The sequence below is a fragment of the Phocoena sinus genome, chromosome 3 (assembly GCF_008692025.1).
Source record: "Phocoena sinus isolate mPhoSin1 chromosome 3, mPhoSin1.pri, whole genome shotgun sequence".
Lineage (NCBI taxonomy): Eukaryota > Metazoa > Chordata > Mammalia > Artiodactyla > Phocoenidae > Phocoena > Phocoena sinus.
In genome coordinates, this window is record NC_045765.1 from 8,413,309 (window position 1) to 8,485,019 (window position 71,711).

General features: G+C 42.8%; 2 protein-coding genes across 3 annotated transcripts; one reads left to right on the top strand and one right to left on the bottom strand.

The window, feature by feature from the left end:
• Positions 1 to 852: 852 nt before the first annotated feature.
• Positions 853 to 42,484, top strand: ADGRE3 (adhesion G protein-coupled receptor E3). 2 transcript variants are annotated; one of them, XM_032625718.1, is made up of 15 exons: positions 853 to 991; positions 10,776 to 10,826; positions 12,089 to 12,241; positions 19,833 to 19,870; positions 24,413 to 24,587; positions 27,590 to 27,706; positions 29,130 to 29,314; positions 31,427 to 31,594; positions 32,707 to 32,904; positions 33,191 to 33,426; positions 34,036 to 34,102; positions 34,322 to 34,413; positions 35,896 to 36,064; positions 40,077 to 40,172; positions 42,283 to 42,484. In XM_032625718.1, the coding sequence occupies exons 1-15, from the start codon at positions 967 to 969 to the stop codon at positions 42,289 to 42,291; spliced, it is 1,779 nt and encodes a 592-aa protein (XP_032481609.1). In that variant the 5' UTR covers positions 853 to 966; the 3' UTR covers positions 42,292 to 42,484. The 2 variants fall into 2 exon arrangements, with proteins under 2 accessions (XP_032481609.1, XP_032481610.1); XM_032625719.1 differs by having other exon boundaries at positions 12,089 to 12,211.
• A 7,022-nt stretch (positions 42,485 to 49,506) lies between these two features.
• CLEC17A (C-type lectin domain containing 17A) lies at positions 49,507 to 63,287 on the bottom strand. Its single transcript, XM_032627864.1, has 12 exons — positions 63,163 to 63,287; positions 62,946 to 63,020; positions 60,594 to 60,626; positions 60,461 to 60,511; positions 60,336 to 60,377; positions 60,120 to 60,161; positions 59,340 to 59,480; positions 59,192 to 59,254; positions 56,988 to 57,083; positions 56,626 to 56,777; positions 53,018 to 53,127; positions 49,507 to 50,540 (listed from the first exon to the last, which is right to left on the bottom strand). The coding sequence occupies exons 1-12, from the start codon at positions 63,203 to 63,205 to the stop codon at positions 50,408 to 50,410; spliced, it is 981 nt and encodes a 326-aa protein (XP_032483755.1). The 5' UTR covers positions 63,206 to 63,287; the 3' UTR covers positions 49,507 to 50,407.
• Between the last annotated feature and the right edge of the window lie 8,424 nt (positions 63,288 to 71,711).

Consider the following 71,711-nt stretch of genomic DNA (forward strand, 5'->3'; position numbering starts at 1 on the left):
GAAATCCCTCCACTCCCTGATTTTAAATTACTTACTCAGAACTCTATTTTCACTCTATAATCTATCTCTAAATGATTTAATCCATTATCATGGCTATAACTACCATCTATTGGCTGGGGGTGGGAGGGAAAAGACCTCTTTTTGTGATCTAGATTACATATACAATGTATATTGAAATCACAATACCTCAAAATCAACTTACCCCAAACTTAATTTTATCTCTCCCCCAAAACCTGCTTTTCCTCCAATGTTCCCTTTCTCTGTAGTTCTATATAGAAAATATTGTGTTAATTTTGTTCACTGCTATATCCCTAGAAAGTAGCACAGATCTTGTCACTCAATAAGATTTGTCTTAATAAATATTTGTTGAGAGAGGCAATGACTCCCAAATCCTGCAATTGGTCCAGATAGCTCCAAATGACCAAATAATACATCACCTTCTACCAGACTTTGAGACTCCAGTCAGATCTGGTGAGTGCCATATTTTGAGGGGGAAGGGGGATCACAGATTTGTAAAAAATGACACTTTCAGAAACTTTAGATAATGGTAGAGATACCATAAATTCTGGCTTAACCACCTCCAAACCACAGGGCTATTTAAAGTTTATTTTGATCCCACAGTCACTTCCTGCTCCTCAGGCAATGCTCTGTAATTAAAGGGCATTCCTTTCCTATGGTCAATTGATTCTGTAATCCCAAAGGTGATCAACAATAGCTAGGAAAACCTACTACCAAGGAAACATCTGAAAACAAGTGAAGAAAAGGTAAAGACAATAAACTAATGAAAAGCAGAACCATCTGTCTGATGGTGAAAGATGGAAGAAGTTCACTTTTCTGTTAGTGGTTTCCTATATCAGCTGACCACGTCAGGCCTCATGAGATTTCCTTGAGATAGGAAAGGTGGTTGAGAGGGACCACAGTGGGGAGCTTTGAGAGCTGACTGGCAAGGGTTACCTGCACACAGGAATGCAAGGCTCATCGCTTCTTCCAGGTATGTGTAACCTTAACCTACCCCATATCAGGGGCTACTTGGTTCAACAATTAGCTGTCTTTCCCTTCTCCTCTTTCTTCTGCTCTGCTTTGAACACTCTCCTTTCACCCTTGGGTTTTGGTTTCCTTCCTCACCACCCTATTCAAACTACGCTCTCAAATATCCCTAAAATTGTCCTTACGGTCAAATCCAATGAGCTGTTCATCTCCCTCTTCACAGGTCTTGTTTTCTAACTGATATTCTCTCCTCCTTGACAACTTCTGTGACCTAGCACTGCTCTGATTTTCCTCTGCCTCTCTTGCTATTCTTTCTTTCTCCTCCTTTTGCCTTTTCCTGAATATTAATAACCAAAATTTTCGAGCACTCACTATGCACCTTGCATATTAATCCATTTAATTCTCATAATGGGCTCATAAGGTGGGTACTAATATTATTTCCATCTTATAGATGAGAAAACTGGAGCACAGAGAGGTTATGTTACTCGTCCAAGGTCACACAGATTGTAAATGGCAGAACCAGGATTTGAATCCAAGCCTCCTGGCTTCAGATCTTCGTTAATATGCCTTTGGGTTTTTTCCTCCTCTTTTTCTACTCTCTCTCCCTAGAGGAATCTTAAGATCCCATGGCTTCAACAACCACATCTGTGCAGGTAGCTCTCCAACTCTGAAATCCCTTCCATTCTCTGGCTCCAGATCAAATAACAATATCAATAGCTACAATATCAACCAAAGCTAACATATGTTGAGCACCTGGTATCAGGCTAAGATGTTCTATGTTCATTATCGCACAGTACCTCCACATTACAGATGTAAAATGGCATCACAGAAATGGTGCTCAAAACCTCACAGTTATTTAGTTGCAGAAGCAGGTAATAGATCATAAAGTCTATCAAAATAATATAAGCTACTTGAAGGCAAAGGTCCCCTCACGTTTGCATCCCCTTCTGCAACATCTTACATATAAGAGGTATCCAGTATATATCTGTGGAGTCAAATTTAAGTGAGAGAGCGTGCAATTATGCCTCAGTAAAGCTAAAAAATTCTTTTAATGAGAGAAGCTCAAAAAAGATGTTTCCTGCTTTTGGGCAACTGCAGGCAGGGTCCTGGAAACTTCTGAGATGGATTATTTGTGAATTTCAGTTATCCATGACCTCTCTGACCACATCACTGGATGGAACAGACAGTGTAGTAGAATGAGTATCAGGTGAAGAATTTAAAAATAGAATTCTAGTGCAAATAAAATGATAATAGAGGCAGCTAGCATTTATGGAGTGATTTCAGCCAGACATTGCGCTTTACACAATTCCCTCATTTATGTCATCACTCCAACCCCAGGAGGCAGGCAATGCTATCACCCTGTTTCATATATGAAAACTTAGAGTAGTTAAGCAACCTGCTCCAATTTGCACAACTGGTGTCTGAGGTACTTGACCCCTGGGGACCTCTTTTCTCATTAACAAAAAGAGTCAGCTGATGATTTCTAAAGCCTCTTAGAACTCTGGGATTCCGGCGTGCCAATGACTCTTCGAGAGCTCTAACTGCAGACTCATGCCCGTATTATTGAGCACAGGATTGCTGGCTGGGCTGGAAGGACACCTTGAAGACTAGCCTTGAGGAAATGTGATGGTACCCAGACTGCCTGAGTTTTAGGAACCAGGAAGTACTTTTCAGCCATATGTTTTACTAGCTGCCTCTGAAAGCTATAGTCATCATTGGGGCAACTGTAATGTTAGTGTAGCTGCTGCAAATTAATCATCATACAAAAGTAGGAAAAAGGGAAATTTAAATGTATTAAGAAATATTCCAGGATCCTGCCATTAAGCGGTTCACATCCCAGCTGAGAATATATTGACTGGACCACCAAAAATATTCAAAATGCTCCATGAAAGCAGTTGCATAAGTAATTGATCACGGGACAGACCTGGCAACTTCTTTGGAGAAGAATGAGAGCCTGAGAGGAGGAGTAACAGCCCCCACCGAAGATGTCAACATCCCCTGAAACGTGTGGATATGTTACCTCACATATACAGGGGAGGTAAAAATTCTCCTCTACCCTCTGATGGTCTCTAGCTGGGAATAAGAATTAAATTGACATAAGACAGATTAATAGGAGAGAAGCATAAACATTTAATTAAATTTTAACATGTACACGGGAGCCTTCACAAGAAAATGAAGACCCAAAGAAGTGACCAGAGCACAAAGTTTTGTACCTTTTAGACAAAGAAATGATAAATGTGTGAGGAAACAAGACAGACAAAGGGATTGGGGCTAGATGCAATAAATTGTGAGGAAGTGACTAGGAGATACAGAGGAGGGGAAAGTATTGGAAGATAGGGTTATTTTAGTAAGTTTGTTTGTACAGATCTGCTTAAAGGTCCATTCACAGTCTCTGGGAGTAAAGATGCTCTTCTCATCCTGGTACAGGGAGGGCACATTTCTTGTGGGAAATTATGGCCAGTTTTTAGGTAGAAAAGGGTAGATCACAAAGCTCGTCCTGCCTCTCAATTGCCTCCAGCTCAAAATAATGAATATGCCAAAGTGGAATATTTTGGGGTGGCATGTCCTGAACCCCATCACATGGTCAAAGGGACTTTGCAGATGTGCTAAAGATCTTGAGATGAGCAGATTATCCTGGATTATACTGGTGGGTCCAATATAATCACAAGGGTCCTCATCAGAGAGAGGCAAGAGACCAGAAAGGGGAGAAGATGTTATGCCAATGGCTTTGAAGATGGACCAAGGGGCCGTGAGCCAAGGAAGGTGGGCAGCCTCTAAAAGCTGCAAAAAGCAAGGAGATGGATTCTCCCCTAGAGCTTCCAAATCAGCCCTACTAATACCTTGATTTTAGCCCAATGAGAGTGATTTTTGACAGAATTGAATTTTCTACCAATTGTAAGGGAATATATTTCTGTTATTTTAAGCCACTAAATTCAGTTTTGTGTTTTGTGTTTTTTTGTTTTTTTTGCGGTACGCGGGCCTCTCACTGCTGTGGCCTCTCCCGTTGTGGAGCACAGGCTCCGCACGCACAGGCTCAGCAGCCATGGCTCACGGGCCCAGCCGCTCCACGGCACGTGGGATCTTCCCGGACCGGGGCACGAATCCGTGTCCCCTGCATCGGCAGGCGGACTCTCAACCATTGCGCCACCAGGGAAGCCCTCAGTTAATTTTTTACAGCAGCAATCAGAAACTCATACAGGGAGGCCCAGTGTTAGTACTGCCCTCCCTTCCACTCTTAAAGGATCCCTGCTAGCCCATAGGATTTTCTCCCAAATCCTGCAATTGGTCTGGATTGCCCCAAATGACCAAGTTAGCATATCACACCCTCTACTGAACTTTGAGACCCTAATCAAATCTAGGGACCAGGGGCTTCCCTGGTGGCGCAGTGGTTGAGAGTCCGCCTGCCAATGCAGGGGACACGGGTTCGTGCCCCGGTCCAGGAAGATCCCACATGCCGCGGAGCGGCTGGGCCCGTGAGCCATGGCTGCTGAGCCTGCGCGTCTGGAGCCTGTGCTACACAACGGGAGAGGCCACAACAGTGACAGGCCCGCCTACTGAAAAAAAAAAAAAAAAAAAAAAATCTAGGGACCAGCATCTTCTGGAGAAAGGGCACCCCTTCCTCAAGTCACTGTCACAATAAACTGCCAATTTAGGATGTACAATGTGAACAACTCCTCTTTGCATGCAGCATTGTGTGGGATTTCTGAAAGGGAGATCATGTGGGGTGGGAGGTTAGCAGCAGGAACCCAGGGCCTGGTTTAATCTCAGCTCTGCCACTGGACTAGCTCTGGGAAATGGAGCAAGTTACTCAACCTCTCTGTGCCTCTGTTTCTTAACGGGCACAATGAGGTTAATGTTAATCGTGTTCACCTTTACTTTTAACATCTTTATTGGAATATAATTGCTTTATAATAGTGTGTTAGTTTCTGCTTTATAACAAAGTGAATCAGTTATACATATACATATGTTCCCATATCTCTTCCCTCTTGCATCTCCCTCCCTCCCACCCTCCCTATCCCACCCCTGTAGGTGGTCACAAAGCACCCAGCTGATCTCCCTGTGCTATGCGGCTGCTTCCCACTAGCTATCTACTTTACATTTGGTAGTGTGTATATGTCCATGCCACTCTCTCACTTTGTCTCAGCTTATCCTTCCCCCTCCCTGTGTCTTCAAGTCCATTCTCTAGTAGTACTGCGTCTTTTCTTTAGATTCCATATATATGTGTTAGCATAAGGTATTTGTTTTTCTCTTTCTGACTTACTTCACTCTGTATGACAGAGTCTAGGTCCATCCACCTCACTAAAAATAACTCAATTTCGTTTCTTTTTATGGCTCAGTAATATTCTATCCATCTGTCGATGGACACTTAGGTTGCTTCCATGTCCTGGCTATTGTAAGTAGGGCTGCAATGAACATTGTGGTACATGACTCTTTTTGAATTATGGCTTTCTCAGGGTATATGGCCAGTAGTGGGATTGCTGGGTCATATGGTAGTTCTATTTGTAGTTTTTTAAGGAACCTCCATACTGTTCTCCATAGTGGCTGTATCAATTTACATTCCCACCAGCAGTGCAAGAGGGTTCCCTTTTCTCCACACCCTCTCCAACATTTGTTGTTTCTAGATGTTTTGTTGATGGCCATTCTGACTGGTGTGATATGATATCTCATTGTAGTTTTGATTTACATTTCTCTAATGCTTAATGATGTTGAGCATTCTTTCATGTGTTTGTTGGCAATCTGTATATCTTCTTTGGAGAAATGTCTATTTAGATCTTCTGCCCATTTTTGGATTGGGTTGTTTGTTTTTTTGTTATTGAGCTGCATGAGCTGCTTGTAAATTTTGGAGATTAATCCTTTGTCAGTTGCTTCATTTGCAAATATTTTCTCCCATTCTGAGGGTTGTCTTTTCGTCTTGTTTATGGTTTCCTTTGCTGTGCAAAAGCTTTGAAGTTTCATTGGGTGCCATTTGTTTATTTATTTATTTATTTTCGGTATGTGGGCCTCTCACTGTTGTGGCCTCTCCCATTGCGGAGCACAGGCTCCGGGCGCGCGGCCTCAGCGGCCATGGCTCACGGGTCCAGCTGCTCCACGGCATGTGGGATCCTTCCGGATCGGGGCACGAACCCGTGTCCCCTGCGTCGGCAGGCAGACTCTCAACCACTGTGCCACCAGGGAAGTCCCCATCTATTTATTTTTGTTTTTATTTCCATTTCTCTAGGAGGTGGGTCAAAAAGGATCTTACTGTGATTTATGTCATAGAGTGTTCTGCCTATGTTTTTCTCTAAGAGTTTGATAGTGTCTGGCCTTATATTTAGGTCTTTAATCCAATTTGAGTTTATTTTTGTGTATGGTGTTAGGGAGTAATGATGAAAAAACTGAAAGTGATATTAAGAAAACACTCCCATTTACCATTGTAACAAAAAGAATAAAGTACCTAGGAATAAACCTCCTGAAGGAGACAAAAGACCTGTATGCAGAAAATTATAAGACACTGGTGAAAGGAATTAAAGATGATACAAAGAGATGGCGAGATATACCATGTTCTTGGATTGGAAGAATCAACATTGTGAAAATGACTCTACTACCCAAAGCAATCTACACATTCAATGCAATCCCTATCAAACTACCACTGGCATTTTTCACAGAACTAGAACAAAAAATTTCACAATTTGTATGGAAATACAAAAAGACCCTGAATAGCCAAAGCAATCTTGAGAAAGAAAAACAGAGCTGGAGGAATCAGGCTCCCTGACTTCAGACTGTACTACAAAGCCACGGTAATCAAGAGAGTATGGTACAGGCACAAAAACAGAAATGTAGATCAATGGAACAGGAGAGAAAGCCCAGAGATAAACCCACGCACATATGGTCATCTTATCTTTGATAAAGGAGGCAAGAATATACAATGGAGAAAAGACAGCCTCTTCAATAAGTGGTGCTAGGAAAACGGGACAGCTACATGGAAAAGAATGAAATTAGAGCACCTTCTTTTTTTTTATTCCATGTGTTTTTATTTTAAAATAAAGGACAAAACATACATCATATTATTTTCCATATACTTACAAATAGTTTTCTGCAGATATTATTGCTTTTATTGTTTGATTGAGTGTGATTCATTTTTAAAAGTTCTCACATTTCTGTCCAAGGCAGTGTTTGGCTGACAGCAGTCACTCTTTCTATATATTTGAGATATTTTATGGGAATTAAAAACTTAAGAATTTATGTCATTTGAGTTCTCTTTCTCATGAATATTTTAATGATCTGATTTAGTAACCCCTTCACAACTAAGATCACTCATTTTTTATAAAAGTTATATATCAGGTTTTTCTAGTTTATAATATAAAATAATTTAGATTAGAATGTGTAAATCATTGTGTAATTTCAATATTTCCAACTATAGATTTACTATGGAACTAGTACTCATAGTCAGCTTTCTGGTTTTGTTTTTCTTTGTTTTGTTTACCATTTAAACTTTTTATTTTATATTGGAGTAGAGCCGATTAACAATGTTGTGATAGTTCCAGGTGCACAGCAGAGTGACTCAGCCATTCATAAACATGTATCCATTCTCCCCCAAACTCTCCTAGTTTATAATATACATTCAACTAAAATATCATTAAAACAAACAGAAGCCATAATTTGGTGGCTCAGAAAAAAATAATTTTGAAGTTGAAGTTAATAAATGACAAACATAAACTTTTCCCTGCTAAAAATAACACTAGAGACAGTACAAAGAATATTATAGGATGATGGGTGAATGACTTTTAAGCTTTTAAAAGAGTCTCAGTGGGCTTCCCTGGTGGCGCAGTGGCTGAGAGTCTGCCTGCCGATGCAGGGGACGCGGGTTTGTGTCCCGGTCTGGGAAGATCCCACATGCCGCAGAGCGGCTGGGCCCGTGAGCCATGGCCGCTGAGCCTGCACGTCCGGAGCCTGTGCTCCACAACGGGAGAGGCCACAACAGTGAGAGGCCCGCGTATCGCAAAAAAAAAAAAAAAAAAAAAAAAAAAAAAAAAAAAGAGTCTCAGTGATGCAATTTTAGTTATATTGGAAAGTATTTTTATTCTTTATAAACCAGTTATTATTCCTTACTTCTAAATTTCTGGTTGAGAGAAGAAAACATTTGTATATGTCTCCAAACTGGGTCATTTCTATATTTTGCAATTCTCTGTTTTAAAAAATTGCAATTAAAAGGAAAAGTCAGAAGTATAACCTGAAGAGCAGGAAAGATTAAATATTTAATGCTGTTCCCTAGAGTTTGTCTTCCCAAATTGTCCCTCCAGTTCATAATTCTTTCATAAGGATTTTGAATGTTCATATGTTTATTATTAAACATCATTTCAGGGGACAGTAATTTAATTACTATCATGAGTATAATTTTTCAATATACTATTTTTTATTTCAGAATCTTTTGCAAAGCATTGTTTAAAACGGTGCATGCGAACGAAATCTCCAAACTCCTTAGCAACTAGATGCTCTCAAAATTACTTCCAAAAACCAAAATCTGCCAGTAGATATTTGCTAAAATTTAATTTTTCTAGTATTCACCTTCTAAAGTCGTTAGAAAGCTGAAGTATGTTCATGTACCTAAAATGTTTAGAACAATGCCTGGCATGTGGTAAGAGCTCAATTCCTCTTGGATATTGTGGAGGCTGCCCTTAGAACTTTGCCCAATTTCCCCCACCCAGGAAATCCTCTCCCCAAGACATGAGTCTCTCTCTTCAAGAGAAATTTCACTGATGTGCTCATAGGCAGGATGGAGGGGTGTTTCCATCACAGGGCATGCCACATTTTAACCCAAAAATTCCCATCTCCTCCAAGTCTTGCTCCACAGACACCAGCCACCACATCTTCTGAACCTCCCCAAGGAAGCCATGACATCCCCCCACCCACTTCACCAGACTCTCAGTCTCGAGTCCTCCAATCCCAGTCCTTTACCAACAGGAATCAAAGTTTACCAGCTCCACCAAACTAGTCCACCCTCACCCAACCTGTCATCCAACTTGGTAAACAGACACCTTCCATGACCAGGACCCACTTTCTTTTTCTATTTTGGCTTTATTGAGGTGTAATTGACATACAAAAAAGTTGCACACATTTAATGCATACATCTTGATGAGTTTGGACATAAGGATACACCATACACCCATGATATCATCCCCACAATCAAGATATTAAGTATATCTATCACTTCCAAAATGTTCATTATTTGTGGAAATGTTTTTCTTTTTCTTCTTTCTTTTTTTGTAAAATGACTAACATGAGATCTATCCTTTTAGCATATTTTGAAATATACAACACCAAGTTGTTAAACGTATTTGCTATGTTTTATAGCAGACCTCTAGAACGTATTCATCTTATATAGCAAAAACTGTATACCCATTGAAAACAAATGCCCTGGTAACTGCCATTCTATTCTCTTCTTCTGTGAGTTTGACTACTTTTCATATAAGAGAAATCATACAGTATTTGTCCTTCTGTGTCTGGTTTAATTTCACTTAGTGTAATGTCCTCTAGATTCATCTATGTTGCTGTAAATGGTAAGACTGCCTTATTTTTTAAGGTTGAATAACATTCCATTGTGTGTGTGTATATATATATATATATATATATATATATATATATATATCACATTTTTTATCCATTCATCTGCAGGACCCACTTTCTTAGGAGGTAACCAATGTTGCAAATAAGGTTACTAGTCACTGGACCTGTACACACTAGAAGAGCCACATTGGTTGTTCATATTGAAATGTTTCCACACCATGTGTAAATAATTGTTTCCCAGAATCAGTTCCCAGGACACTCCTGCCAGCCCAGACCCTTTCCTGAGACCCCATCGACTGCCTCACAATTCAGCAGCTGAAAGATTAACACCTGCTGCCTCAGAGAGGGTCTCCAATGTCCATTCTGATTGGCTGGTTCCTGAAACATACCAGTTGTTAAATATTTTGTATATTGTACTTGCAAGTGGCAAATTATTCTAGAAATTAGTATGTTATAAGAGAATGAAAAGAAAGTAAGGAGAGAACTAACAATCAGAGTGGTGTAAGATTTATTAAGAAAGGAAGAGAAAAGCCACCCATCTATCCAGCACCTTCGGGTCTTTGCAGAAGCAAGAACATGGCTGATGATACCACCAGATGTTGGGAAGGTTTGGGGAAGAAGAAAATAGCACTTTAGCAGCCACAGTACAAGTATCCTTCACATAGAGGCAGCCTTCATTTTTCAAAAAGGCAGAAACAATACTTCCCTTCCAAGACATGTTTCTGGAATTTTGCCTATCCTCCATCAAGAGAAAGACTCTGGTTCTGGTCCACTTGAATCTGGGTGGACATGTGACTTTCTTGTAACCAAGAGAATACAGTGGAATGGAGCTGCATGACTTCCTGGACTGGATCTTGAGAGGAGGTGTAGACTGGTTGGCCAGAACACTCATGCTTAGAGCTCTGAAGTGCCATGGAAGCTGCCTGACCAAGGCTGACATGATGGGAGGAAGCCCAAACTACCCTAGGCCCTGAGACTACATGAAGCCATGGCCAGCCAGTTCCCAGATGCTCCAGCCCCATCACTGTCTAACAGCAACTGTATAGGAAGCTCCGAGCCAGAATTATTCAGCTGAGCCTTTCCCAGATTCCCAAATCATAGAAACCACAAGAGATAATAAAATGAATGTCTGCATTTTGTGAGAGTTGTTATTCAGCAATAGATAACTGATACCCAGCCCTTGGAGAATATCCCAGAATCTTCTCTCAATCGTTTCATGTCTCCCTTCTGCTTCCCTGTTCCAGGACTCTGCTTTCTGCTAAGCTTGTCAGGAGTCGTGGCTCAGAAAACCAAAGGTGAGTGCTTAAAGCCTGACTTTTCCATAGCCAGAGATCAGGGAGGGTGTAGACCAATAAGGCACCTGGGACCACTCACATCCTCCAACAAGACAGAGGAAGGGGGCTACTTCTGGGAACAGAAATGGGGCAGGTTTCCTCCTGTAATTCTTTTTAGGTCATCATTTCATCAAATTTGGGTATATTTTAAGTTATCTTTTTTTTTAATTTTACTGTTATTTGTCTATTTATTTGTTTTTAGTAACCACAGCATGACCAAGGTAGAGGTAGAACAGTGAATAAAACACACCAAGTCTCATGAAGTAAACATTCTGGTGGGGAGAGACAGAGCATGTTAAAAATCATTTCATTCCGGTCACAAGCAAGTCAACAAAAAATGAGCAAGTTCATTCCAGGTTAACTTTAATCCCTTGGCGATCTCACTAGATTCTGAATCAACAAGCCTAGGGTGGAGCCTGAGATTCTACATTTCTAGCTAAAAGCTAGGGATGCATTCTGAGTTGCCAGGCTCTGCACATTTTCCTCCCATCATGTTCCCTGCCTCCACTCTGTGTGAACCCTGGACAGCTCCCAGATTTCTCCACTAGACTTAAGCTTGAGATATTTCCTCAGCCCCTGTTATTTCCATTCATTTTCAAGGGGCCTCAAATTAAGATCCTTAGTGATCTCCATCTAAATGAAGTTACACATAGTGTTACAAAGATAACATGTACCCTTATCACCATATACCTTCTGTGGTACCCTACGAATTCAAATTTTTGTAATCATAGCTGACATTTAATATGTTCCAGGCACTGCCTGAAGAACTTTATATGTATTAATTCACTTACTCCTCACATTAACCCATTTTACAGATGAGGAAGTTGAGGCACAGAGAGGGTAGGACACTTGTGCAAAGACACACGGGTAGTAAGTGGTGGAGCCAGAATCAAACGCAGTGTCCCAGGTCTTAACCAAGTCATTCCCCTTTTATATATTCTGCAATGATCTTGAGAATAACACAGTTATATTGCATTGAAATATTTGTGTTAAAATTAACTTGTTTAATGCCAACCTCAGTCTTTTATCATGCATAAGAATCACACTTTTTTCTGTAGCTTGGGTTTGGTATCTTTTAACTTTTTAATGTACTGACGTCTCACAAAAGGAAAAAGGTGCAGCTTCCTCAGCCTTGAGAGGCCTTTGCTCAGAGGCAAAACCAAATGATAACAGGAGAGATTTTGACTCTGGTGACATCTGACCTGCCTCTCTTCTCCTTGCAGGGACCTGTCATGTGTGCCCCCCAAATGCTTCCTGTGTCAATGGCACTCACTGTACCTGCAACCATGGATACATTTCTGAATCCAGGCAGAAATACTTCACATTCCCCTTCGAGATATGTGAAGGTAAAGGGATAATTTTCAAATCACCTAGAGGTAGATGTGGAAAGAAGGCAGGATAAGGGCTTTGAGGGGGTAACAATAATATGCAATACTGAAACCTCTGCCAACTCAACCTTCACCAAGAAAGAAATTCTTCCATGAAGTCAGAAAAGTGGGCTCTTCCAGAACTTAGTTAGGTCTCAATTCTCTCCTCCATAATGTAAGGATAATAATGCTGACCTCATGATAGCAGTAAGGGGTTTGAATAAGGTAATAATAAATGTAACTATACTTCATGAATCATAAAGCATTGTGTAATTTTTTGTACAATTTTTTTAAGGAGAGAAATTATGTACTGAAGTCATGGCAAAGAAAGAATAAAAGCTTGGGCAGAAACTTTTTTTAATATAAAGTCTGTGGTCACCTAAGATGCAAGATGCTGCCTCAACTCAATAATTTAAATGTCCAATCCTATGGAAGAATGAACACTCTAGAGTTGAGTAAATATTAGGTTTTTCCCCTTTCCTACTTTTCAACATCCCTCCTGGTTGGAAGCCTACAGCTGGGAGTAAGGTGTATAATTGTCTTCTTTCCTCTTTCCCCACCCAACATTCTACTTTCCTTCACCCAATCTTGCAAGAGTTGTAACCTGGCAGGGAGATGAGGAAAGGGGAGCAGGGAAGTTTTTCCTTGACAATACTATTGTTGCTATTTAGTCTCTATGTTCCTGAGATATAGCACTTTCAGTCGTGGCAGCTTTTGTGGGTTATTTGAGGACAATTCCCCAATCACTCCCCTGAAATTCCCCTGATAACAGCAAATTCATCCCTACACCTTACTCATCCTGGAGGAATCCTGGGTCTTCTTTAGCTTCTCCATTTGCCACTCCATGTGGCCCTCTCTGAAAGAAACTAAGCAACCCCACACCCAAAACTTCTCACACATGACCCACATCTAGCTCTTGGGAGATATTCACTCACCCTTTGCCCAAGAAACTTGAGATGTGCAGGTGCAGCAGATTTCTTTTCTGCCCAAGTGGCTCACTATTTAGATTTTTCAGGAGGAAACAGGCACCAATCAACTGGGTCCCCATAAAATGCAAAGACAGTGTAATTAGCTGAATGAATTCCTTAAAATCCCTCTCTTGGATTAAGCTGAAGAGAAAAGCACCCGCACACACTTCTCCTCTTGGGTGGAAGTAGAGGGGCTCACAGGACAGCATCAGCTCTCTCCAAATAAATCCTTCCTCTCTTACTTACCAACTCTTTTTAAACCTCATATGAATGAAGGCTATAAAAATCACATGACCAGATCCCAGACATCTCCTTCTTTGCAAATATAGCATCATGGCTTGTTCCTCACTTGAAATGCTCCCCTTGTGCTTTTTCTAATGGTAGACCATGAATCATCTTTCCAGTTCCTACTGATTCAATGGGCTCATTCTAATTTTCTATTTCTTCCTGGAATAATATTTATTATTTATAAGAAATCACTTATTTTCCCTAATTTTTAAATTTGTGACCATAAAGTTGCATACAGCATTCTCTTATGGTTATTTTAACCACCTCCTTGAAACTGTGGTATGTTCCCCTTCTTGCTATTTTCTGTCAGGTTTTTTTTCATCAAACTTGTGTGGGTTTATCTGTCTTATTGGTCTTTTGAATTTTTTATCCTTTCTACTATGTTTTTTGTTTTCTATTTTATTGATTTAAGCTTTAATCTCTTCTTAATTTCTTTTTTCTGGGTTCTTAAAATGAATACTTAGATGCTTTATTTTTTCACCTTTCTTTCTTAAAAATAAAGACATATAAGGTTTTAAATTTTCCTCTGAGTATAGGTTTAGATATATTCTACAGGATGAAGTATTCTTCTTATTGATCTGTGGATGGTTTGTAATTTCCTTTTGATGTTCTGCTACTCCAAGAATTATGTGGGAAGGTGCTTCCTCATTTCCAAAAGTTAAGATTTTTTGTACATTTTTGCATTATATATTCCTAATTTTATTAGATAATTAAAGAATCATTTCTACTTTTAAAAAATTTATTAGAATTTTTAAACTAATGGCTGAAAATCTCTATAAGTTTTTATTAGAGATATCTTTGTGGAAGCATATGATTGATTTTATGAAAGAAAGTATATATTTTATTTTCAAGGAATATAAAATTCCTTCTCTCTGCATAGGCTTCTATCTCTTTCAGTCTCTATTTCTGTGTGTGTGTGTGTGCGTGTGTGTGTGTGCACAAGAGTGCCTTTGTCTGTCTCTCTGACTTTCTGTATATGTGTATTTATTGATTTTATTTACTCATTCATTTCCCCATATCTTTACTTTTTATCCACTAGATCTTTCCTCTGTTTGTATGTGCTTATTGATTGTGATATTCAGTTCTTCTCTACGCTTATTTATTTTTCATCTACTAGTTCCAAGAGAAGTGAATTGAATATCCGAGCATAATTGTATTTTGATTGCTTCTTACATTTCTACTTGTTTGTGCTTTCTGTATTTATCTATGTTGTTTGGTGCATACATATTTGTGAATGGAATATAATTTTCTTCATAAAATGTGTTAAGTATCAATACAGAGTTTCCCTCTTTACCCTGTTTAGAACTTTGAACCTTAAATTCCACTAAGTGTGATATTAATATTATACATTGTTTTATTTCTGTTTGAATTCTCCTAGTATCTCTTTGTGCACCTCTTTATTTCCAATATTATCAATCTCCTGAAAACAGTATATAGTTGGGTGTCATTTTTTAGCCCATTGTTCCACTTACCTACTGCTGCATAATAAAACCCAAACTTATTGGCATAAAACAACCATTTTATTATGCTCATATGGGTCAGGAATTCAGACAAGCAAAACAGTGATGGCTCTTCTCTGCCCCTTGATATCTTAGGCCTCAGATAAAAGGCTCAAATGGCTGGTGGTGACTCAAACAGTTGAGGGCTAGAATTATCAGAAAGCAACTCTCCTCACATGTCTGTGCCTGGGATGGTATAACGCAAAGACTGGAATCATCTAGGATTGTCAGCTGGAGCCCCTATGCTAGATCTCTCCATGTAGCTTCAGCTTCTCACAGTTGATGGTTGAATTCTGAGAGGTAATGTCTCAGCATGGAGTTTCCAGAGAGTGAGGCTTTCAAGAGACTCAGGCAGAATTGCGCGTTTTTTATGACCTTGTCTCAAAGTCCCATTGTAACACTTCTGCAATAGTCTTCTTCTTTTTTTTTTTTGCGGTACGTGGGCCTCTCACTGTTGCGGCCTCTCACTGTTGTGGCCTCTCCTGTTGCGGAGCACAGGCTCAGGACGCACAGGCCCAGCGGCCATGTCTCACGGGCCTAGCCGCTCCGCGGCATGTGGGATCCTCCCAGACCGGGGCACGAATCTGTGTCCCCTGCATCAGCAGGCGGACTCCCAACCACTGCACCACCAGGGAAACCCTGCAATAGTCTTTTGACTAAAGCAGTCCTGAGCACACTTGGACACAAAGGGATAAGACAATGTGCCCACATCTCAATGGAAAGAGTGTCAAATAATTTGGAAGCCATGTTTTGAAACTGTCACACTCAATATTCTAGTCTCTATTTTTTTCTCTTTTTTCCTAGTCTGTATTTTAATAGAAGATTTCCATTTATATTTAATGTATATTAGTCCATTTATATTTAGTGTAATGACTGACACAGTTACTCCCACGGTCTTACTTTACATTTATTATTAATTTTATATTATTATGATTTCCTCATTTGCCTTTTTCTTTTGCATAGGATTTTTTTAACGTCTTTATTGGAGTATAATTGCTTTACAACTATGTGTTAGTTTCTGCTTTATAACAAAGTGAATCAGCTACACCTATACATACATCCCCATATCTCTTCCCTCTTGCATCTCCCTCCCTACCATCCTCCCTATCCCACTCCTCTAGGTGGTCACGAAGCACCGAGCTGATCTCCCTGTGCAGCTGCTTCCCACTAGCCTTTTTCTTATTTGTGTTTGTTTTATCAAGTTGCTATTAGTTCCATTTTTCCCTTTATTTATTTAGAATTTCTACTATACTTTTCATCCTATTAATGGTTACTTTCTCTTTTCTTAATTTCATAATCAAACACATATTTCTCTCCTAATATTTCTCTCCTAATAACACTCATCAATTATTTTTCCCACCAGGTTGCATTGTTTTCCCTACCAAGATGCTTAATTTTACCCTTACTTCCCCTCCCCCAGTAAAGAGATGACATCCTTAAAATACTCTCATTTTACTCCTCTCCTTTCCTCCTTTTCCCTCCAATCCCCCCCCCATGAATGTTAATTTTATTTCAATGTTCATTGTGAAACCCTGCTTCCTCTTCCCTTCATCTTCCTCCAAGTTGAGGTTTCTGTACTTGCTAATTTAATACTTGTTAACTTGTTGTTTGCTTGGAGCATATCTTTGCATGTTTTCTTCACATTGGGTACATGGGTAATATCCCTCTCAATTATTGTATAACCTCACCTTTCTTTTACTCTAACAAGTAGATTCTATCTTGGCTGTGTAGAGAATTTTTTAACTCCATCCTCTTACCCCAGTAATCCATCGATACATATCCCAGTAATCACAGAAACCGTCTTCAAGTTTACAGGTTTGCAGTTGGGAATTCCAATACCAGATTGAGTCTCATTCCTTTGTAGTGAATTGTAACTACTTTCTATCTCACATTTTCTATCTCACACTTAAGCAGAAAAGATGGGTTTATGATAAAGATGCGTGGAAACGTCTTGGAACCCAACGGCAATAATACAGCTGGGATTCTGGAATGAACTGAAGCTGGGGACCAAACACTGTCAGGGCACCCCAGTCTCTCATACTCTGTGTCTGCTCCTTTCTTCTCTTTCATTGCAAACTGCCTTTTCTGACTCCTTGTCCACAGGACAGGAAATCTGGTCACCAACAGCTCCAAATCTTACCATTTTTATTGATCCAAGCACCCAAAGAAGGATCAATTGAATCTCTCTTGGACATAATTGCATATTACTTGGAAATGTACAAATTGGCCCAATTTGAGTCATACGCCTACCCTCAGATCTGTGACCTTGGATAAGCATGATCACTGTCATAGAAGTCATATAGATGGAGAAGATCTATACATAAGAAACATGGGACTTGGCAGACTATCCATGAGGTATTGACTACAGTTGAAATCATAAGAGAGAGAGTCTTTAAAGCTAAATTCTAGGAAACTGATTTGTGGAGAAACAATAATACTGATAGATAATATTTATTTCATTTGTACTATGTGCCAGTGCTTTTCATTTATTTCATTTGTACTATGTGCAACACCAAGTGCTTTACATTCATTATTTCATTTATTACACGAGGTAAGCACTGTTATTACAGATAAAGAAACTGAAGCGGGCTTCCCTGGTGGCACAGTGGTTGAGAGTCCGCCTGCCGATGCAGGGGACACGGGTTCGTGCCCTGGTCTGGGAAGATCCCACATGCCACGGAGCGGCTAGGCCCGTGAGCCATGGCCGCTGAGCCTGCGCGTCCAGAGCCTGTGCTCTGCAACGGGAGAGGCCACAACAGTGAGAGGCCCACGTGCCACAAAAAAAAAAAGAAAGAAAGAAAGAAACTGAAGCACCCAAAAGTTAAGTAACTTGTCCAAGGTCTGCCAACTAATAAGATGATTTTTAACTTAGGTCAGCCTATATTGAGAGTCCACACTCAGTCACTTGCTACACTGCAACATGGGTCTCAGGGAAGCCATAAAAGGGACAACGCATGCTTTTTTGGTGCAATAATAAAAATAATAGTAATAATCAGTTATTCCTCTTTATCAGTCAAGATCAAGCCTGGAAAACAGAAACACACTAGGTCTTTTAAACATAAGTAATTTCATACAGAGAATTGGTGCTGGTGAAGGAAGAGCTGAGAAGTCAAAAGGACAGTGAAGCAACCCAGGGATTAGCAATAGCAGAAATCTGTAGCCATCCTATACCTAGGGGGACAGAAGAGGAAGTGGTATTACCAGGATCCAAAAGCTGGGTCCATCTGATGAGAGCTGGAAATTTGGAAGATATACAGCCCTCAGAGGGCTATTGCAGGGTTTAAATGAGATAGTACCATTTAAAGCATTTAGTGCAGTACCTATAAGTATTTGCTAATATTGCTAGCTTTTCATCTGATTCTCAGGAAAACCAAACTACGTTAACACCCCTGCTCCTGTTAGAAAGGTCTGGGAAAGTTCAGGTCTCTCTTTAATATCAAAAGTATGTTGCCCACCAATGGGAGGTGCTCCTGCAAGATTCAGGCTCAGGTTACGCTATTTCCCCAAGTCTCAAGCTGGAGCCCACACCAGGGTCTTGGAGCTGCATGCGCTCCAAGTGTGAGACTGAGGTCCAGATGGGGAAGGTGACAGAAATGAGCATGGGGTGCGTAGGAAGGGGTTGCTGTGCCATAAGTCCACCACTAATTCAGACAATCAATAAATAGTTGTTACATGAATTAATGAGTAAATGAGTGAAAGAATATGATTGAACCCAAAGTGAATTAGCGTTTTACTAGGCAGCAGACACCTCTGTTGGCAATGTATAAACAGGCTGAGATTTTGCCTGGGTTATGATGTTAATCTGTTAAACTCACGTTATCTTACAAGAAAGAGAAATGCCTTAGTTATTTTCCTAATTTTAAGACATTTTCTAATTTTAAGAGCTCTTTTATATGGATTGAGTCCATTCAGGGTTAGTTATCACCAAGGTTGGTAGGTCCAAGAAAGCCCTCACAAAAAATGTATACAGCTTTCAGCCAAAAGCATGTTTTTCTACAATGAATGTGGTTTCCAATAACAAACATTTTCAGACTCAGGCTGTAAGTAAAAGTTCTTGAACTCTTAAGACAAAACCTTCAATGTACCGGAAAACTCTTTGCTCTTTTTAGCACATAGACTCAGCTGAAAACCAAGACACAGAATAAGTATAGATTTAACCTCAGTATGATGGTAACGGGTATGTAAACATTTGCTAGACTTTTCTCGTCTTTCTAAAATAGAGATGATTATCCTCACAACGTACAATACAAGAAGCAATATACCAAGGTCCCATTAACAGCTGAAGATCATAAACTGACATTCTAGTCTCAATTATAATTCCCAGCCAGGCTGAATTTTAAAACCTGAAGCACCTAATTTTCTGTTTCCTCAGCCATTTCAGTTATAATGTTCAGCCAGGTCTGAATGAAAGAATTTGGAGCTTACAATTTTCCACTTCCTCTATGCTAAGGTATCTCTACCACAGCAGTATTGACATTTGGGCCCCATAATTCTTTGTGGTCAGAAGCCATTCTGTGCATTGTAGGGTGTTGAGCAGCATCCCAAGCCTCCACCCACTAGATGCCTGTAGCATCCCCCACCCCAAGTCATGAGTGACCACCAAAATATCTCCAGCCATTGCCAGTGTCCCCTGGAGGCAAAATAAGTTGAAAAACGCTGCTCTATGCCACAACAGGGAATTTGGACTCTGATCCCCCAAAAGAGCAAATGACCTTGTCAGAAAACATAAAGTGTATGAGTTCAGACCTTCTAGATGCAAAGTTACTCACCTTACCTGCCAACCTCTCCACCCTTTAACTTTCAATTCCGACAGTAACCAGTAACATCCTTTGTTGTCTTTTTCAGGAACCACCCCCTCAGAGACAACCAGTAACATGAAAGAGGTGAGTGAAAGCTGAATCCTGGAACCTAGTCAGGTAACAAATATTTACAAATCTCAAAGCTAGCAAATGGAGGTGAATACTATATATTATATGTGTGCTATATGTCATATACCATATATATGATAATATAAAATATATGATATATATTATGACAACATATTTTGATATATGTTAATTATAATATGTGTTAATTATATTATTATAATGTTCTCTAATGTGTATTATGTATAACTATGATATATACATGTACATCACTATGTTTATTGCTACATATCTCACTATAGAGATAGATAGATACAGCATGTATGTAAATAAGGGTGTATGTGTATGTATATATAGGTATGTGTGTGTCTGCCCCCTAAAGAGAAGATCTATCCCAAACCAAGAAAGACAGACTAAGCAAGACTGTATTAGGATATGCTGAGCTGTTGTAACAAAGAGGCCCAAATATCCAATGGCTTTAAAAAGATAGATTTTTATTATTTTCTGACTTATCAGTCCAGAGGCAAGGAATCCAGGCTGGTGAAGGGATTCTGCTCCATGAGTCCATTAAGTGTGCCCATGGTCTTTCCATACTGTTGCTCCATCATCCCCTGGCATCTTGCCCTCAACTGCATAGCCAAAGCTGGGTTGCTGCAATGCTGCATTTGTACTGGTGGACAGAGGAAAGAGGGTGCTCAGGGCAAGCTCTCGGGAGTACAAGGTGAAGAGGGGAGAGTAGAGAGAGGGCCTGTCTCCTCACCTACTCACTATATGATATGCTAATAATGTCAGGATAAATTCCTTGGAGACATGTCTTTTTTCTTTCTTTTTATTTTTTTGGATGCATTGGGTCTTCATTGCTGTGCACAGGCTTTCTCTAGTTGTGGAGAGCAGGGGCTGCTCTTGGTTGTGGTGCGCAGCCTTCTTATTGCAGTGGCTTCTTTTGTTGCAGAGCATGGACTCTAGGCACACGGGCTCAGTAGTTGTGACTCATAGGCTCTAGAGTGCAGGCTCAGTAGTTGTGGCGCATGGGCTTAGTTGCTCTGCAGCATGTGGGATCTTCCCGGACAAGGGCTCAGACCCATGTCCCCTGCATTGGCAGGCAGAGTCTTAACCACTGCGCCACAAGGGAAGTCCCTAGAGACATGTCTTAAGGTGACAACACAGAAGTCGCATATATCATAGCCAAACCTAGCTGCAAGGGGGGCTGGGACAATATGGTCTGTGGCTGGGTAGCATGGTCCAGATAAAATTTGAGGAATTCGTTCAATTATTAAAAGTAAGAGGGGGAAATGGATATTGTAGGACAATTAAGAGAGAGAAACCAAAAAGATGCCTGATAGGTAGTAATCATTTAGTGTCTGTAAACTGACTCTGAATTTTAACAAAAAGAACGATCCATGTCTCTGAGAATCTATAGTCTAGCAGAATGGACTTGTCCCTTATTTGCCCTACTCCCCACCCTCACCCTGCTCTACTCCAGAGAAACTGTTCATGCCTTGCCCTCCCAAGCTCCAGGCCTCCAAGTACATGCTGTTCCCTCAACCTGAAACTCCTTTTCCCAGTTCCTCACCTGGCTGGTTCCTCCCATTCTTCCTTACTCAAGACTCAATTCAGGGGACTTCCCTGGTGGTGCAGTGGTTAAGAATCCGCCTGCCAGTGCAGGGGACACAGGTTCGAGCCTTGGTCCGGGAAGATCCCACATGCTGCAGAGCAACTAAGCCCATGCACCACAACTACTGAGCCTGCACTCTAGAGCCCATGAGCCTATGAGCTTAGTTCCCTGGTCTGGGAACTAAGATCCCACATGCCTCGAGGCAACTAAGTCTGTGCACCGCATCTACTGAGCCTGTGCTCTAGAGCCTGCACGCCACAACTACTGAAGCCCGCACACCTAGAGCCCATGCTCTGCAACAAGAGGAGCCACCACAATGAGAAGCACGTGCACCGCAACAAAGAGTAGCCCCCGCTCGCCGCAACTAGGGAAAGCCCACGCGCAGCAATGAAGACCCAACACAGCCAATAATTAATTGATTAATTAATTAATTAAAAAAAGACTCAATTCGGGTGTCGTGTCCTCCTGGATGGCCTCCCTAAACTCCTCCATCTTAGTTAATATCCCCCCACTATGTTCTTACAGTAGGGGTTGTGGGGTTTAGAAGTGTAGAAAGAGGTTTGAATCCCAGCACCACAATGGCAAGTGACATGGGCAAAATGATGACCTCTCTGTGTTAGGGTTCTCCAGAGAAACAGAACCAATAGGGGAAAAGATATAAAGAGATTTGTTATAAGGAATTGGCTGACAGGCCCCGAAATCTGCAGTCGACAAGCTGAAGACCCAGAAGAGTTGATTGTGTAGTTCCAGTTTGAATCCAGAGGTCTGAGACCCAGGAAGAGCCGATGTTTCAGTTCGAGTTTGAAGGAAGAAAACAATGTCCCAGCTCAAAGCTGGAACTGTCAGGCAGGCAGGAGGAAAATCCCTTCCTCAGAGTTCTTATTCTAATCAGGCCTACAACTGACTGGATGATCCCCAGCCACAACAGGAAGAACAATCTGCTTTACTTCATCTATCCATTCAGATGTTAATTTCATCCAGAAACACCCTCACAGACACACCCAGAATGATGCTTGACCAATATCTGTGTAACCCATTACCCAGTTAAGCTGAAACATAAAATTAACCATCACGCTCTTCAAGTTCAATTTACTCGTCTGTAAGACAGGGGTGGTAATGGCACCCTTGGATACATGAGCAGTTTAGATGAGATAATATATGTGTAGTATTTAGCACAGTGCCTGACCCAGAATACATGTTCCATCTATGTTATCCATCATTATCTCCGTCAGACTGATAATATTTACATGGTGTGCTGTCACCCTCTAGACAGTGAGCTTCTTGAGGGCAGGAATCAGACCAAGCCCGCATTGGGAGTTCAGCAACTGTTCATTGAAGTAATGAACAAATAATCATGTTATCAACAGGAGCATTTCTTTATAAAATGTCATTGCCACGTTCCTCAAAAAATTAAACACAGAATTACCAGGTGACACGGCAATTCCACTCCTAGGCATATACCCAAGAGAACTGAAAGAAGGGACCCAAACATATACCTGGACAAAAGTATATTTCCAAAAGATACATACATCCTTATTTCATAGCAGCACTATTCACAAGAGCCAAGACATGGAAACAACCTAAATGTCCATCAACAGATGAATGGTTAAAGAAGATGTGGTATATATATACAATGGAATACTACTCAGTCATAAAAAGAATGAAATAATGCCATTTGCAGCAACATGCATGGACCTAGAGATCATACTAAGTGAAGTCAGTCAGACAGAGAAAGACAAATACCATATGATATCACTTGCATGTAGAATCTAAAGTATGACACAAATGAACTTATTTACAAAACAGCAACAGACTCATAGACACAGAGAACAGACTTTTGATTGCCAAGGAGGGGGGAGGGCAGTAAGGGAGGTACGGAAAGTGAGTTTGGGATTAGCAGATGCCGGCTATTATATATATTGTAGAATGGATAAGCAACAAGGTCCTACTTTATAGCACACAGAGCTATATTCAGTATCCTGTGATAAACCATAATGGAAAAGAATATGAAAAAGAATGTATATAAAACTAAATCATTTTGCTGTACAGGAGAAATTAACACATTGTAAATCAACTATACTTCAATAAAATAAAATTTAAAAAGAAGAAAGCAGGGACCCAAGTAGATACTTGCACACCTATGTTCTTAACAGCACTACTCACAATAGCCAAAAGGCAGAAATGGCCCAAATGACCATCAACAGATGAATGGATGAATAAAATGTGGTATAGGCATACAGTGGAATATTATTCAGCCATAAAAAATTGAAGTTCTGATTCCCACTACGACATGGATGACCTTAAAAAAATTAGGTTTAGTGAAAGAAGTCAGACACAAAAGATCACATAGTGTATGATTCCATTTATATGAAATGTCCAGAATAGGCAAATCCATGGAAACAGAAAGCAGATTCGTGCTTTCCAGAGGCTTGGGGAAGGGAGAATGGGGAGTAACTCTTTAATGGGTTTTATCTGGGGATGATGGACATGTTTTAGAACTACATAGAGGTGATGATTCCACAACATCATGAATGTACTAAATTATCACTAACTTGATCCCCTGGGGATCAAAATCACCCCCAGTTAAGAACCACTGGTCTATTTCTAGAAACCTTACCACTTCCTTGTTGGTAAAAGATGTTCATAATAAATAACACTTATATGGTGTTTACCAGGCACAGACACTGTTCTAAAAATGTAGCATCTCTTCACTTATTTAATCTTCCCCAAAACTCTATGGGGTCTTAGTTCTGTCCTCATTCTAAACAGGGTACCTGAGGCACAGAGCGATTGAGTGACTTTCCCAAGGTTGCTCAGCAGGTGAATGGTGGGGTCAGGATTTAAACTAGTTGTCTGGCTCCAGCACCTGCTTTCTTGTGTTTTCTTCTGACCCTCTATCAGATTGGATTTTTAAAAAATTCTTTATCTCTTCAAATTTGCAACAGGTTGTTGAGAATATCGAGTCACTTCTCACCAATAAGACTGTATGGGGAACGGAAAAGACGAAAAACATCACAGCCACATTCACATCTATTCTCCAGGAAATGGAATCAGTTGTTCTAGAAACTGCCTTGAAAGCCCCAGACCAAAAACTCCAGAAAGTCCAAAGCCGTACTTTGGGTAAGAAGACAATAAGGCATGATACACACAGGGTATGGTTACTAACTGGGGTCTGGATTGAGCAATTAGAAAAGTAAGTAAGGGGCTTCCCTGGTGGTGCAGTGGTTGAGAGTCCGCCTGCCGATGCAGGGGGCGCGGGTTCGTGCCCCGGTCCGGGAGGATCTCACGTGCCGCGGAGCGGCTGGGCCCGTGAGCCATGGCCGCTGGGCCTGCGCGTCCGGAGCCTGTGCTCCGCGACGGGAGAGGCCACAGCAGTGAGAGGCCCGCGTACTGCAAAAAAAAATAAAATAAAATAAAATTTAAAAAAAAAAAAAAAAAAGAAAAGTAAGTAAGTACTGCATGAGTCCATTAATATAAAATTCTAGAAAATGCAAACTAATCTATAGTAACAGGGAGGAGAGGAAAGGTGAAGGGATGAAAAAAGGGCATGAGAAAAATTTGGAGAAATTGTTGGGGGTGATAGAAATGCTCTCTACCTTGATTGTGGTGGTAGTTTTACAGATGTATACACTCAGTGAAACTCATCCAGTTGTACACTCTAATACATGCAATTTTGTGTACATCAATTACACCTCCATAGAGCTGTTTTTAAAAATTGCCAGTGGGGGAATTCCCTGGTGGTCCAGTGGTTAGTACTCAGTGCTTCCACTGCCAGGACCCGGGTGGATCTGGGAACTAATATCCCACAAGCCGCCTGACATGGCCAAAATTTTTTTTTAATAAAAATAATTTTAAAAAATTTAAAAAAAATTTTTAATAAATAAAAATTGTCAGTGGTTTCTAATCCTGAGTCTGGGATTCTGGCCTGAAGTTAGGTTTTTGTTTTTTTTTCAACCAGTGCTTACATAACTTAACAGCACACGTCACAGTGATGCTACTTAAACCATCCCAGAAGGAACATCTTACTACATATTTTTAAAATAAAAATACTTTTATTAGGGAATTCCTTGGTGGTCCAGTGGTTAGGACTCGGCACTTTCACTGCCGGAACCTGAGTTCGGGGAACTAAGATCCCGCAAGTCACACAGTGCAGCCAAAAAAAGAAATACTTTTACTATACCAGTCATACATATTCATTATATATGTATGTGATGAGATGATGTGTCAATTAGCTTGACCTTGGTAATCGTTTCACTATGTATACGTGTGTGTGTCAAGTCTTCATACTGTACACCGTAAATATGTACAATTTTTGTTTTTGAAAATAAAAATAAATAAAATACCATAGCAAAGCCAAGTATTAAATTTTTTTTAAATTAGGAAAAAACATGTACACAAAACTAAATTGAGACCAGCCAAATCTGCCCACAACCCAATCCTCCAATCTGATACCCATGTATTTACATGTCTGATGAAGAGACACACGTTTGTTGTGTATGTTACAATTTACATACGGTTGCACAACCTGCTTTCTCACTCACTACATTACTAAGATCTTTCCATGTAAATCATATACATCATCATTACCTATGTTACTGTCTTCAATGGCTTATAGAGTTACATTGTATATATAACTTATTTATACTATATATTTATTTATACTATAATTTATTTATTTCCCTATTCTGGTAAATGCAGGTTGTTACCAAACAACCCTGTGACAAAGACCATTGAAAATTTATCTGTGTGTTTGTTTGATGTTTTCTTAGGATAAATTCATAGAAGAGGAATTGTTAGGTCAAAGGGAAAAAAACATTTTATAGACTTTTGATACATACCACTATATTGGTCTTCAGAAATGCTGTTTGCTGTGCTTTTTATTCAGCTCAGAGATGTCAGTGTATTTGTGTATGCCTAACTAACCATTTTGTTTTACCAACTTGCATGATAAAGTACTTTATACTCTATAAAAATCGTAATTTTTTAAACTGTTTTAATAAAATAAAATTCAGTGTCTAACCTTCCTGGGAAACCAGAATATGCACAATTTCTTTCAAAATTAAACCAGATTACGAGTAACTCTCATCTTTCCTGATTTGTCCAGTTCCTAACTGTTTAATCGATGACCAGTACCCTTACCTCAGGGGCTTTAGTCTTCTCATCTATAAAATGAGATAATAATGCTGCATATAACACACTTACAACTAGGGCTGGTAATTGCTATAACTTTGATTATTCTACTTTCCACTCTTTAGTATTATAAAGTTTTATTTAAATAGCATCATTTTTTATATTCCTATCTACTTTATAATAGTATCATTCTTTAAGTGCTATTTTGTTACTTGCTTCTTTTTAACTTTTTTAAACATAAAAAAAGGAGACATAATAAGCCTACTGCACTCATCATCCAGATTGAATAATTTCCAACTCATGACCAGTCTCAGACTGTCTGATTTATAAGATAAATATTTTCATGAGCTTATTTCCTGCTCTTTTTTTTTTTTTTTTTTCTTTTGGCCATGCCATGTGACTTGCGGGATCTTAGTTCCCCCGACCAGGGATCAAACACATGCCCCCTGCAGTGGAAGTGTGGAGTCCTAACCACTGGACCGCCAGGGAATTCCCTTATTTCCTGCTTTTCTGTGACTTCATTTTTATTGGAAGCGTGATTCTCCATTAAAGAGATAAGCCACAAATTATTTAATCAGTTCCTTCTTAAACATTTAGGTCACTTCCCATTTTTCACCATTATCGTCTTTGCTGCTGTGAAATTAGCTACATCTTTCTTGTAGTTAATTCTGTCCTCTTATCCATGATTGTTTTCCTAGAATAAATTCCTAGAAACAGAATTGTTGCTTCAAAGACAATATGCTAGAGAATATTATTTAAGAACTTGGTTTCAGGAGTTAGAGTCGTACTTAAATTCTGAACTTCAGTTTCCTCATCTGAACAATGGTTCCTCATGGCGTTATATGACGCTGTTATAAGATGATGATGTATAAGGATCTTAGTCCAGTGCCTGGCACATCCTAGACATTCAGTAAATTTGAGCTGTTTGTGTAGCTATGCACATTTTTAAAACTTATAATAATGGTAAGCTTGCCCGTTGTTTTTCTTACCAGCTGTTGAAACTCGAGTTGTTACAGACAATTGCTCCACGGGAGTCACCTTCAACTTGAACGCCCAAATGAACTCCATGGATATCAATTGCGGTGACGTCATCCAGGGAAATATACAAGGTACATGTGGTGACTGTATGCAGAATCCCTAAGACACGCAGAGCAATATCACTGTGTGAGTAGTAAGGAAAGGTCCACAATAGGCTCCTCCCTAATGGGTCTGTTACCCTAAAACTTTGTCATTTGAGTCTTTTCCTTAAAAACAAAAATCTTCTTAAACTAGAGGCTTTCTATTCTTCAGCATGAAAGAGACTTCTTTGCAGTTGAGGGGCTGTTTTACCTGGGTCTCAGTTTAGGTTCACTCAGAAGCAGTCCATGGACAAGTATAAGGAGTTCAGCTGTAATGATTTTATTTGGGAGATGATCCCAGGAAGCATCAGCAGGTGTATCAGTCAGGGTTCTCCAGAGAAACAGAACCAGTGGGGGCTGTGTGTGTGTATGGAGAGAGAGACAGGGACAAAGACAGAGATTTTAAGGAATTAGCTCCTGTGATTGTGGAGGGTAGCAAGTCTAAAATCTAGCCAGCAGGCTGAAGACCCAGGGAAGAGTTGTTGCAGCTTGAGTGGCTCCGCAACAAGAGAAGCCACCGCAATGAGAAGCCCGCGCACCACAACAAAGAGTAGCCCCCACTCTCCACAACTAGAGAAAGCCCGCGCGCAGCAACGAAGACCCAATGCAGCCAAAAATAAAATAAATAAAATAATTTTTTTAAAAAGTAAAAAAAAAAAAAAGAATACCCAATGTAGGATACCATTTATGTGAATTTTTAAACACAGAAAACAATACTGTATATTATAATGGAAACATGCTTATGTAGTAAAATTACAAATGTATTCATGGAAAGGCCACACTTCCACTTCAAGTCCGTGGTTATTTCTCAAGAAGGAAGAAAGAGAATGAAATAATAGTGGGATCTTTAGCCATATCTAAAACATTTTATTTCTTAAAATTTAAATCCGAGTGTAAATGTCTGTTATGTCTTTTTTATAGTTTTCTAAGTGTTTGAAATATAAGCTAAACTTTTTTAGAAAATAAGGATGTTTTCAAAGATTTCATCATTTACCACATGCTTGGTACTATGCTAGGAGCCCTGTGGTTTCCAAATGAAGTATCTGGTATTAGTTACTCAGTAAGTTTAGTGCCTGTTGGAAAAATAGGATTAATCCACAGGAAATAATTAATGGACAGTTGAATTCTCTTTGGCACGGCAGGGACTGCACTTGAAATACGAATTTGGAGAAAGACACATCAAGCTGCCAGAGGATCTAGGGAAGACTTCCTGAGCCAGAGGCTGGGTTGGAGATGGGTCTTTGAGGAGGAGTTGTGAATATGTGGGTAGGAAGAGCAGGAGAGGAAAAGTAAACTTCCTAGGCACAGCTGAGCACAGGTGTGGCGATCATGGGAGTCTGTCAGGTATGGAGGGGGAAAGGGCAACAGAAGGAATGGTGGCACTTTTTAAGACTCCATTATTCTGTTTCCTCAGGTCCCAGTGCAGTTGCCTTTATTTCATACTCTTGTCTGGGAAACATCATAAATGCAAGCTTTTTTGAAAAGGTGAATGAGAAAGATCAAGTTTACCTGAACTCCCAGATAGTGAGTGCCGCTATTGGACCCAAAAGGAACACATCTCTCTCCCAGGCTGTGACTCTACGTTTTCAGCACGTGAAGGTGGGTGAAAGCTACAATTTGTACTTGCTTAGGTTTCATGGATGTTAGACCAAACGATTTTTAAATACTCCCAATTCAATCATTCTGGACCTGCACTGAGCAACATCATAGCCAGGAGCCAACTATAGTTATTGAGCATTTGAAATATGGTGAGTCTGAACTGAGATTTTGAAGACTTAGTATTTCCAGGTTTAGATTCAGTGTTTCCAGACTTTGAAGACTCAGTAAGAAAAACAATGTGTTAAGCATCTCAATAATTTTATACTGATTACATGTATTGATTTATATTGACATATTAAAAGATATTATTTTGAATATAGTGCTTTAAATAAAATATTTTATTAAAATTAATTTGACCTGTTTCTTTTCCTTTTTTTTCTTTTTCTTTTTTTTTTTTTTTTTTTTGTGGTACGCGGGCCTCTGCCTGCTGCGGCCGAGCGCAGGCTCAGCGCCCATGGCTCACGGGCCCAGCCGCTCCGCGGCACGTGGGATCTTCCCGGACCGGGGCACGAACCCGTGTCCCCTGCATCGGCAGGCGGACTCTCAACCACTGCGCCACCAGGGAAGCCCTCTTTTCCTTTTTTTAACGTGGTAGTAGAAATTTTCAAATTACCTAAATGACTCATATGATATCTCTCTTGGGCAGCATCATTTTAGTTCGTGGAATTTTTTTAATTGCCGGTACCTCCTACATCTGTGAAATTTGAACCGAGACATAGTGTTTATTCTTGCACAAAAGCCTGGAATTAATTATTAAGACTACATAATTCAATCAGAAGAAAAACTTTTATATAATTCATTGCCTTTTCCCATTCTCTGCCCAAACTCTTAAAGGCAGGAGGGTTAATAGCCAGACATAGTCAACTGTTTAGAAAGTAAGAGTTGAAAGAAATCTTGCCGTTCTTTTGACAACGTGGATGAACCCTGAAGACCTTATGGCCAAGTGAAATAAGTCAGACAGAGAAAGACAAATACTGACTGATCTCATATATATGTGGAATCTGTAAAAACAAACTCGTAGAAACAAAGGACAGATTGGTGGTTGCCAGCAACAGAAGGTGGGAGAAAGAGGTAATCGTGATCAAATGTTACAAACTTCCAGTTATAAGATGAATAAGTTCTGAGGATGTAATGGAGAGAATAGTGACTCTAGTTAACTCTAGTTAACAATACTGTACGGTATATTTGAAAGTTGCTAAGAGAGTAGCTTTTAAAAGTTTTCACCACAAAATAAAAATTGTAAATATGTGAAGTGATGGATGTTAACTAACCTTGTTGTAATAATCATTTTGCCATATATACATATATCGAATCATTACATCATACACTTAAACTTACACAATGTTATATGTCAATTAAATCTCAATAAGACTGGAAAAAATAAATCAAATTTTTAAAAATTTTTAAGAAAATAAGAATTAAGTGGGAGAAGGTGAGGAAAGGTAGGTTTTCTCCATCTGATGCATAAAATCTAGGAATGGAATTTTTGATATATGGCATGGAGCAATGGAAGTGGAGCAAGATATCTGGGGATGGTCCAGTGGATTATCAAAGGAGATACAGCCGCCAAATATGAGAGCATCCAACTCACATCCTTGGCCCAATCAAGTGATGCTATGGACGTCCTGGGGGCAAAAAAAAAAAAAAAAAAAGAGATTGAAAACTAACTTTATTCTCTCCTGGTGATGTTTCTTCCCTACACTACCCCTGTCATTGTATGAGCAATTACTGTGTTGTAAGCGGTCAGGGCAGAATTGATGTGAAGAGATCAGGGAAATTTGGCTTAGAGAGTATTTGGGAGAAAAATTTAAGTGAGCCTTATACTCTATTTTTATTTGACTCCCATGTTGGAGGATAAAGTCCTGAAGCCGATGACATCTTGTAAAATTCTGGCTCCCAGAGAGAGGTGGGTTCATTTTCTGTTATGTGGAATCCCAATAGAGTTGGGACTACGCGGACAGGTTCCTGGTGGTCATCCTCTTCACTTAAAATAGAAATTACCTGATCTCTCCTAACCCATGGTGTCACCTCTTTGCACCCTACCAGCATAGACTGACACTCTGAGAGCAGTCCCTCCCAAGGAAGGACATGAGGAGCCTGTTCTATTTTCAGATAAAGCCCAGTATCAAAAAGCTCTTCTGCGTCTACTGGAAAGGTACAAAGGAGGGCGGCCACTGGTCCACGGAGGGCTGTTTCCTGATACAAGCAAACAAGACTCACAGTATATGCAATTGCACTCACCTGTCCAGTTTCACTGTCCTCATGGCCTTCGACACACAGGTATGATGTAAACATTGAATTCCTCAAGCTAATCCTTTTGGAGGCCCTGCTTAGGTGGCCATAAATGCTATAAGGAAATTTTTTAAAGAGCGTGTGTCTGGAGTGATTGCAGAAGTGTGCCACTTTAGATAACATGGTTAGAGAAGAATTAACTATTCAAGCTGAAATCTGAATATGAAGTCAGTGGGCTTACAATGTGGATGAATCTCAAAAATATCATGCTGTGTGAAATAAGTTAGACACAAAGGACCACATATTGTAGGATTCCAGTTATATGAAATGTCTAGAATAGGCAAATCCATAGAGAGACAACAAATTGATGGTTTCTAGGGGCTGGGAGAAGGGGAGAATAGGGGGTAACTTCTTAATGGGCATGAGGTTTTATTTTGGGGTGATTCAAATGTTTTGGAACTAGAGAGAGGTGGTGATTGCACAACACTGTGAATGTCCTAAAAGTCACTAAATTGTACTGTGTAAAATGGTTAGTTTTATATTATTTGGATTTTACCTCAATGAAAAAGAAAAAAAAAGGTTTCAGGGAAGAGCATCCCAAAAAGAGATACACGTATGTGTAAAGGTCCTGAGAGAGAACAAACTTGGTGTGTTCCAGAAATCAATGTGGTTGGAGCAGAGTGAATGAGAGGGAAGTGGAAAAGTTCAGGTTGGAGAAAAGGGCACAGGGAAAATGCAACAGACTTCAAATGCTATGGTCAGGAGTTTAGATTTCATTCAAATTACAATGGAAAGGCAATAGAGAATTTGAATCAGGGATGCTGCATACTTATGTTATTAGAAGAAATCTCTGGCTCCTGGGTCAAGAATGGATGGTGGTGCAGCAGGAGTGGACTGGTAGAGAGATGATGGTGGTCAGGATTTGGGTGGCAGCAGCAAAGGTGGTGGGAGAAGGTCAGACAGGACACATATCCTAGACGAGGGGTCAGAGTACTGATGACATAGGCTGGGTGACAGCATACAGGAAGTCCTGCCTCCCTCCCCTCCTTGCAGAGATGAAGGTGATCTGCCTATGTTGGGATGCCACATTCCAAGAGGTGGGGGAGTATAATCCCAGAGCAGGAAAGCCTGACTGTGAGCTCCTCTCTGCTTGGTCCCAGGAGAAGGATCCCACACTGACTGTGATCACCTACGTGGGGCTGAGCCTCTCTCTGCTGTGCCTCCTCCTGGCAGCCCTCACCTTCTTGCTGTGCAAAGCCATCCAGAACACCAGCACTTCGCTCCACCTGCAGCTCTCACTCTGCCTCTTCCTGGCCCACCTGCTCTTCCTAACAGCCTTCGATAGAACTGAGATCAAGGTACTTATACTGTCCCAAAATACCCCTGCCCTGCCTCCAGTGTATGCTGAGTTCATGGAGCCATGATGCATTGGACACCTTAATAAAATAGCCTTGGGCCCCAGAGGGAGGTTGGGGGAGAGGTACCAAGGTGAGTAGTGCTGCCGTTGATTATCAACCACCTTTACCTTCAATGACCTTGGTCTAATACCAGGTGTTCTGAACTCAATGTCAGTATAAAAGAGAGGCCCTGAGGCCATGCTCCACCCTGACAATCCCTCCTGGTGACACCTTCCTCCTTCCCCAGGTGCTATGTGCCATCATCGCAGGTGCCTTGCACTATCTCTACCTGGCCTCCTTCACCTGGATGCTGCTGGAGGGCCTGCACCTCTTCCTCACTGCACGCAACCTGACGGTGGTCAACCACTCCAGTGTCAACAGGTTCATGAAGAAGCTCATGTTCCCAGTGGGCTACGGAGTCCCGGCTGTGATCGTGGCCATTTCCGCAGCATCCAGGCCTCAGCTTTATGGAACACGTGATCAGTGAGCTTGACTCTCACCCTGTGCCATGGACATATTTGAGGGCAGTGTTAATAGTGATGATTGGGATATTCACATCAAATGCACTCTACTTTCCCCTTGAGTATAAGGGCTCTAATCTCTTTCCCAGTGAGGCAGGGAAAAATGATGTAAGAGGCTCTGGAAGGGGAGAATTTTTTTTTTTTTTTTTTTGCAGTATGTGGGATTCTCACTCTTGTGGCCTCTCCCGTTGCGGAGCACAGGCTCCGGACCCGCAGGCTCAACGGCCATGGCTCACGGGCCCTGGAAGGGGAGAATTTTGCAGTTAGGTCCCAACTTTATCTCTCCCATAATTTGCGACCTCAAGTCCTTAATTCTCAGTCCCCTCATTAGTGAAATGGGGATAATGGTCACCTCCATGGTCCCACCTTCAGAATACTAGTGTGAAAATTCAACAGGACTGTACCTGTAAAATGTTTAATGTAGCAGTAACATATGATAGTGAACAATTAAAGCCTTCATTGTCAGCTGACATTTTCAGGAGACATTGGAAAATTCTCTGTTAGGAAAAGGTGTCATTTCATATCCATTTCATGTGCTTTCTCTGATCTCTCTTTGCGTCCCTTTTCCCAGCTGCTGGCTCAGCCTGAACCAGAAATTCATCTGGGCTTTCCTCGGTCCCGTCTGTGCCATTATCTGTGTGAGTGAATATGTGGCTCTGATGTTCCTGACCTAAGAAGAAGCACCAGACATGGGTGCAAGATAGCACAAGGGACATATATTTTCTCGGTTGTATGATTTGATTTTTCCACCTGCTACCAATTCAAACCCATGTTCAGGGAGGTAGGAGCTGTGTACAATTTACAGTGGACATAGTCATCTTAACTTGTATTCTACATGGTCTGTGTCATTCCTGCAGGTGAATTTTGTACTTTTTATCTTGGTTCTTTGGATTTTGAAAAGAAAACTTTCCTCCCTCAACAGTGAAGTGTCAACCATCCAGAATCTAAAGTAAGATGAAGCAAGTGGTATTTTCTAACCCTCTTTTCCTCTACTCACTTCCTACTGGTCCCTCCTACATATTGACACAGACATACACCCCACAACCAGGCTCTAAGGACTAGCAAGACCACTACCATCTTCCACTATCACAATTAATGAGAAGCTGTATTCACTAGAGTACAGGCTAAATTTCTGTGACCCCAAAATGGGAGTGAAATAGAAGTTTATTTCATTCTCACGCCACAGGCCAGAGGTAAACAGTCCAGAGCTAATGGGAAGCTCTGCTCCACAGAGTGATCCAGGGACTCACGTTCTTTCTATTGTGTTGCCCCACCATCCCCTAGGATGTTGTCTTTATCAGTATCCCATATGCAGGAAGGAGTTGACATGAGAGTTGCAAGTTCCACATTTGCTCATATCCCATTGGCTAGACCTTGGTCACCCGGTGACACCTAGCTGCAAGGGAGCCTGGGAAATGTAGTCTCTAACTGGGTAGCCCTGTGTCCTTGATAAATCTCAAAAAGCGAAGAGATCTAACACTAAACGGAAGAAGAGGAGAATGGAAGAATACAGCTTTGGCCACACAGCACAAGAGGCAATAGGTTCAGGAAGGATTTAGGTTAAAATATATTTTGTATAATACTATTTCAAAAAATTGGGAACTATGAGTATTTCTTTTATTTTTCAGCATCCATCTTTTTTTTTTTTTTTTTTTTTTTTTGTGGTACACAGGCCTCTCACTGCTGTTGGCCTCTCTCGTTGCGGAGCACAGGCTCTGGATGCGCAGGCTCAGCGGCCATGGCTCACCGGCCCAGCCGCTCCGTGGCATGTGGGATCCTCCTGGACCCACGTCCCAAACCCATGTCCCCTGCATCGGCAGGAGGACTCTCAACCACTGCACCACCAGGGAAGACCTCAGCATCCATCTTAATTTGACATGTAATTTGTTGAGGTTTTCATTGTAATCACAACAATAACACATTTGTTATTTGTTCATTATTTGTCAAAAGTTTTCAAAATATATAAAGTTAAAAGTGAAAGTTGCTTACTCCCTCTTTTCCTGCTACTTTTACCTCCCAGGGAATCCAGGGGTAACATTTTGTTCTATATACTGTCCTAAATACTTTACATAAGTTAAGGTCTCATTTAATCTTTGCAGCAACCCTATGAAATAGGAGTATTACAAAGATTAGGGAACTGAGTTACAGAAAAGTAGGGATTCCCTGGTGGTGTAGTGGTTAGGACTCAGCGCTTTCACTGCCATGGTCCAGGTTCGATCCCTAGTCAGGGAACTAAGATCTCCCAAGCCACGTGATTAAAAACAAAACACGCCAGACAGTAACTTGCCCAAGGTCACACAGTTAGTTAGTGCTGCCTTGGATTTAAACCCAGGCATTCTAGCTCCAGAGACTTCACCATTAACAACAATGCTGTAGAAGTATTCATGTCCATCGTTAGCTTTTTTACATTATTGATTACTACTTCCCTCAGGATGCTGACACTCAAAGCAACAGCTCAGCTCTTCATCCTGGGATGCACATGGTGTCTGGGCGTCTTGCAGATGGGCTCAGCTGCCCGTGTCATGGCCTACCTCTTCACCATCATCAACAGCCTTCAGGGTTTCTTCATTTTCTTGGTCTACTGCCTCCTCAGCCAGCAGGTAAACTGTGACCTCTTTCTTTATTGTTTTAAAGTTAAGAAACATTTGGAGATACATAGTTTAATAAACATTCAAATCCACGTTCTCTAAATTTTCATAGGCACTTGTGAGTAGTGTGTAAACACTCCCTATATGTTCTCTACTGTGAGATGCTATTGATTGTCAGAAATATTAATTTATTAATGGCTTTCAGAAAGTAAATAATTGCTGCATCAAGGAAATACCATGTTTTTCTTCAACTATCCCATGCGTAATAGTCATCTATTGCCGTGTAACAAACAACCTCAAAAATATTTGTGGCTTAAACACAAATATTTACTTTTCTCATTCTGGAGTCTGCAGGTTGACTGGGGTTCAGCTGATCTTGGCTGGGCTCAGCTTGACCTGGCTCCAGGATGAAGATCATGTTCAGGTCTGCTCTTTGTGACCCTGACGCTTGGGAGAAAGGGGAGCATCTCCCTAACATAAGTTCTTCTTATAACAATGGCAAAATCACAAGAAGGCAAGCTCTACTGAGCAAGGCCATTTCAAGGTGATTCTGTTTGCATCACCTCCACCAATATTTCATTGGCCAATAAGATCCCATGTCCAAGCCCATAGTCAATGGGAGAAAAACACTCCATTCACCACGAAGCTAAGACAGGGTGTAATGCTACTACAGAAGAGTGAATAACTGAGATCAATAAAGCAATCTACCACACCACTTAACATGAATTCTTAAACACATTTCCATGTGATGTATATCCTCTCTACAAATGTTTTAATAGCTCTATAATGAAATTACATAATAATATAGTTTTTCTAACATTTGATCGTGAACATTTTCAAATATACGAAAAAGTTGAAAGAATTATGTAGTAAACATGCACATACCGATCACCTAGATTCTGTAAGTAACGTTGTGCTATGTTTGCTTAATCACATATCTGTCCGTATACCTACCCTTCTATTCATCTACCCATCCATCCACATGTACAGCTAAAGAAAACTGTAAGCAACTCTTCTCAGTGGATGTATGCACTTGAGTGAGCACAATGCAAAAGACTTATTTGTACTCTTCCCCCAGTTCATCTCAGTACCTGAGGCATCTCACAGTGTGAGCCTCCAGTGTTTCAAGGTATATATTTTGTATTCAATATAGCTACTAAACACAAGCCAATTCATGTGTCTGCAGCTGAACAAAAGAAACAGTGTGCGTCTGACACTTGGGAAATACTGGCTGCTGTGGGCTTGTTGAGATAAATCTCTAAGATGGTTCCTTACTAAGGGGTGCTCAGGGGTAATGTGAACTGCATGCTGGCTCTAGAATTGGACCCCAGGCAAGATGCTACCGTGCTGTATACTACTGAACCACGTTGACATACTTCTACTTAGATTTAGTTAAGTTATACTCATCTATAGAACAGGATACTATGCAACTATTAAATATAATGTAAAAGACTGAAACCCCAATGAAACTTGGATCTACATGATCCAGGCCAGGAGGTGCAATGGCCAAATAAGGATATTCCAGCAGCCAGAAGAAGTACAAAATCACCCAAGTTCTTTATTTGTATTTCTCAAATACCATGAAGAAGACATGTGGTCCAGCTGAGCTTTGTTGAGCTCGGCCGCTAAGATTTTGAGGTCGTTTATTACTGCAGCAAAACATGTCCTGACTGATACACTTCTTCCTCTTCCTTCTCCTCTTCCTCCTCCCTCCATCTCCTCCTCTTCCTCTTCTCTCTCTCTCTCTCGTGCTCCTTCCTCTCTCCCTCTTTTCCTCACTCTGCATCTACACGCCCAAATAACAAAACTAGGAAAGGAAGAACAGCTCCTCTGAGGATAAGAGAGAGGAAGAAACTGAGCTGACAGAGCAGACACTCCCTAGAGAACAAAGGATGAGTATAGGCATAGACCATTCAAATATTAATTTTTGTCTGGGCACAAGAATATTTTATGACCGGAAGGATATTCAAAATATATTGGTGAATATAAGTGGAATCTAAAATATGATACAAACGAACTTATTTACAAAACTGAAACAGACTCACAGACATAGAAAACAAACATTTTTACCAAAAGGGAAAGGAGGGGGAGGGAGGGATAAGTTAGGAGTTTGGGATTAACAGACACAAATTATCATATATAAAATAGATAAAAAACGAGGACCTACTGTATAGCACAGGGAACTATATTCAATACCTTGTAATAAACCATAATGAAAAAAATATGTAAAAGAATATATACATATGTATGTTTAAATGAATCACTTTGCTATACACCAGAAACGAACACAACATTGTAAATCAAATATACATCAATAAAATAAATAATTTTTAAAATTTTAAAAAATGTATTAGTGAAAGAGTAAGTTTCAAAACATTGCTCCAGAAGGGTTCTATTTTGTTTATATAACATATATAAATATTCATTGCTTATGCTATGTTATATAGTCATTCACGTGTGGGTAATGGTGTATATGGAAAAACACCACTTATCCTCAAGCAGTTTTGCCACTCCCAGGGGGGACATTTATCAATGTCTGGGGACACTTTTGATTGTCACAACTAGGGGAAAGGGTACTACTGACAACTAGTTGGTAGAGGCCAGAGTTTTGCTAAACATCCTACAGTGCATAAGATAGTCCCCACGACAAAGGATGATCCAACTCAAGATGTCAGTAGTGCCAAAGTTGGAAACCTTTGTGTAGCAAATGTTGTTGATGGCTCTCTCATATCACTTTGGCATTATATTCTACATGCCCAGGGTTGCTTATTGTAAACACCTGTGACTCTGTGCCTGTGGGCTTCTTACGGCCCACAGGACATGCCTGCTTTATACACAGGGCAAGCTGGTGGTGCCAGAGAGTAATGGCCCTTGAGAGCAGCCATCAACCAATGACTGATGGGAGCTGGTAGATAGATGCCCCAGCTCCCTTGTCCCTGAGGTGGGATGACTCTGAGGTGTGTCCCCTGTTGTCTCCAGAGCCCCCGAGTGGCACTAAACCCCAGATGTCCACAGTGGAAGGGATTATGCATCCTTTATTAGCTGCCTTCCCTTCTCCATCTCACTTCCCCACTGATCTATTGGTGTTTCCTGGGATCACCCCTCGAAAGATCTCTTTGCACTAGAACCCTTGTCTCAAGGTCTGCCTCTGGGGGACCCCAAACCAAGACACGTGGAAGGATACCACCAAAACATGATCAGTGATTTTTCGCTAGATTGAGGAACTATGTGTGACTTCTATTTTCTTCCTTTGCATATGCATATTTTGTTGAGTTTGTACAACAAATGAAAAACTTATTGTGATAAAGTATATATAACAAAATTTATCATTTTAACCACGCTTAAGTGTACAGATCAGTGGCATTAAATACATTCACATTGTCATGCAAAAATCACCACCATCCATTCTAGAACTTTTTTTTTTTTTTTTTTTTTTTTTTTTTTTTTTGCGGTACGCAGGCCTCTCACTGTTGTGGCCTCTCCCGTTGTGGAGCACAGGCTCGCACGCGCAAGCTCAGGCGGTCATGGCTCACGGGCCCAGCTGCTCCGCGGCATGTGGGATCTTCCCAGACCGGGGCACGAACCCATGTCCCCTGCATCGGCAGGCAGACTCTCAACCACTGCGCCATCAGGGAAGCCCCTAGAACTTTTTGATCATCCCAAACTGTACCCCTTAGGCAATAATGCCCCATTCTCCCCTGCCAAGCCCCTGGTAACCAGTATTCTACTTTGTCTCAATTAATTTGACTATTATAAGGATCTCATTCATGTGGAATCATACAATATTTGTCCTTTCGTGTCTGGCTCATATATTTCACTCAGTGTAATGTCTTCAAGGTTCACCATGTTATAGCATGTTTCAGAATTTATTCCTTTTTAGGGAATAAATAACATTCATTGTATGCATATATCACATTTTGTAGGAAAAGTTTTTCATAATGTCTCTCTCGTCTTTCTAACTCACTGACTTTTCTCTTCTCCATTGTTAACAAAAACAATCCTAGCATTTCCTTTGATGTTCCAGGTCCGAAAGTGGTTTGGCGAGATCATCAAATCTAAATCTGAGCCTGAGACTCATACACTTTCCAGCAGGTTTGGTCCTGACTCAAAACCCAGTGAGGTAAGAAGACTTGTGACTTATTCTAATGTTTTACCCCTTGACACCCTGAACTTCCTCTCCATGTCTTAGTACAAACTCCCTTTCTTGCAGGGTATGTAGAAGAGTTCTTTTCCTGATGACCTGGTTTGCATTCCTCATTCCCATTGTACTGTTTCTCAGGGACTCTTCCTTGCCCGCTAACAGTGCTGGGTAAAGCATCACCAGCACCACTACCATCTAATGTAGAATCCTTTAGCGGGAGACTTACAATCATAGACATAGCAGAGTGGTCAGCATCCCCTGAACTCTCACTGTCTAAAGAGAGGTGGACTTGAGCCCCATGGAGTTAGTGGATACCACAGAAAGGATCCAGGAGAGGAACCCCACCCCAGATGCTCCACATACCTATAGAGGAGGAGTGCATGTGATAATGGGACCTTCCTGGGAGAGAAATGTTCTGTTAGAAAGGGAACCTCTCTGGAACTTGGTTGCTGGATTTTCATCTGTTCTTCCATTGAGCTAACTCAGGCCCAAGGCACCAAGGAATAAGCTCCCAGTACTCTCTGAGACTTCTCTCCACAGTTGTCCCCTAATTGCTCTTTGAGAAAAATGGGAGAATATACTTGTAAGAAACCATGTCACTAGATGAGCCAGATGGGCTCCAAAGCTCAAAATCCATAAAAATTCTCCCAATCTCATTTGGTTTTATGCCTTCCATGTACATGCCTACCACATCTGCTAGCCAAAGAGCCTTAGAACATGTTGTTTTTAAGCTAAACAAAACTGAGAAATTTCTGATACATTGTCTTCTACATTTCTTGAGAAAATATGGGATTTTCTTCAGCCGTGGAAATATTGAGGTCACTGAAGAAACATCTATTCCATACTGGAGGGAGGGAAAGGGAATTCATTCTAAATCTTTCCAAAAGAACCAAGAGGAAAATGGAACCAGTTTTAGGATAAAAGTTTTAGGACAGTCACGTCAGCTGATTGGAAAATTTTTTAATATATATTAAGCTTAATCATTCTCAATAAGAGTAAAATTGTGGTAGGTGCTAACCATTGGCTGTGACCTTTGAAACGTTTCCCAGATAATCCAAAATAATAAAGCTGCCAGCACTCCAGCTACTGGTTTCCCACAATGAGTAAGGAAGCTTTATTATTATTATTATTATTGCTTAACATTGTGGAACTTGAATGAGTATATCTTTTGAAAGGGAATTATATATTTATATATGATATATTATATACTTATATTTTATATGTAGCTGCATTTAGGAAATACATTTGCTTTAATTAAAAGAATTTCTGAAGCTTTTATTTTTTAATGCACAGAGTATGAGTAAAAAGCTAACAAACCCTCTGTCCTTTACAGACAAATTGATCTTGGGTTAACCTTTCTAGCTCTGTTCCCCAGACATTTGATAACATTGGAAGGTCAGCTGTATAACCAGGGAATACTGTTTATGGGAAAAGTCGTATGCTTGACTGGGTGGGAAATTCTGTGAATGAACCATAAATACCAGGAAGTAAGGCATAGCTTTGGACTTCCTGCATGCAGTGACTCTTATAACTGAGTCAGGAATGCCTATCCTCATGGGCTGTTGTACAAGATATTTGTTCCTCTGTGGGGCCTGAGGCATCTAAACCAAGCTGGAGCTTGTAGGGGGCAAAGAGAGTATTTGTTGAGTTCTACAATGTGTAAGACACTATGGTAGGCAGTGGACGTACAAAAAGCAATAAGACCAACACAGTACCTGCCTTCAAGGAGCTTAGAGTCTGGCCTTTCTTTATGGACAAAAACCAACATCCAGGGGGCTGAAATTCTAGAGTAGGATACTATATCCAAACTTTTTTTCAAAAAAAGAATTCTTCAACCTGGATTTTTGAGAAGTCCTCCCACTGTAAGCTAAAGAAGGCCACACCTTTCCTAGGATTCCAAAATGCTAGGATGTCATGCCATCATTGCCTGCTGGATGGAGCTTTCTGGCTTTAACCCACTCCTGCTGTTTCTTTCTGTTTTGTTGTCATTCGTTCGTTCGTTCGTTCGTTTGTTTGTTTGTTTGTTTTATCCTTACACCTACCTTTAATCTAAACGTCTTGTTGTGGGGGTGGGGCGCATGTTTTCCAGGACAAGTGAAAATACTAAAACTAGAACATTCAGCTCCTCATGGAAAGTCATACATGTGGATCTCGTTGGCATCCTAAAGAATGAAGGTGGGGACAAGGAGAATCATTATACATGTCATTCCTGGAGAGGAAATGCTTAACCTTTACTTCCTGAAGTGTTTGTTCTGCATAATGTGCTCTCAATAAATGTGTATTCAATTGGACTTCTCTTCACTGATGTGTTCAATCAATGTTTGTTCCTGGATACACAAATCATGACCATTGCAAATATTCCCTGGACTTTTTGTAAATAAAGAAGCCCTTTTCAAGGCCTTTTTTCAGTTTCTTACTCTCTCTCATCCTAAACTTGCTCTAAACTATGAGTTTAAACTAAATGAGTTTAAACTCATTTAGTCCCTCAAACCATCAGCTTCTTTCAAACCATCATGTTTACCTCCTGCCTTATCCAGGCTAAATCTCGTGATCAACCATGTCAAATGGTCCTCTCCCATGCTTTCAACACCATTGCTTCCTCATTCTGATTCTATATTTAGCTGGGAAAACCCAAATCCAGGACTGATCCAACCATGGCAGGCACTGTGGATTGTCTACTCAGTAGCCATCACCACCATCACATGTTCCTTATTGACAGAACCTTGATTGTTTTCATATTTGGGATAGCACTGTACCTGGGTCCAGAGGTCAATTGAGATTGGTCTCAGCCCAGTGATTCTCAACTGGAGGTGATTTATCCCCACCACTAGGGACATTTGGCAATGTCTAGAGACATTTTTGGTTGTCATGACTGGGGCAAGGGGGGATGCTACTGACACCGAAGTGACAGATGCCAGGGATGCTGTTGAATATCCTACAATACACAAGACAGCCCCCACACATACAGCAAAGAACTGTCCATCCCTAAATATCAGTAGTGCTGAGGTTGAGAAACCCTGGTATAAACTAACCATAGTGATCTTATTCTTATTTGCTAGCAAATGGTTTGGGATGGGCATTTGGATCAATTCTACCCACTGAGATATAAGAAACACCTACTGGAACATATATTCTGTCCTTGATAAAAACAAATACAAATTCAAGAAGAGCTTGCCGATTACTTCCTAGTTTTAGCTGCTATCATATAATAATATGAGGCTTGGAGAGAAGATATCATGGAAATACTAAGGGTGGAAGAGTGAAAAGACAGAAATAATCTGGGCTTTTATGACACTGTTGGGTTGCTGAACCAACACTTGAACTTTTTCATATGTAAGACAAACAAACTCTTTTTGTTAAGCCAGTTGGGCCAGGTTATCTGTTACTTGCAGTCCAAAGCATCCTTCCTTAGGAACCAATCCTGTCTCTTCTCTGCTCTCCATCAAGGCAGTGAGCTCTCAGAATCACTCAGCTAGGAGCCAATACAAATGTGTGTTTTCTGGTCTAAACAAGACCTTCCAGGCTACCTGGAACTCACTCTTCCTCTCCCTGGTCAACTTCCCCACATGGGGAGTTCTAGTTTTTCAGTTCTTTCCCCTATCTGCATCCCCTTTCTCTATATAAGGTAGAAGACTGTCTCCTACTTCACAGAGAAAATAAACACCAGCTTATGAAAACTCCCTCAACTATCTGAAAACTCCCTCAACTATCTGAAAACTCCCTCAACATCCCTTACAATTATACCCACATCCACACTCATCCTTGATTCCTTCCCCCACTGATTCTCATCATCTCCTCCGTTCTTCCACAATGGCAGAGAGGGTCCCTCTTCTTGTTTGAAACTAACCTCCACCGCTGTGCTTTGGATCTTGTCTCCTCCTGCCCCTTTGGGGACCGTTCTCCATTGATTATCTCCTCTCTCTCCTGAGTCTTCCATCTCTCTCACATCCTCACATTCCTCAGTGGCATTTAAGTATGCTAAAGATGGATGAGCGGGACTTTCCTCTTTAGCAGGACTTTCCTCTTTAGCGGGACTTTCCTTTTCCTCTTTAGCGGGTGGTCCAGTGGTTAAGAATCCACCTTCCAATGCAGGGGACACGGGTTCATCCCTGGTTGGGGAACTGAGATCCCACATGCTGCGGGGCAACTAAGCCCACATGTGCAGCTACTGAGCCTGCGTACTCTGGAGCCCATGCACCACAACTAGAGAGAAGAGCCTGTGCGGCAACAGAGCCCATGCATCACAATGAAAGATCCCACATGCCACAACTAAGACCCAACACAGCCAAATAAATAAATAGATAAATAAATAACTACTTTTTTAAAAAATGGATGAGCAAACTTTTTCTGTAAAAAGAAATTTTAGACTTTTCAGGCTAGATATAGTGATAGATAGATAGGTAGATAGGTGATAGATAGACAGACAGACATAAATACATTTGTGTGACATGTGTGTAAAGGGATATATGTGTATATCACTTTAGAAATACAAAAACCATCCCTAGCTTACTGGCCATACAAAAACAGGCTGCAGGAAGGATTTGAGACACACACACACAACGCTATAGTTTGCTGGCCCCCATGATAAAGAAAGAGAGTTGGCAGATTCTAGGAAAATGGCCATCTGCACACATCTCAGTTCCCCTCCACTCTCTACCTTAATATATCTGCCTCTTTGAACCAAAAGTCTGCTGGGACCCATGGCAGCTGGGTGGGCATGAGAGTGATATCTCTGGGGGGATCCCCAAAGGGAAATCTGGGGTTGAAGTGTCTCCCCTATGCACCAGGTGGAAAGTTCCAAGGTAAGCTGAAGAATGCTCTGGGTGGAAATCAGACGCAGTTCATCCTATGAAGAGTCTGATCCACCAGGGTCCACAGACATCCTGGGATAAGGTCAGCATCACTCCTGTGTGTGTGTGTGTCTGATCCATCTGGCTCCCAAGGCCTCCAAAAGGAGCTCTGCTCCTGAATCTAGAAGAACGCAAGGAGATTGGGGAGCAAGGAGGCACCTCTGCACACCTGCCTAGTGCACACATAGACCCCTGCAGTGAAGAATCCATCTCCTTTCATCACTTGGGAAACTGTCACCACTTAGAGTTCTCAACCCCCACATCTGAGCCCCAAAGAAAAATGACAGCCCGTGAGAGGCCCCCAACAGCCAAAAAGAGGATGGTCCAACATAATTGTCACCCAGGAAAATCAAGCTGCTGGAGTAGACAGACAACAACTTTAAACAAGAATAGTAAAAAAGAAGAATGCAAGGAGGTTCAAGTACAGCACCAAAACATTCTATGCAACCAAATAAAAAGGGAATAAATAAAAAGAATTTTACTGGATGAATTAAAGAAGAGGACGATCACTGTTAAGAGACAAATTAGTGAGCTAGAAGACCATGTGGAAGAAATATCTCAAAAAAATGAAAAAAACAGAGCAAAAAAAATGCCAAAAGATGAAAATCATGAAGGAAAACGATCAGTCTTGGAGACCCAGGAGATCTACTATGGGAATAGTTGGGGGTAGAGGTTGGAAGAGTAGGGAGGAAGTATGTTCAGGTCTCTTCCACCCCAGAAGTTCCCCCTGCTACAATAACCATTCTATCTACTTCTCTTCATAGCCAAAACTCTAGAAAATTTGTTTACACCCTGCTGTCCCCACTTCCTCCCACCCTTCACTGCTCAGCCCACTGCAGTCTGACTTCTGCTTCCAACACACCCAAGAATGACTCAATGTCCCAAATGCTTCCTCAGTGCTAAGTACACTGATGGCTTCTCAGTCTTTTCTAACTTGACCTTTGGGTCACATTTCACTCTGTTGGTCCTCCTTTCTTCTCTTTTTTGACAATCAAGTATTTTTAGGTATTTTTTCCAGCTTTATTGAGATATAATTAACAAACAAAATTGGTATATATTTAAGGTGTACAACATGATGGTTTTATCTATGTATGCATTATCCCCTTTCCTTCTTGAAGCATTCTCTTCTCCTGGCTTCTCTAACACCACACTGTCCTCCTATAAGGGTGGTCAACTCATCCCAGTTTGCCCTGGACTTTCCCGGATTTGGCACTAAAAGTCCTGCATCCCAGAAACCCCTCCATCCCAGGAAAACCAGAATCATATTGCAATTTCATCTTCTCCTGTCCCATAGTGTCTTAGTTTGGGCTCCCCCGGGAGCAAATTCTGAAACAAGGATTCTAATGCAAGTAGTTTATTTTGGAGGTGATCCCAGTGAACACCAGCAGGGTTGCAAAGAAGTGAATCAGGGGAAGAAAGGAAGCCAATACAAGATGGGAGCTTAATCCCAGCAGGGACCTCTGGGCAGTCACTTGGGACCTGCATCTCAGACTCATCTCACCTGAAGGATGAGGGAGCTGGGACATGTGTATACCAAGTTCAGGCTTTGGTTGAGGATTGTTCCAGGAAGCATCTTCCCCCTGATGCTTCTCACCTGCCTTCTGCCAGATAAGGTGTTTCCCAGTGGCAGCTGCTGGCCAACAGAAGTCACTGAAAATGTGAGGACTAAGGATATAAGGAGGGCATGAGCACATCTGCTACACATAAGATTCTATCCTTGAACCAAGAGACGTTCTTAGAACTTGGCAGGAGTTCATGAACCACCTAAATTTAACTGTGTTGTTAGCATAAGTACTTTTTCTTCCCCATCTCTAGTAACGATAACTCCTTCTTTCCTACTAATTAAGCTGAAAACCTGGAGTCATTCTTTAGGCTTCTCTTTCTCTCACACCCAGCATCCAGTTCATCAGCAAATCTCACTAGCTGTATCTTCAAAATAGATCTAGAATTCTTCCTGCCTTCACAATTAGCTCCCTGGTCCCCATCATCCCTCACCTGCATTATTGTAATAGCCCCAGGAGAGCCACAGAGATGATTTATCAACAGACTCAGAACCCAATTCCTGCTCTCCCACCTCAGTCCAGGATGTCTATCGTATCATGTTGTTCCTTTCCTATAACTGTGGGCTGAGGCAAGATCTACAAGGTTAGAGTTTTCAGAGATAATTCAGGTGTACGGACAGTCCCTTGAATGGCAGCAGGTGCTACAGAGAGAAATCAACCACCGGAGGCACAGACTGAGTCCAAATACCATCTCTGCCACTTATCCACTAAATGACAACGGACAAGCCATGAGACCTCTCTGGGCCTCAGTTTTCCCAGCTATAAAATGGGGTTGGTAATTATTCCAACCTCACAAAATCATCGTGAAGATTAAATGAGAGCTACTCCATCTATCTAGTGCATAATATATGCTTGACTAATCATGGCTTTTTTTTTTTAACCACCAAGAATGCCCAACCTTTGGTCCCCTAGACCCAAAGAGGTAAAGAGAGCTTTCCCTGGTGGCGCAGTGGTTAAGAATCCACCTTCCAATACAGGGGACACAGGTTCAAGCCCTGGTCTTGGAAGATCCCACATGCTGCAGAGCAGCTAAGCCCGTGCGCCACAGCTACTGAAGGCTGCGCGCCTAGAGCCCATGATCCACAACAAAAGAAGACACCGCAATGAGAGGCCTCCCCACCGCAACATAGAGTAGCCCCCGCTCGCTGCAATTAGAGAAAGCCCAATGGCAGCAAGGAAGACCCAACGCAGCCAAAAATAAATTAATTAAATAAATAATTTTTTTTAAAAAATAGAGGTAAAGAGGACCTCCTTCATGTGTTCCTCTCTCCCTGAAATTAGACAGTCATGAGAGATGCAGAAGGGAGATAGGTTTGGACCAGCTCCACTGTGGAACATTCCCCCACAGCATGACTCAGAGATGTGACCACAGCCCCCCTGCTTCCCCATTTCTCAACACACATATTCGGGGAAACTGAAGTTTCCTCTTCTGAGATGGGGAAACTTACCCTGACCCCAGAAAAACAGCTCCTTGGGCGAAAGTTCCCCTGGGTAGAGGGCTGAGAACAGGATGCCCACCCACTCTGCAGTATATGGGCCATATGGAGGGTTAGTTTCGATACTGATGAGTTGGGGGGCAGGTGTGGAGGTGGGAGGAGACAAGTACAGAGGGAACAGGAAGTGAAGTGAATGCCAATCCCCTGCTCCCACTGCTTCCCCTGCTCAGAGCCTCCTTGTCTTAATCCCCCCACCCCACCCCCACCCCACCCTGCTCTCAGTCAAAACAGGAATTATTGTGCTATTAGTCAAGGGCACTTGTTGATCAATAAATTCACTGGCTTGTACCCACCCCTGGACACAAATGCAGGGATTGTCTAAAGAGATTGATGTGTTGAGTTGTGCTCAGCTGGGGGTAGTACCAGCCCTCTAGGGAGTGTTTTTGTTTTGTTTTGTTTTTTGTTTTTTGTGTTTGTTTTGCGGTACGCAGGCCTCTCAGTGTTGTGGCCTCTCCCGTTGCGGAGCACAGGCTCTGGACGCACAGGCTCAGCGGCCATGGCTCACGGGCCCAGCCGCTCCACGGCATGTAGTATCCTCCCGGACCGGGGCACGAACCCGTGTCCCCTGCATCGGCAGGCGAACTCTCCACCACTGCGCCACCAGGGAAACCCTAGGGAGTGTTTTTGATTAGCACAATGACTGGGAAGGACACCTCTGGCATTTAGTGGGTTGAATTGTGCCCCCCCTCCCAGAATTCACATGTTAAAATCTTAACCCCCAGCACCTCAGAATGTGGAGACTTTGGAGATAAAGTGTTCAAAGAGGTAATTAAATTAAATCATGTCATCAGGGTGGGCTCTAATCCAATATGTCTGGTGTCCTTAAAAGAAGAAGACAATGGGAATTCCCTGGTGGTCCAGCGGTTAGGACTCCTCACTTTCACTGCAGGGGCCCAGGTTCAATCCCTAGTCGGGGAACTAAGATCCCTCAAGCCGTGCCGTGTGGCCAAAAATAAATAAAAATTTTTTTTAAAAAAAGAAGATGAGATTATGACACAGACACTTACAAAGGGAAAACCATGTGAAGACACAGAGAGAAGACAGCCCATCTACAAGCCAAGGAGAGAGAGCTCACCAGAAACCAGCCACGCCAACACCTTGATCTCAGACTTCCATCTTCCAGAACTGTGAGACAATGCATTTCTGTTGTTTAAGCCAGTTTATGGCAGCCCCAGCAAACTGACACAGTGGGCAAGGACCACACAATGAATTGGCATTTTGAGAAGCTTTAACATTGCAGGAGCTAATAGCCCAAGAAGATCCACTCATAAGTCAAGTGAATTACTTCATCAAAGAGCTTTACAGACCAACAAAAGGCCTAAAGGCACATGTGGGTAGATATCTCCATAGTCCTGAGGATCTGACCAAGACGTGGCCTGCCACACTGGATGATTCAGCTGGTCTGTCTTTCTAGAAGTTCCATGTCTTGGCAGAGGTCTGATTCCACCACTTAGCTTGGGCAGACCTCACCCAGGACATCGAAAAAGCTTCATGTCAGGAATAATTTTGCCCCACCTGCTTCCCAGAAGCTGGTCCACATCAAGTAGGCAGTAAGGGATCCCAGTCCCAGCATATCATGGTCCACAGGAGCCAGGGTATTTTCTGTTCCAGCTCAGTCAGTGCCAGACCTGGAGCTCCCAGAATCAGTATCATTTCCTAAGAGCCAGGGACTTGGTGACTTTCCTCCAGACCTCAGAACTGGGAGACCATTACCAAGACCTGGTGTCTCTCCAGCTCACCATCTGCTATGGACTGAGTTTTATGTCCCCCCCCACAAAAAAAAACTCATATGTTAAATTCCAAGCCCCAATGTGATGCTATTAGGAGGTTGGGACTTTGGGAGTGATTAGGTCATGGAGGTGGAGCCCTCATTAATGGGATTAGTGTCTTCATAAAAGGGACCCCAGAGAGCTCCCGCCTCTCCCAGGATGTGAGGACATGGTGAGAAGATGGCATCTATGAACCAGGAAGCAGGTCGTCACTAAACACTGAATCTCCCTGAGCCTTGATCCTGGGCTTACGAGCTTCCAGAACTTTGAGAAATAAATGTCTGTTATTTATAAGCCATCCACTCTACAGTATTCTGTTACAGCAGGCTGAACAGACTAAGACACCATCCAACTGAACAAGCCCCCAAGTCCTCGCCCTAGAAATGACCTGGCTTGCACCCCAGGGAACTCGCTACATCCAGGCTGCTGGTTCCATCTTGGACACGTCCACATCAGTTCTCAGAGGGCAGGAGGTTCTCATGTCCAAAAGCCAAGGGGTACCGGGTACAGACCCCCACCCAACCTCAGCTCTTGGGTTCAACAGGAACATTTCCGCTCACAAATCCAATATGTAGTTTTGTCGCAAGAGAGGTCATTCCAGGTGCCACCTTTGTTCATGCTGGCACAGTCCTCATTATGGAGGTTGTTGGGTTCCTGTGGGTCCCAAAAGCTGGATAAAGGAAAAAGTGCATATAGGGAGGGATGAATAGGTGGAGCACAGGGGATTTTTCAGGGCAGTGAAACTATTATTCTATATGATACTGTGATGGTAGATACATGACATCATGCATTTGTCAAAACCCAGAGAATGTACAACACAAAGAGCGAACCCTAATGTAAACTATGGACTTTAGTCCATAATAATGTATCTATATTGGTTCATCATTTGTAACAAATGCACCACACTAAGGCAAGGTGTTAATAATAGAAAAAAAGTGTGAGGGAGAGAAGGAATATGGGAAATACTTCTCTGTACCTTCTTCTCAATTTTTCTGTAAATCTAAAACTGCTCTAAAAAATAAAGTCCTACTCAGACATAAAAAAGAATGAAATTTTGCCATTTGCAACAACATGGATGGACTTGGAGGGTATTGTGCTGAGTGAAATAAGTCAGACAGGAAAAGACAAATACTATATGATATCACTTATATGTGGAATCTAATAAATACAACTAACTAGTGAATACAACAACAAAGAAACGGACTCACAGATATAGAGAACCAACTAGTGGTTACAAGTGGGGAGAGGAAAGTGGGGAGGGGCAATACAGGGGTAGGAGAGAAAGAGGTACAAGTTATTAAGTATAAATAAGCTACAAGGATATATTTTACAACACAGGGAATATAGCCAATATTTTATAATAACTATAAATGGAGTATAACCTTTAAAAATTGTGAATCACTATATTATATCCCTGTGACTTATATAATACTGTACATCAACTATACTTCCATTAAAAATAATAATAAAAGAAAAAAGAATAAAGTTTATTAATTTTTAAAAAAAGACTATCGGAAGAAAAAGAAAGGCCTTCATTGTTCAGGCTCTTTCTTCCATCCAAATCTTTTCTCAGCCTTTCAGAATTACCTAAACATGCTGTATTATCCCCTTCACCCCAGCAGCTTGTCTGTTCTAACTCAGCCTCACCTCCTGTTCACCAGAAATTCTCCCAGCTCCTGAATCAGTTTCCTGCATCTGGTCAGTTTCTGCTTCCTCTTCCAAAGAACACTTCTGTTACACCAGGTTCCTCCCAACCTTCTAGGTATTGTAATGTCTTAGGTCATGTTCCCTTAAAGCAGAGCCAGATTTGGCAATTCGGGTGCAGAGGATTTATTAAGGGCTGTTCTCAGGAGACAGTGAGTGAGAGAAACAGGATGTGGCAGCGGATAGAATTGAGCAAGGATGTAGGTTCAGCCTGATCTAGCCTCAGCCTGATCCCATAGGAAACTCTGAAATTTGAATAGCACCACAGAGTTATTCCAACTTGAAACAAGGGGTCCAGGCTTCTCTTAACTGGTCACTGTCTGTGGCATGACCCCAATGGGAGTGGAGTAAACTCCTAGCTGAACAGGCTTCCATTCAGCTGAAGTCAACTCTCTGGAGAAAGCATAACTGTGAACTTTTAGCAGTCAGTGCCCCCTGCTGGGGAGAGCCCTCACCAGCCCCATGAAGGGATGTGAGCTGAGCACCTGCAGTGCCACACCATGCCATGACATCTCAATTTGCAGAGCTCTGCCTCCTTCCAGGAATCTTTAATAAAAAATAAAATCCCCAGACAAAACACTAATATCTCTAATATAGAAAGAGCTCCTAGAAATCAGTAAGGAAAAGACCAAAACCACAATATAAAAAATACACAAAAGATATGAATAGGTAATTCACAGAAAAGTTAATACATATGGCTATTAAACATATGAAAATACACCCAACCTCAGGGATAAGAGAAATGCAAATTAATGCTACACTGGGTTTCCATTTTTCACCTACATATAAACCAACAAAATTCCAAAAGTTTGATGAATGTGTGGGCAAAAAATTATAGTCAAGCTGGTGAGAGAATAAATTGGTATAACCAGTATGGGGGACAATTTGTTAATATTTATTTAAAATACAAATACATACACTCCTTGAGAAAGTAAAGCATAATGGCTAAGAGCATAGAGTTTTAAGCCAGGTTGGGTGGCACTGCCACCTGCTAGCTGTCTGACCTTGGGAAGGTTGCTTAACCTCTCTGTGCCTCATTTTCCATACCTTCAAAATGGAGAGAATAATGGTACTCACTTTACAGAATTATTAAGAAGATTAAATAAATGAGCTACTATAAAGAGTGCCCAAAAAATGAAATCCTGTTTATCCTTTTAGCAAATCAAAATCTTCCTCTTCCTCTTGCCCTATAGCCATGCCTCCTTTTCCTTTTTCTCCCCCCAACCATTGGTCTGGGGACTTGATATGTTTGAGCAGCTGTGCTAAAGGTTGAGATGTTTCAATGGAGGAAAAATTAAAGTACAGGCACCAGAAGCCCTATCAGAAAAAAAAGCACCCTTGTGCCTCCCAGTCCAGCTCAGCCTGGAATTCTAAAGAATCTGCTGGTTTGGACTTCACAAGGACTTACAAGGAAGAGAGATCCCAAGAGCCCTGGATACTTGCCTGAAAGTGATGGGTGACCCATCCAGCCACCTCCAGTCCCCTTCACGGTTTTTGTCGTTCAGCCCCAACCAGTATACCCGAGGAGAGCCATGAGCCTTGGCCACAAAGTTCTGCAAGTACAAACTTCATTCAGGCATCAGTTCTTGTCCTACACACCCTCTGCTCTGTCCCACACACATTTAGGGCTTGTGAGTGCCACCTCAATACCCTTCCCAGTCCCCATGGCATGTAGAACAAGATCAGCGCATTCCTCCCACTTGAGCATGTTCAGTGGTAATAGTCATGCCACCTTCTTGCAAAACCTATGAACCACTCTGTGCCTCAGTTTCCACCTCTGTAAAATGGGATAATAGTAGCTACCTCCTCATAGAGTTATTGAGAGGGTTGAATGAATTAGTATGCATAAAGAGCTTGAAACAGTGTCTGACGTGCAGTAAGTACTACGACATCTTAACATTTAACATTATATAATTTAAGGAACATTTTAATAATAATAAGTGATATCTTGATTTCCCTGGTACTTTCACGCCACCCTGCAGTCCTCATCTGTATCCAGGCAGAAGAACTTGGGTGACAGGGGAAGGAAAGGAATGGGGATTCCTGGCTTTTATATTTCCAAAGTCCAGGCCTTTGGGAGAAAAGAAAGGACTTGGGCAAAAGACAAAAGATTAGGAAGAAAATGAAAATATCATGATTTAAAGCAACTCCTCTCCAGGCAAACTGATCTATGGTAAGGGAAACCAGATAAGTAGCTCCCTAGGGTGGGGGTGGCGTGACTGGGAAAGGGGCATGAAAGAACTCCCTGGGTGGTAGAAACATTGTAAATCTTGACTGGGTTGACAGTTACACAGGTGTATACATATGCCAGAACTCAGTGAATGTACACTTAAGATCTGTGCATTTTACTGTATGCAAATCATATCTCATTCACTCAACCTTATTCAAGACCAAGATTCCCTAAAAGGTAGAGAGGAAAGATTGCAATGTGAAGGAAATTATGGAGATGTAGACATGGTGGGTGCCAGAAAGAGGGCTCTGCATTTCATTCCCTGGTAGAGTCCGAAGTGATGGCCAAAATCTCAGATGGGTATGAAAACTCTAAAAAGTAGAGTGTACCTCGACCCTGTTGCCTGGGTAAAGCCCCAGAGAAGTATCAGGAAACCAGAAAGAGAAAAGAGCTGCTTGGTCCATCAAATTACAATAGTGCCTAGCACATAGTAGGTGCTCAAAAAGTGTTCATTGAATTAATAAGTTAATAAGTGACCTACACACTTTGCACAGATATCTCATTTGATCTTCATTGTGACCTACTGGAGCAAGGATTGTTAACCCCATTTTATAGATGAGAAAATTGAGGCAGAGAGAAGTTAAGTAATTTGTCCAGGATCATTCATCCAGTGGATGTCCCAGTGGATACCAGCTTGGAGTAAAGACCTTGAGGACCAGACATGCACTACCCTCTGCCTTGACCCCATATAAGCTGTTCCTACTCAGAAGAAAGATAGAAGATCTCAACTGGCAGACAAAATTTCCACCCTCCTGGTATAATGGGAGTTCAAAAGAGGCAGGAAATGAGTTATTTAAAGAAAACAAAGTTATATTTCTTATGCACCTGAGTTTAGGGAGTATGACTTATACCTCCCCATCATCTTATTACATCTAATTAAATTACATCATCTAATTTAATCTCAAAAAAACCCCTCGGGGCTTCCCTGGTGGCGCTGTGGTTGGGAGTCCGCCTGCCGATGCAGGGGACGCGGGTTCGTGCCCCGGTCCAGGAAGATCCCACATGCCGCGGAGCGGCTGGGCCCGTGAGCCATGGCCGCTGAGCCTGCGCGTCCGGAGCCTGTGCTCCGCATTGGGAGAGGCCACAACAGTGAGAGGCCCGCGTACTGAAAAAAAAAAAAAAAAAAAACCCCTCTGTACTACCTACTCATACAAATGATGCTATGAAAGATTTTTTTTAAATAGAGGGAAAAAAATAGGATGGTAGGCCTAAATCTAACCAAATCAATAATTACATTAAATGTAAATGGTCTTAAAACACCAATTAAAAGCCAGAGATTGTCAGATTGAATTTAAAATATATATGTAAGACCCCACTATATGCTGTCTACAAGAAAACTAATTTTTTTTTTTTTTTTTTTTTTTTTGCAGTACACGGGCCTCTCACTGCTGTGGCCTCCCCCATTGCAGAGCACAGGCTCCAGATGCGCAGGCCCAGTGGCCATGGCTCGCGGGCCCAGCCACTCCGCAGCATGTGGGATCCTCCCAGACCAGGGCACGAACCCGCGTCCCCTGCATCGGCAGGCAGATCCCCAGCCAATGTGCCACCAGGGAAGCCAGAAATCTACTTTTAAAATAATGACATAGACAGGTTAAAAATAAAAGGATGGGAAAAGATAAACCATGCAAACACTAATCAAATAGTGCTATGAAGCTTATGGCCAAGAACATGGACTTTGAAACCAGCTTCCTGGGCTCAGATCCTAGCTCTGACACTTACTAGTTGTAACAAGCAAGTTGCTTAAGTGAAATATGCCTCAGTTTCCTCACCTGTGAAGTACTGATATGTAATGATATATACTGTGTACAAATGGTCTTACCACTTAGCTTTGATAGTATTAAGTCATTAAAGTTATTTACACATATTCCAATTCTCCTTCTACATAAACATTGATGAAACCATCTTTCCCTGCATCTTAAAACATAGCAGTGCCAATGGGACTTTCTTTGTGAGTGCACATAGGTAGAAGTTTTAAAAGTCAGTGTATGACTTGCCTCATACACTTCCATCATTGAGCTATAGAGACTGTCTGTTACTTCAACATAACATAACGTCTCCTGACTCACACACTAATTTATAAAGCTGTTGTTAGAATTATGTGAATGCATGTAAGATGTTTAGAATACAGCCTAGACAATAGAAAGTGCTACCTAAGAGATAGCCATTATATTATATCTCCATGTTAGAGGGAAAACTGAGACTCAGAGAGGATAAGTAAACACAATCAGGATTTGAACTCAAGCAAAGCATACCCCCTTAACCTTCATATTAAAAGTTTTAGTGGGGACTTCCATGGTGGCGCAGTGGTTAAGAATCTGCCTGCCAATGCAGGGGACATGGGTTAGATCCCTGGTCTGGGAAGATCCCACATGCCATGGAGCAACTAAGCCCGTGCACCACAACTACTAAGCCAGCCTGCGCTCTAGAGCCCATGAGCCACAACTACTGAAGCCCACATGTTCTAGGGTCCGCGTGCCGCAACTACTGAGCCTGTGTACTGCATCTACTGAAGCCCGCATGCCTAGAGCCCATGCTCTGCAAGGGAAGCCACCGCAATGAGAAGCCTGCACACCACAACGAAGAGTAGCCCCTGCTTGCCGCAACTACAGAAACCCCGCACGGAGCAACGAAGACCCAACATAGCCAAAAATATTTTTTAATTAAAAATAAATTTAAAAATAAAACATATTATTAAAAAAGTTTTAGTGACTCAACAGCAATTCCAGTTTCTCTACATCCAGGCCTGGGAAGGATATGTAAATCCTAAAAGAGAGGCAGGCTGGCCCTGCTGGTTCTCAAGGGCTCGGTAGGGACAGCTCACCTGCTCAGCAAAGTTACTGATGATGACCAAGTGAGAGTAATTCTCCTGGCAGAACTTCCGGGCTTCATCCCATGACTTGGTGCTTGGAGAGAAGTAGTAACACTTACCCTGAAAAGGGAGCCAGCCCTCAGGGCAAGTGACCCCGGTACAGTCTGGGGACAAGATAGGATTCTGTCAGAGTGGACCCAGAACCAGAGTAATGTACATGGTATGCCATGTACAGCTGTGCAGGCTATGCACTGCTCCACTCCAGGTGGGCACCACTCACATAGATTACACTGAGAATCACTCCCATGGATTCATGCAGTGTAGCAGCTCTGCCATGTCCCCCATCTCAGGGAAGTTCCCCAAGTCCCACTCACCTAATAAGCCCCGAAGTTCCAGCAGGGACTGGTTGGTGTCAGCTCTTACTCGTTCAATGTCCTTCTTCAGGCCGGCTAGCCCCGCCATGCCAGTCACTGTCAGCAGGGATGGGCTGTAGGGTTAGAGACCCAAACCCCCACCTACCCACCTACCCATCACTGACTGCAGACACACCAGAGAACAGCAAGAGCTCCGTTCCCTCACTGCACCCATGTTCTAGTGGGTGGTGGTAAAACTCAAAAACACATGCTCAGTGCCCAAGAAGAGCCCTAATGTGACTCCAAGGAGAGATTAATCCCTGAGGCATGGCGAAGAGTAAAGATGGTGGGCTTCTTGCAGGAGGTGGGTTTTAAAGGAAAATGGTGATTCCGTATCTCTAAGGGGATGGGGAGGCTCAGTAGGCAGGAGCCACCTTGGAAGCAAAGGTCCAGAGACAAGCATGTTGGGAAAGACTGGTGCAGTAGAGGTCAAGCAGAATCTCACAGGAGCTTGAGCTCAAAGTGGGAAGAGGTCTGGTGTCTGGATCCTTAAATGCAAAGCTAAAGGTTTTGTGTTGGACTCCGGGCAGTGAGAAGCCATTGATGGGTTTTGAGTGGAAGAGTGGCTTGGTCTGAAGTGTGGGGTGAAGGATTGTGGAATGGAGCAATTTTCAGACTTCAGGAATCATACTGAAAGCCTCTTCTACAACTAATGTATGTGTTCCCACTACTTTCACACAGATTTGCCCTCTCCCAATACTCCCCAGGGCCATCACTAGATGGCCCTTCAGTTGGACAAGACAGAAATATTAGATAGATAAATGATAGACAGACAGATAGATAGATAGATAGATAACATATATATTATCCTTGACACTCTTCCCTCTCACTCACCACCATTCCCACTCACTCATCCCCAGTCTGGTCAATTTTACCTCCTAAATCTTTCCACTCCACCTACTACTCTTCATCCCCACAACCACAACCCTCATCCAAGAATTCATCATCTCTCAATTACCCAATTTCACCATTCTCCTCCCTTGTACTTATGTCGCCTCCTACCACAGGGCCTTTGCACATGCCTGAGACCCTGAACTCCTTACCAAGTTAACTCCTTCTCTTCCTTCACACAGCTATAGTACCATTTCCCTAGCGAAACTCTATATGACACTCCCAAAGATAAGGTCAAGACCCCTTGTTAGATTTTTTCATAGAATTGCCTTCCTCTTCCTTCGGACTATTCATCAAAACTTGGAATTTTACCCTCACTTGGATGATAATTTGGTAAATGGCTGTCTATGCTTGTACTGTCCAACAGAAACAAGATGTGAACCACATAGGTAATTTTAAATTTTCTAGTGTTTTAAAAGTCAAAAGAAAGTAAAATTAATTTGAATGCCATTTTTGTTTATCTCAATATATCCAAAAGATTAGCATTTCAGTGTATAATCAATATTAAAGATTATCATTATTAATATTATTGATAGATTTGACGTTATTTTTGTAGCAAAGCTTTGAAACATGTATCTTTTGGTTGGGCTTTTTTTGTTTGTATTGTGGCTTTCTGTTTTTTTGTTTTGGCCGTGCCACGCGGCTTGCAGGATCTTAGTTCCCCAAGCAGGATCAAACCCGGGCCCAAGGCAGTGAAAGGATCGAGTCCTAACCACTGGACCTCCAGGGAATTCCCATGAAATCTGTATGTATTTTTTTTTAAGATCTTTTTCGGTGTGGACCAATTTTAAAGTATTGAATTTGTTACAATATGGCTTCTGTTTTATTTTTGTTTTTTTGGCTGCGAGGCATGTGGAATCTTAGTTTCCCGACCAGGGATGGAACCCGCACCCCCTGCGCTAGAAGGCGAAGTCTTAACCACTGGACCGCCAGGGAAGCCCCCCATATGTATTTTAGGCTTACAATATATCTCAATCCAAAATGACCACATTTCAAGTGCTCAACAACCACAGTGACTCATGGTCGCCATATTGGACAGTGGAGGTCTAGACACACACACACACACACACACACACACACACACACACACACACACACTCCACAGGGACAGGGACTATGTCTGATGTGTTTACCATCTTACCCACCCATCCCCCACCCTGCTACCTAGCACAGTGCCTAGCACAGATGGCATTGGGGTTGGTCATGAAGCTGGATGTGAGGATCATATTCGTGCTCAATATGCATGGTTTGAAGGGTTGATTGAAAGCACTCACCATTTGCTTGCCATGCCATCTGCTGAAAGGTTAACATCCTCAGCTCTTCCACCACCTCCCGGTCTATGAGAAGGAGTCCAGCTTGAGCCCAAGTCCTCCCATACCCCTTCCCCAGTTTCTCTGCATGCCCCATCCTCACCTTACTCACATTTAATCAGGGTAACAGCCAGACCAGTGCAGCCCATGAGCAGTGACACCACCACCAGCAGACACACGTACACCATCAGTCTCTCCTCCTGGTAACACCTAAGACCTCCGGACTTCCGACTGATCCAGGGCACTGGAGTTGCTGGGGGGAAGAGATGGGGACAGAGAGACTGATGCTGGTGCTTCAGATAGTGAGGAAGGGACCCCTGAGCTTTCCTCCAAGAGCAGGGGGGCAAATGACTACGGTCATGACTATATCACCAGGTGGGTTCAGCAAGAGAATATCAGGGAGAGAAAACGCTAAAGAAGCCCAGAGCATTTGTGGAATATACAATACGCCACACATTCTGTCACATCCTTATTATTTTACTGGCTCCTCACCCTTATGACGTAGATATAAATAGTATTCCCATTTTGCAAATAAGTGAACTGAGGGCTTGGAGAGGTCATGCATAACTTGGACCCAGCTCTTCTCCTAACATTTGGATGCATTGTCTTCTACACTCCAGCAGCCCCTGCCCAAGCTGCTCCCCGGTGGCCCAAGCTGTGGACCCTTGCATCTGGGGCAGAGAACATTTCCCATAACTTATAGGCAAGCAGGAGGTAAGGCTTGAAGAGTACCTGGTGGATATCCTGGGTCCCTGGGGGTCTGGTTTAGACTCAGAAAGGAGGAGCTCCTGAAAGGAAATGTTTCTCTACCAGGGTCTCACTCCAGAGCTATAGGTCTCAAATACACTGGCCACCATGAGAGGGGAGATAGAGGTAAACCTAAAGGACTTACTGGCTATAGGCAGCTGGGATGGAGGATGTACAAGATCAGTGCCTGGGAGAAAGGCAAGAGAGGTTTATTCAGAAGTCACTGAAAGATTTCGTCTTCCAAGATCAACAACCTCCCCCCAAGCCCTCTGATTTGTTCTTTGGTCAGAATTGGGGGACTGGAGGGAGGACTTCCAAGTGTCCGCTCTCAGGCTTCGTAATGGATATTCCCACTGCTCACCCAGTTGAGGAGTTGTGCAGGTGACAGGGGTGAGGTTCAGGCCTGGAAGGGGTCAGAAAGACAACAGTCAGGCAGAGCAGGGCTTCCGCCAAGTGAACAGGAAGGTCCCAGCCCTAGATGCTCACCTGTGTTCTTCAGGAGCTTGCAGGGAAGTGGGGGGTTCTCTGTTTTCTTTCCTGAGGAGGAAGGAATGGTTGCTCAGGCCCAGATCAGGATAAAGCCAGCACTGGGTCTCCTGTACCCCCAGCCCCAGCTCACCTGCCCTTGGAGGCCTTGGTGGAGCCGTCCAACCTGGCAAAGAGAAGTTCAGCATTACAGCTGGTCCAAGGATGGGAATGAGGTGGAAAGGCAGTAATGGAAACAGGATTGACATGTACGCACTGTTATATTTCAGATAGATGACTGGGACTTCCCTGGTGGTGCAGTGGTTAAGAATCCACCTTCCAATGCAGGGGGCGCTGGTTTGATCCCTGGTTGGGGAACTAAGATCCCACATGTCGTGGGGCAACTAAGCCTGCGTACTGCAACTACTGAGCCCGCACCCTCTGGAGCCCATGCGCCACAAATAGAGAGGCCACGCACTGCAACTACTGAACCCACGTTCTCTGGAGCCTGCATGCCACAACTAGAGAGAGGCCTGTACGCTGCAATGAAGAGCCCGCACACCACAAGGAAGATCCTGCATGCCGCAACTAAGACCCAGTGCAGTCAAATAAATAAATATTTTTAAATAAATAAATAAAAATAAAATAGATGACCAACAAGGACCTATTGTAAAATTAATTAATTTATTATTTTTTTTAAAAAAAGAGGGACTTCCCTAGCGGTCCAGTGGTTAGGACTCCGCACGTCCACTGCTGGGGGCACAGGTTCAATCCCTGGTCAGGGAACTAAGATCCCGCATGCCGCACAGTGTGGCCAGAAAAAAGAAAAAAGAAACAGGATTGAGATTGCAATGGAGGGTTAGGGATGGGGTTGTGCATGAGAATGGAATTGGGCTTAGGGATAGGGACAGGATTAAGATACAGTGACCAACCATCCTGAATGACCCAGGACTTTCTTAATTTTAAAACAGGAGGTCCCACATTCCAAGAAATCTTTCATCTCTGCACAAACTGGGACAGTTGATCCCCCTAAGTTAAAGACACAAGTGAGTTTGGGTATGGGAATAGAGTCAAGGTGAAGGTCGGGATGAGGGTTTGGATTGAGATGATGGGGTTGAAGAAGGGTCAGGGATAGTGATGGACATGGGAGTAGGTTTGTGATTCAGGGTGTAGTTGGGATGAAGAATGCGGCTGTAGCTGCATTGGGGAATGGGGGAGAAGTTGAGGTTGGGTTGTAGTTGTGTTAGGGCTTGGTGATAGTTTTGATTTGGACAGGAGATGGGTTGGAGATGGGGCTGCATTTGGAGATGGGGGTGGGACCTAAATTTGGGGAAGGGGTGGCCTTGAAGACAGCGATGGGGTGGGTCTTCGGGTTGGGCTTGGGGACCATGCTGGGACCAAGATGGATTTGGAGACGGACAGTCAAAAAGCAGAGCCCAGGGGCTTCCCCTGGTGGGAGTTTACTCAGGGAAACCTCAAAGCCTCCACTGTTTTTTTTTCGTTTGGCCCTGCCACGCAGCTTGCGAGATCTCAGTTCCCCAACCAGGGGTGAAACCCAAGCCATGGCAGTAAAAGCACCCAGTCCCAACCACTGGACCCAAAGCCTCCACTTTTTTTTTTTTTTTTTTTTGAAGAATGGGTTTATTTATTATTTTTTAATTTTTCGGGGCTGTGTTTGGGTCTTCATTGCTGTGCATGGGCTTTTCTCTAGTTGCAGAGTCGGGGTGCTACTCTTCGTTGCGGCATGGGGGCTTCTCTTGTTGCAGAGCATGGGCTGTAGGTGCACGGGCTCAGTAGTTGTGGCTCATGGGCTCTAGAGCCCAGGCTCAGTAGTTGTGGCTCACGGGCTTAGTTGCTCCACGGCATGTGGGATCTTCCATGGACCAGGGCTCGAACCCGTGTCCCTTGCATTGGCAGGCAGATTCTTACCCACTGCGCCACCAGGGAAGTCCCAGCCTCCACTTTTATATACACTTATTGGACTCTTGTTGAGTCCCTGGCCAGGCATGGACGACCCAAGTCTAAAGGCAAATTTGGGCCCTGGGTGTGAATGCGAAGAGGTTGGAGAGACAAGTCCACTCACAGCTTCTGAAATACTGGCTTTCATGTCTCGGGGCCTTTGCATCCACCAGTTCTTTTCTGGGCTTCTCTTCTTAACAAACTCCTGTTCATCCCTCAAGTCTCACTCCAATGTCCCCTCATCTGACCCCGAATCCTCCCACTAGTGCAGGCAGACCCCTCAATTACCCTCAGGATTTCCCCAATTTCATAATCCCTCCCCTCTCAGACCTGCTCACCCAAGACTATGCCCAAAACTGCCTCCCCCATCAGACTGAGAGACCCTCAGGGTAGATGCATGGATACTCCCACCATCATGGTGCCCAGTATGGGCAGGCTGACCATGTATGTCTGCAGTGCCCAGCTAGTTCCCCCTGGGGAGTCTGTTCCCCAACCTCATCCCTCAAATCACACATCTCTTCACCTGGTCTCTGAGAGGTCCTCTTACCTGGCTTGGGAGGAAGGTCCTTGTACGGTGGTGCCGTGTTCTCATAATCGTCACCATCATCCTCTTCTCTGGGCCCTTCCAGAGGAAAGGCAAGTGAGAGCCCAGCCCATTCCCTCCTCTGTCCCTCACACCCTGGTCTCTGGCCCCAAGGTGGGAATACGGTAACCTGGGTCCTGACCACCCCTGGTCCCCAGCCCATGCCTGGCCAGGGCCATACCTGGCAGGTCTCTGTACTCAGAGTTAGTATACAGGGTGCACATGACTGCAGCTAACACAGGAGCCTGAGAAGAAGCAGGCAGAGCTCGACAGCTTCTTCTCCTTGTGTCCTCAACTCAAGTGACTAGGGTTTTTCTCAGTTCCTTTTTTCTTTAAAAGTCAAGAACATGCAAATCTGTCTTGAGGGGAAACCACAGACCACACACACACACACACACACACACACACTTATTCTTCTCCCCAGTTTGGATTCATGCATAGAAATAACAATGACAACAGCCCCTGCATTTGAGTTCCTACACAGCACCAAGCCCTGGGTGAAAAATAGATAAGCTCCTTCCTTCATGAAACTTCAATCGAGACAGGAGAGACAATAAACCTATAAAGAAATATAGAAATAAGCAATATGGTCTGGTTTTTTATTTTATTTCCAATAGTAACTAAGTATTATCTTAAAATAAAATAAAACAGGGTAAAGGGATAGGATGCGGGCTAATGTAGAGAGGTGGTCAGGGGAGGCCTCCCAGAGGGGTTGACATTTACAACAAGACGTTAAAGTAATCGGTGCTAAGTACTCCCACATTCCCACAGTGAAGTTTTAGGCTCACTGTGGCTACATAACAAATTACCCCAAAACCTCATGACTTAAAAAAAACAGTAGGGGGCTTCCCTGGTGGCTCAGTGGTTGAGTGTCCGCCTGCCGATGCAGGGGACACAGGTTCGTGTCCCGGTCCGGGAGGATCCCACATGCTGTGGAGCGGCTGGGCCCGTGAGCCATGGCCACTGAGCCTGCGCGTCCGGAGCCTGTGCTCCACAACGGGAGAGGCCACAATAGTGAGAGGCCCGCGTACCGCAAAAAAAAAAACAAAACAGTAGGCATGTATTATCTCACAGTCTCTGAGGCTCAGGGATTCAAGAGCACCTGTGTGGTTCTGGCTCGGGATCTCTCATAAGGTTCCAGTCAAGATGTTGCCCAGGGTTGCGGTCATCAGAAAGTTGGGCTGGGGCTAGAGGATCTCCTCCACGATGGTACAGTCCCATGGCTGTTGGCAGGAGGCCTCAGTTCCTCGCCATGTGAGCCTCTCCCAAGGGCTGATTGAGTATCCTCACAACATGGCATAGGCCAAAATGGAAGCCGCAAAGCCTTGTATGATCTAGCCTCACAAATCACAAACTATGATCTCTACTCTATTTATCACATGGACCAGCTCTGAGTCACTGTGGGAGGAAACCACACGAGGACATAAATACCAACAGGTAGGGATCATTTGGAGGCCATCTTGAAGGCTGCCTACCACAGTCATATACACAGAACTTGCAAAGGAGTGTTTTTCATCCTGAACTTGACATCGACTGGAGGGTATTTAAAAAGTGAAAGTTAAAGAGAGAGAGAGAGAGGTCTGTCTACCGTATGGGGAAACCAAGGGATGAGGTTCTGATTCACACCCAAAACAGCATGAAGTGAAATGACGGACATAGGGGAAAGGGCTGCAATAGGAGTGGCTGCGTCTTTTGGTACATCAAGGATGTGGGAGTTTCCTGTGAGCCTCGTGAAAGAGGTGGAATAACCAGACTGAGGCCCAAGAAAGCAGCTTGCCTATGTTTCTCAAAACGACCACCATCAGTCTTTGGGGCCAACAGCTCTAGAATCGTCCATGACGCCTCCCTTCTCTCTCATTCCATGGCTATGGCACATTACGTTTTCAAAAGATGGCTGCAACAATATCTCATGTCCTACATGTTCTTATGCAATGTGACCATGCCACTCCATCAAGAAGTAGAGTCTAATTATCCTCCCTTTAAATCTGGGCTTGCCTTAGTGACTCTCTTATAACCAACAAAATGTGGCACAAGGGACAGCTGCCATGCAGCTTCCACCTGGCTCTGTCAGAACATGTGCTCCCAACTGACATTTTGTGAGGAAGCCCAAGCCACATGGAGGTGCTTGGCTCAAAATCCCAGTTGAGGCCAGATTTCAAGTCATCCCAGCCCAGGTGCCAGACATATAAGTGAAGGCACCTCCCAATAATTCCAGCCCCCAGGAGAGTTAGAGTCACCTCCAGCCCTCTGGGTCTTCCCATCCGAGGCCCCAGACATCATAGAGCGGAAGCAAGCTGTCCCTACCATGCCCTGTCTCATAGAATCCACGAGCATATGAAGTGATTATTTTATGCCACTACGTTTGGGGTGGTTTCTTAGACATCCTAGATAACTGTAAATATGACCAATCTGTTAGTAATTCTGGTTGTCTCTACGTTCACAGCATATTCAGCCTCTGAGTCCTTTTCATCTCCTGGTCTTAGCCATCATCCTCTTTCACCTGGATTACAGTAATAGCCTCCACCTAGGTCTACCCACTTCTGCCCTTGCCCCCTTTATGGGGGCAAACTCATAGAAGCAGGGAGATGGTTGCCCATGGCTGGAGGGAGGGAAAAAGTGGGTAGATGTTGGTCAATGGGTACAAAGTTTCAGTTGTGCAAGATGAATATGTCCTAGAAAACAACAATGTGACTATAGTTGACAACGTTGTATTGTGTACCTGAAAGTTGCTAAGAGGGTAGATCTTGGGTGTTCTTAACACAAAAAAAGAATAAACAAAAGGAAAATGTTAACTCTGAAGTGATGGATATGTTGACTGGCTTGGTTGTGGTGAATGTTTCACAGTATACATGTATATTGGATTATCAGGTCGTACACCTTAAATGCATACAATTTTGACTGTCAAGAATACCTCAGAAGGACTTCCCTGGTGGTGCAGTGGTTAAGAACCCTCCTGCTAAGGCAGGGGACACGGGTTAGAGCCCTGGTCCGGGAAGATCCCACATGCCGCGGAGCAAATAAGCCCGTGTGCCACAACTACTGAGCCTGTGCTCTAGAGCCCACAAGCCACAACTACCGAGCCCGTGTGCCACAACTACTGAAGCCCACGCACCTAGAGCCCGTGATCCGCAACAAGAGAAGCCACTGCAATGAGAAGCCTACTAGAGAGAAAAGCCCGCACTCAGCAACAAAGACCCAACGTGGCCAAATTAATTTAATTTGAAAAAAAGAATACCTCAGTAAAGCTGGAAGAAAAACAACCGTAACTGTTTTTATTTAAACTTTTGATAATTTCTTTACCGCAATTTTCTTTCATTTTCTTTAACATTGCATTAATATATAATTTTTCTTGGGAAAAAAATAGAGTCTGAAATCAAGGTGTGGGCAGGGCCATGCTCCCTCCAAAGGCACTAGGGGAGGATCCTTTTTGCCTCTCCAGCTTCTAGGGTTTCCTGGCACTCTTTGGCTTGTGGCCACATCACTCCAATCTCCGCCTCAGTCTTCACATGCCTTTTTCTCTGTGCACCTCTGTGTCTCAACTCTAGATGCTATGCTGGTGGTTTTGAAGATGCAGGAAGGGGCCATGAGCCAAGAAAGGCAGCTCTAGAAGCTGGAAAAGGCTAGAAAACAGATTCTCGAAGCCTCTGAGGGAGAGCGGTCCTGCTGACAACTTGGTTTCAGCCACATGAAACAACTTTGAACTTCCGACCTCCAGGGCTATAAAAGAATTCATTTCCGTTGTTTTAAGCCTCTAAATTTGTGGTAATTTGTTACAGCAAGCATAGCATATTACATACCCCAAAGGGCAAGACCCCAATTCCTCTTTTGAGGGGTTTTCCTTTAAAGTAAAAGGAAATGCAACTCAGATTGGCTTAAACAACAAGGAAATCCCGTCAGGCCCGTCCATGTACAAGTTAGAATACTGGGCGGGGTCGCTGTAAGGGAGATTCAGAACAAGAGTGGCTTAAATGAGATGGAATTTATTTCTCACCTCACAGTCTCAATATAAGCCATCCACAGTCTCTGCCAGTGGAAACTCTTCCCCAGCACATGCGGAGGGGGGTGGCCCCAGCCCTACTTGAGGTGGGAGGGCAGCAGCAGACCAGCCTCCCTCTCCAGGAAAAGCTCACCCCAGGGGCTGGGCTTCCCCCCGCCCCGTTCCCATGATGTAACATCCTGAACCTCTCCCACCTGCATGAGGTGTGGGTGTGCTGTTCCCATTCTACAGATGGGGAAATGGAGACTTGTCTGAGGAGGAAGAGTCTGCCTGCCCAGCGAATACCCACTGAGCATACACAACAAGTATCAGATTCCAGATGGATATGGGGGGGTCAGGGTGGAGGGATAGGGAAGGGATGGGGGGATACACCAACCAAGAGGACTGAGAGCATCTCTGGCCATCAAGGGCATCCTTTAAGGTGGGTGGGCCTGGGCAAGGTAAGTGTGGTGAAGGTTGGACGGTCTCACTATGTGAGGGTGATGGCCACATGGCCAAGGCCATGCCTCGAGACTTGGCACACAGTAGGTGTGCAGGAACTGGTAGTGAAATCCAGTCCTGTCAACTGGGTATAATAACATAAAGCCATGGGCCCAGGCTGACCCGGCTCTGCCCCATTCTTGCTACGTGACCTCAGGGAAGTAGAACAACATCTCCGAGCAGAGGTCTCCTGATATGTCCAATGGAGATTGGCGATTCAGTTGTCCATTCATCTATTCAACAGATATGTATTGACCACCTACTGTGTGTTAGGCTCTGTTCTAGGTACTAGGGAGACATTGGTGAATAACAACAAAAATCCCTACCCTTGGGATTAGAAACAGGGAGAGATATAATGAATAACATAAACAAATACCTTATACAGAGAACAAACTAGTGGTTACCAGTGGGGAGAGGGAAAGAGGGGAGGCGCAAAATAGGGGGAGAGGAATAAGAGACACAAACTACTATGAATAAAATAAATAAGAAACAGGATCTATTGTACAGCGCAGGGAAATTAGCAATTATTTTGTGATAACTTTAAATGGAGTATAATCTATAAAAATATTGAATCACTATGTTGTACACTTGAAACTAATATAATATTGTAAATCAACTATACTTCAATAAAAAAAACAGACCTTAGAAATGTTGTTAGATAGGCATAAGCAGAAAAAGAAGAAAAATAAGCAGACAAGAGGAATCAGGTGTGCATGGGGCGGGACTGTTGCAATAGTAAAGAAGATCACAGAATGGAAATGATACAAAGCATGGTCTTGGACCAGAACCAAAGTATACTAGAAATCACAGAATGATATCTGGAAAATCCATACGTATCTGGAAATTAAATCATGGGTCAGACAGGAAGTCAAAACTAAAAATATTTTTGACTGAATGAAAGTGAAAACGTACCATATCAAAATATGTGGGGTGCAGCTAAAGCAGTGCTAAGAGGGAATTGTAGGGCATTAAACACTTATGTTTAAGAAGGTGATGGGGGGAGTTCCCTGGCGGTCCAGTGGTTAGGACTCAGCACTTTCACTGCTGTGGCTCTGGTGGGGGAACTAAGATCCCACAAGCCACAAAGCACTAGGCATGGCCAAAAATAAATAAATAAATAAGGTGATTGGGTATATTTGAAAGTTGCAACTAGAGTTTTTTTCTTTCTTTCTTTCTTTCTTTCTCAAGTAACAGTTTTGGGAACATCTTTCTTATCTGTGTGTCTAGGCACTTCTCTACATGCATTACAGAACTGTCTGCACATCCATTCACTAAAGTAATACTGTTCACAACTGGATGATCAAGGAACACTCAAAAAAAAAACGTTTTTATACATGAGCTGTTAAATACACCTCTACATGCAATAAAAAAATGGTCAGCACGTTATTTACTGATGTAAGACTCATCTAATCTTTCTGAGCAATTAGCACTCTTAGAACCACCTTGTGTGTCTATAAACACTTCTTTATATGCATTACAGAACATATACCTGATCCATGCCCTGAAATAACAGTGCTTTCACAGAGTAAGTATCTCTTGAAAGTTCTCATTACAAGAAAAAGAAAAAAAAAAAAAGGGTAACTGTGCCGTAATGGATGGATGTTAATAAGACTTAATGTGGTGACCATTTCACAGTATATACAAATATTGCATCATTATGTTGTACACCTGAAACTAATATAATGTTACATGTGAATTATATATCAATTTAAAAAGAAGGAGGGGGGAGGAAGGCGGGGAGGAGAAGGAGGTGATCAGGAAAGACCTGACAGTTGAAATCAACTGAAGAAGGTGGGGGAAAGCCCTGTATATATCTGGAAGAAAAGCATTCTAGTCTGTGCAAAGGCCCTGAGGACAGCAAGCTCCTGGTGTCTTCGAGAAACAGGGAGTCTGAGATCCAATGTCCCCTTCTCAGTGACACTTTCTAAAACTGAAGTTCCAAGCCCACCCTTCTCCATACACTCCATTCATTACGTCTGTCCTTAACAGTTATAGGCATCTTATCACACACATTGTGTCCAACAGGATGCTTGTTGAATGAATGAATGAGTGACGATCCTGCCCACCAAACCCTGACTAAGGCCAGGCCACTCCAGGCTCGCTGGTCCTCCACCACCAGCCAGCAGCGCGACACGCAGGCAGCAGAATCCCGGGGCAGCTCCTGGATTACAGGCGCGCCTCTGGTCACTATCACAGACCGAGGCCAGGTCTTCCCCAGGGACTGTCTAGGCCAAGCTAATTTATTTTTCCTCCTCTCCGGAACTAAATTACCCAGAGCTTCCGATCTCCCATGCAGCGGACCGAGGCGAGGCGCAAACTCCGCCCAGAATGTTCTTCTCCATCCCTGGCCCCACCTGGGGCCTCCGAGGCTGTTCCGCCCACAAAAATGCTAATGCAGCCCTGCCCGGGGCAGAGCAGAAGCCGCGGCGCAGACGGCAGTGGCACGGGAAAGAGGAAGGAGGGGCGGGGAAGCTGTGGGCAGTGATGCAGGGCACCTGGGGACGCGGGCGGGGAACACAGTAAGGTCTCCTCATCAGATGGTTGGTAGAAGAAGAAAAACAGGAAGACTGTGGGGCACGGGTGACTGAGGCCCGGCCCCTCCCTCACCCCTGAATACCACCCTCACTCTAATATTATCCCCCCGCCCATCTCCAACCCTGAGTATGGACAGACCAAGCGGAAGCATCTGAGTCCAGGGACCTCAGGACAGATGTAGGTCCACATCCCCACCCACCCAGAGTCATCCCCGGCTTGGACCTCTTCATCCTCTAGTGAAACGACTGGTCGTAGGAGTCCCCTCTGATGGGCCTTCTAGTTAGAGAGTGCCACCCAGATGAAAGTGATAATAGCGCGTGCGCGTACTGGATACCTCCTAGGTGCCCGGGCAGGAAGCGCTTTTCAGGCAACCATCAACTGGTTGGCCGACTGGTTCTTCCAAACCACCCTGTTCATTTATTCATTTGTTGATTTTTTGACAAGTATTTACTAAACCCCTGCTGTGTGCCAGTACCCTTCTAGGTGCAGAAATACAGCGGTGAACAAGACAGGTAAAATTCCCTGCTCTGCAGAGCTGACCTTCAAGAGGAGAGACCAACAGTAAAACAAGTTAAATACTAAGTCAAATATAGAGATCTCAGGTTAGAGGGTGGTAAGTGCTAATAAGGAAAATAAAACCATGACGGGGGTGGGAGCTGTTTAGTAGGGACCCATTTTACAGGGTGAGTAAACTGCATCTCTGAAAGGGAAGTCACTTCCCAAGATCACACAGGGAGAGTGAGCTGGCACCGTGATTTGCCACTCTGGGTCTCCTCCCAGCTCTGGCCTCTAGGTGAGCAGCTGACACACAGAAAAAGAGAGCTCTAGAGGGGAGACACACAGAACAGGGTAGGGCTGCCTGGTATAGCCGTGCCGGTTGGGCACTGCACAACTCCAGGAGTGCCATTCACAAAGACAAGAATGTGCACGTTGTCCCCTGGAGTCAGGAAGTGCGCAAGGATCACAAATCTATACCACGTTCTGGGGACAGAACTTCCTGGAAAGGAAGTCTCGATCACCATCGTCTATCCTCTATGGCTTGCGTTACTGAACCAGGTGTGTTTGCCAGATGCCCAGCGAGACAAACCTGAGACACCAATTTTGCAGCAGAGAAAGGGTTCACTCACAAGGCAGCCAAGCAAGATGGGAGAACATATCTCAACTCCACCTCCCTGAAGGTGAGGGGCTCGGGATATTTATGGAATAAAGCTGAGGCTTGGGGAGCACGGGGAAAGGTGATTAGAGATCTTTTCTTTTAAGTGAGGTAATCATCATTCTACTCAGGCCAGTGTAAGCTACATGCTTCTCCACGGGATGCAAGTCCAGAAAATGGCCGGCTTCGCATGCTCTGAGGGTGGAGTTTTGAGTCCTCTGACGTCAAACGGACACTGATTGGACACCTGTGCAGACCCAGTTGGAGGGTGGGTGGTCCCAACCAGTCTTAACCGGCTTGAGCTCAGACTGGACACAGCTGACTCCAAGTTCCTGAAAAACAAGCCTGGTAGACATCTTATTGTTTAGGCTACGTGACACTTGGAGGACATGCAAGTTTTTGTAAAAACAATGAAAGCAAGCTTGATCCGTGAAGGGACGTTACAGTTCACTACGTATTAAGCAAGTTACAGTTTAATGGATCTAACTGATGACTTTCTGTTTCACTTGCCTTTTTGAGTTACCAATATATCATGGCTACTTCCCTGTGTCAGCACATGAAAATC

Excerpts from the sequence above, each read along its gene's own strand:
- CLEC17A (XM_032627864.1), bottom strand. The coding sequence starts at position 63,205 with ATGTGCACCCTGTATACTAACTCTGAGTACAGAGACCTGCCAG. Across the intron at positions 60,627-62,945 it reads GGACCTTCCTCCCAAGCCAG|GTTGGACGGCTCCACCAAGG; the intron begins GTAAGAGGACCT and ends TCTCTTTGCCAG. Across the intron at positions 60,162-60,335 it reads CTGCACAACTCCTCAACTGG|GCACTGATCTTGTACATCCT; the intron begins GTGAGCAGTGGG and ends CCTTTCTCCCAG.
- ADGRE3 (XM_032625718.1), top strand. The coding sequence starts at position 967 with ATGCAAGGCTCATCGCTTCTTCCAG. Across the intron at positions 10,827-12,088 it reads CGTGGCTCAGAAAACCAAAG|GGACCTGTCATGTGTGCCCC; the intron begins GTGAGTGCTTAA and ends TTCTCCTTGCAG. Across the intron at positions 27,707-29,129 it reads CATCCAGGGAAATATACAAG|GTCCCAGTGCAGTTGCCTTT; the intron begins GTACATGTGGTG and ends CTGTTTCCTCAG.